Here is a 71158-nt window from a genome sequence, read left to right on the forward strand (position 1 = left end):
GGGTTCTGCCACGTTAAACTTCCCCTTCACCTCCTACATTTTCTCAACCTCTTTTGCTTTCTTAGGCATCTCTTCAACTGCTCTGGTTCTCTCTGCCTCTTCCAGTTGGTTCGTTCACATGAGCTAAATGATTGTGGACTCACTGTTAGTACAGCCACCACACATCATCACTGGGATGGCTCGGCCCATAGCAGCTTGTAAAAGCAGGGCCCAGGAAGAATGGGCAAACCAAGTAGGGATAAAGATGTTACCCTTCGGCAATGGAAGACTCCATATTACCTAAGAGGCAGTGTCTGTGCTAAACACTTTCCTGGAATGCTGGTCAAGTCAATTCTTGGCTTTAGCAGATAGTGCCCTGTAGTTAAGAGACAAAACATACCTAATGCCTTGTTTCCCGAGATTATTTCAAACATGAAGCTAATAACACTTACCTTGTATATAGAAGCTTTGGGTATTATGACAGTGGTAAAACACCTCGAAGTTCTCATAACCTGTGACCTTTGTCCTTACTTGTCATAGTATTCTGTTGCTACATAATAAATTACTACAAACTTATTACAGTAAAACCTTGGATTGCAAGCAACTCGTCCTGCAGGTGTTCTGCAAGACAAGCAAACATTCCTAATAAATCTTAAGTTGATAAACAAGTGATGTCTTGCAATACAAGTTGTACATGATGCTGAATGTCACGTGATCACAACTGAGCCAGTGGTTCTTGAAATTTGTTTTGATTATACGAGTGCTTTGGATTACAAGCAGTTTTCTGGAATGAAGTATGCTCGTAAACCAAGGTTTTACTGTATATTTATTATCTTATAATTTTTATAGATGACAAGTCTGGGCATAGCATGTATGAGTCCTCTGCTCTGGGTCCCACAAAGCTGAAATCAGGAAGTTGGCTGGGTTGTGTCCTCATCTGTAGCTTGGGGTTCTGTAAGTTCATGCAGGTTGGCAGAGTTCAGTTCCTTGTGCTTGTCAGACTGAGGTGCCAGTTTCCTCATTGGCTGGTTGGTGGTTGCAGTCAGCTCCTGGAGACCACCCTCAGTCCAAGCCATGTGTGCCTCTGACCACACAGTAGCTACTTCTTGAAGCCAGCAGGAGAGCCTTAAATAACATACAACCTTATATAATATTCTATAATCATGGGGGTGGCCATTTCATCATATTTGTAGGACCCCTTGCTAGGGGAGGGGATCGTGCACACCACATACACAAAGAGGTGAGAATCTTGGGGCCATCTTTGAAACCTGCTTGTCATATTATCACATTTATCATGAATCCAGCGTAATTGCTGAGGATTCTCTTTACTGATGCATGACAGAAAAGAGTTTCATCTCTTTTCATTTACAATTAATTGTTTGGACTCCACCTACCCTAAAAGCAAGAACTCCTTTTTCTCCCTTGAATGCTCCCCTCTTTCTCCACACAGATGCGCACACGCACACACACACACGCACATGAGCACACACATATTGGTTACCCAGGACCATGGAGATTCTTGAGGAGGAGGGCACCACAGGGTCACTGTGGACGATGCTGTGCATCACATTAGCAGAGGGTGCTGTTTGGGCAGTGCTGGGTCATTGCTGGTCCAGCCCTGGCCCAGATTCCCTACCGCCACCCCCAGCCCCCTGAATAGGGCAGTTCATCTCCTCTCATGCTCTATGCTTAACTGCTCTTCTCCACAATGCAACCACAGTCCCTGTGCGACTGGGACTGGAGGGGCAGCAGGTCCAGCCACCCCAGAGCCACACTCCTCCACCGAGGCCCTTGTGCTGGCCCAGGTCATTTCCAGGCTGCATTTCTGTGTGGTCTCTGCTCAGATGTCACCTTCTCAGTGAGTCATCCCTGAACTCCTTGTTTAAACTTGTGTTATTATCTACTACCCCCTCTCCCTTGCTCTCAGCCTACCAGCTCTTACTTTATTTTTCACCACAGTGGGACTTACTGCCATCCAACACAGTTCATATATTTTTTTTATTTATTGTTTGCCTCCCTTTTCTAGATAGAAAGCTCCTCCTTGGCAGGGACTTCTGTCTGGCTTTTCATCGTTTCATCCTTCACGCCCCATCCGAGGGTCCAGTGCAAAGCTAAGCTCCTTAGTAGCACCTTGGTGTGGCTTTTTAATGGATGCATAGATTATGAGAACCCACGGCATTTTTTTAAATTTATTTTTATTTTTTAAATATTTATTTATTTTTGAGAGAGAGAGAGACAGAGTGTGAGCGGGGGAGGGGCAGAGAGAGGGAGACACAGAATCAGAAGCAGACTCCTGGCTCTGAGCCGTCAGCGCAGAGCCCGACACGGGGCTCAAACCCACAAAATGTCAGACCATGACCTGAGCCAAAGTCGGATGCTTAACTGACGGAACCACCCAGGCACCTCTAAATTTATTTTTTAATTTAAGTATAATTTACATACAGTGTCACATTAGCTTCAGATGTACAATATGATGATTCAGCAATTCTATACATTACTCAGTGCTCATGAGAGTAAGTGCACTCTTTTTTTTTATTTTTTTATTAAAAAAATTTTTTTTTCAACGTTTATTTATTTTTGGAACAGAGAGAGACAGAGCATGAACGGGGGAGGGGCAGAGAGAGAGGGAGACACAGAATCGGAAACAGGCTCCAGGCTCCGAGCCATCAGTCCAGAGCCTGACGCGGGGCTCGAACTCACGGACCACGAGATTGTGATCTGGCTGAAGTCGGACGCTTAACCGACTGCGCCACCCAGGCGCCCCAAGTAAGTGCACTCTTAATCTCCTTCACCTGTTTCACTCTGCCCCACTTACCTCCCCTCTGGGAACCACCAGTTTATTGTTTGTATTTAAGAGTCTGTGGATTTGTTTGCTTCTTTTTTCCTTTGTTCGATCAGCAGCATTTTTAGGCACACACTTCAGTGTTCTACTATGTGTTGATTGATTAAGGCAAGTTAAACAGATCACCTTATGTCACCGATTGACAGAAGCATCTCATGGAAATCATAACAAGTTCTATCTAGTACATAGAAGTCCGTGTTTGTGGATTATGGGAGGACTGGATGTGAAAACATCTGCATCATATGGAGAATGAGGTACTGGTGGTGGTGATGACTGGGCAGGAGTCTCTCAGATCAGTTTTGTCCTTGAAGTGATAGATTGAGCAGCAGTTGGGTGCTGGGTATTTAAAAAGATAAACACAAGAGGGCTCCTAGGTGGCTCACTCAGTTAAGTGTCCGACTCTGGGTTTTGGCTCAGGTCATGATCTCTCCATTCGGGAGTTTGAGTCCTGCATTGGCGCTGTGTTGATGGCATGGAGCCTACTTGGTATTCTCTGTTGCCTTCTCTCTCTGCCCCTCCCCTGCTCACAGTCTCTCTCTCTCTCTCTCTCTCTCTCTCTCTCTCTCTCTCAGAAATAAATAAACATTTCAAAAATAATAATAATAAAATAAAAAGATAGACTCAAGCCCTGGGAGCCAACCAAGGAGTTTCACTATAACTCCTAACTCTCCATCTTAACTAATCTTCACTAATACTTCCCAGGAAGCTATTTTCTACACAATTATTCATAAAGCAGCCAATTTGTACCAGAATTATCTACAGATTCAGTGTCTAAGATCCTGGATCAAATTATGTATTTCTCCCGGCCATTTTTTAAAAGAAGAAAGTTGGCAGGAACCTAGATGACAACTATATGATCATCCAACATTACTGAGAAACAGTCCACCTTCTCCCTTTTCCCCACCTATGGCCACATGGACTCAAGTCACTGCAGTGACAGTTTCTCTGTACATACCAAGCTGCAGAACCAAGGGGCTTCAGCTTTCATAGTCATCTCTCTTTTCCAAAAAAAGGGGGTGGCAGGCATCTTAAAGGAAGCTGGGTTGACTCCTTGGAGCCTGCACTGAGTCCGAAGGGCCTTGACTGGGCAGCTCTTCTAGGGGAGGAATAGACCCTGAGCCCCAGCTGCACCTCGCAGGGCCCCAAGCCTCAGGCACCCTGGGGGGTGGAGGGGGAGGGGGGCAGTGAGACAAGGACAGTCCCATCAGCGGAGTATATCAGGATGCAGCACTGTAAAGGGGTCCTGCCCTCCCACCCCTTTCACTGGGAAACTACAAAAACTCAGTTATGGGGAAACTGAGGCTTGCAGAGGTCCAGTAACTTGCCAGAGTCCCATAGCCATTAAGTGGCAAGACAAGAACTAAACTTGCTAATCTGTCTGACTTCATAAGCTCTGCTTTAAACCTCAGGGGACTTGCCAGTGGCGTGCTCCCAGCTTTGGACCATCATCAGGGATTGAGTGCTGAGCAGGGTCTACAGCATGTAGACACGGGTCTGTTGAAATTCCTTCCCGTTGCAGCGCTGGCGTGACTCATGCTGGCCTTGGTTCACAGGCTCCACCAGAAGGGAACCATTGTGATTCAGCATCTGGAGATGGTAGTGGTGCTTTGAATCACACTGATTTGCACTGGCCAGATCCATCTCTGCACCTTCTGTTTGGGCCACCAGACAGCACTCAGTTCTGGTTGGTGAAGTGCAGTGGTGGCGTGTCTGCCCATTGCCCTGAATTGGCCTGGATCTCATGACTGGTTCGGCCTTCCTTCCGACCCAGGACACTGACTGGCCTCTGCCCCCTCTCTCCTACAGATGCCGCCCTTACTAGGACTGCTGTGGCTCCAGGTGCTGTGTGCGGGCCCTCTCCATACAGAGGCTGTGGTATTTTTGGTAGGTTGCAACCCCTCCTCATCTCAAATGCCTTGGTCTACCACCCACCCCACAAAGGCTCTGCCAGCCTGAGTATAGTCATGTCACCTTCACCTGAGGTCTTGGTCTCGGGGACAGTCTCAGTCAAGCACACAGGTATGTTCAGGTTGCCTCACCAAGTTTGCAGAAAGCTTGTTCCCGTTTTCACAGGCGATGGCTGGAAAGAAGAGTTTGTCTTTGGGAGATAGGCTGGAAGACTGTTGTTCTCCAGAAGCTGCTGTGCCAGTTTCTGAGATGGAGCTGAGGATGACTGTCCGAAAGACACAGAATTAGCCAACTTGTCCTCAAGTCTGTGCTGCCTGGAAGTCATTCCCACTCATGGTGTCAGCTGAGTAGATAACTTTCAGGACAGACAGCCTGCATCCTAGTCCCTCTTCCAGCTCTCCTAAGGGAAGTCTGTAAAATTCTACCTTGAGAGGGGATGAGGGAGTGACGCTGATGAAGCATCCTGGAAGGGGAGAGGTGCAGTTTCCATTAATAACAGGATTCCCAGGGGATTGCCCTCTTCAGAGGGTGCCTGCTTGGGGGTGTGCCTAAAAATGTATTTGGGTCTATAGTTGAGAGACACTGCTTCAGATCTCAGGGACGGCAGGGTGTGAGTGGGAGAGGATGTGCCTAAAACCAAAAGAGCATTTCCTGCACCCGCAAACCCTCTCCTCTGCTCCACTGCAATGGTAGTGTCATCCAGGCAAGCGCCACAAAGAGTTAAGACTTAAGCTTCTCTATGACTTTTAGATTCCGAAATCACTGACTTCCGAAGACTTTAAGACTTTTACTAATAAGCATGTTACAGCAGCCACTTGAAATTTTTTGTGAGGTTTTGTCTTTCCCTTCTGACAACTGTTCCCAAGTTTGATTAGGGAAAATGCCAGTAAGTGGGATTCCACATGTCACGTTGTCTTTGATAGGATAGCCTGCTTCCATATCACCATCACCACCGCCTTGATGGGGCATTGGCCATTTGGGGGCTCAACTCACCTGTCACATCGGGCCCTGGCCTGGCCCCCCTTAGGGTTGGCTTGGACATCCCCTGTCTTGATGTCACTACCTCTGGCAAGCCCTTCTGAACCAAGTGCCATGTTGGCGCCTAAAACTCTATAATAGAAGGTGTAGCGGCCGGCGCGACAAACACCGAGGTCAGGGTCCTGAGGGTAGGGGAATACAAGAAAAAAAGAGAGAAGAGAAAGTTTGGGAACAGGAGGGTCCCCTGGGCTGATGGCCCAAGTGACGGCTTTATTGTTGCTATACACAATCTTTTATAACCAGACTCTTATGGGTTAGGTCATTCTAAGAATAAACAGGTTTCACATAATTGCTGCCCACCAAAACATTTAGTTCTGTGTTTCTTGTGCATTTTCTAGACGGGTCACAAGACCTTGCTGATAAGATTGCTAGCAAAACACAATTCCCATGTTTGTTACTATCTGACTCGGGGTAGAAAAAGGGAGGTAGCATTACTGCCAACACCTGCAGACCACAGTCTTCAGGAATTAACTTTCTCAGCCTTGACAAGGCTTTCATATGCCCTTGAAAGTGGGGGAATGGGAGGGGGAACCACCGGGTTGGCTTGAGTCAACAGGGAATGTTGCTCGACCCAGTCTCAGCCTGGCGCCGGGGCCTGGCCTCCCACATGAATGGGAGGGGGAACCACTGGATTGGCTTGAGTCAACGGGGAACATTGCTCGACCCGGGCTCAGCCTGGCACCGGGGCCCGGCCCCCCACAGAAGGTAAATTTTTTTTAGCCTAAGATCTTCTGAATGTAAACATCTCTGAGTACACTTCAAGTGAAGTGGGCCAGTACCAAAGCAGGGACCAGGAGGACCAGGATAGTTGGTATTTCAGAGCTTTGCCTAGTTTCATGCATGCTTTCCCTCAGAACTTTCCTCCATGGGGCCTTGTGGTAGAAGGAGACAGGACTGTCTGGGGCAAGAGTCCTGAAATGCTTAGGAAGTTATGCCAGGTTAGCCTGAAGCACCAGATGCTCCTAAAAATGAAATGTTCCTAAAAATGAAAAAAAAAAAAACTTGTCAAGGTTTAGGTATCAGGTGATTAAAAAAAAATTTTTTTTACATTTATTCATTTTTGAGAGACCAAGAGAGACAGAATGCAAGTGGGGGAGGGGCAGAGAGAGGGAGACAGGATCTGAAGCTCTGAGCTGTCAGCACAGAGCCCAATGTGGGGCTTGAACCCATGAACTGTGAGATCATGACCTGAGCCAAAGTCAGACACTCAACCAACTGAGCCACTCAGGCACCCCATCAGGTGATTTTTTTTTTTAAATTGAGAGTGCAGGAGAAATATAAAGGCCTAGAAGCTAGAGCATCTTCTGTTGGCTTTCCCAGGAAACTTTACCTGAGTCAGCAGTCAAGTGCCTTTTAGAGGCCAGCCAGGGTCACTTATCAGAGTTGGGACACATTGGTAAGACAGTATGCAGTGAATGAGCAGGATCCCTGCACAGAGACATCTTATGAGTGCCATCAAACGGAGTGTCAGATGACAGAAGAAGAGATTCTGACAACAGGTTCTAAAGTGGGGGAACATCCAGAGAACAGCTGGAGATGTGAGTCTGAGGTGCCCCAGCTAAAGTCAAAGGATGCTTGGGTCCGGCTCTTATGCATTCCTTCTCTCAGTAAACATGAAGTGTCTTGTACACACCAGAGCCCCATGGAGAGGCACTTAGGGGAGTCAGGCTCCTAAAAGAAGCAGGTGTCTAAATAGGTAATTCTATGTGGAGAGTTTTAAACTGGTGTTCTGGAAACACAGGATGGAGCCTCTGATCCCAGAAAAGTTGGGAAAAGCTGCAAAGCTTCTGACTGGGTGTCAGAGAGGGTGTTCTGTTCAAAGGGACCAGCATGTTGATGGGACAAGGAGGTAAGAAGAACCAACATGGTGAGAGAATGGCAGGAGAGTCATGTGGGAGGCAGGTGTTTGTGGGGGAAGCATAGGAGATAGGAATATGGAGCTGGACATAGAGGGAAGGAAGGTCTACTCTCCAACCTTGGTCCCACCTCATTTTTAAGGACTTCTGTCTCCTTACCATAGAACAAAGGTTTGGAGGAGAATGCTTCCAAAATTCCCCCCAGTTCTAAAATCTTGAGTAATCTTTGACCAACGCAGTCTGAATGAAATATTCATGGTTTGAAGAACTAGACTAGTAGCACCCTTGAGTAGAGCTGGAAAGTACACTATGAAGGAGTAAAAACCAGCAGGGTTATTATGTGCGTGAGCCCTGCCGCTGGGGGCTCCCACCCACCTGGGTCTGCATCATGATTCACCTGATGCCTGGGACGTGCATTCAGGGAGAGAGCTGCTGTGCTGAGTGCTGGGGGGAGGGCAAGAAGGGATTGAAAAAACACATTGAATTGAAGAAACCAGATTACTTTGGATAATAGAAAAGGCATGAACTTCCTCCCTTCATCCCCGCAAATCTTCCAAAACCTGCTCAGCAATGAAAGGGAACATCTAGAGCACAATCACCCTTTAGTGCTTCAAAGAACAGCTTTTCTTACTATACTCCTCTTTTTCCCCTTCCTCTCTTTCCTTGTTCTATAAGCTCAATTTCCTGACCCCTTGTCAGTTTCTCTCTTAAAATAAGTTCTCTCAGACCAATATTTCAATGAGGAATGAATCTGATGATTGATACCGAAGCTAGTAGTCAGTCTCCTACCTTTTGACTTGTTCTGCCCATGCCTGGTACTTGGTCTCTGTTAGTCTAAGGTGCAATATCAGATGAGGTGCCTCAATATCATTCATATCTGGCTAGGAGAAGAATAATTTCATGTGATAGTGGAACCAACACTGTGGCCTGTCCCATGGAAGAGACCCCTATCTCAGATTTCTTGTGCATTTTTCAAAACCAAGGAGCCCATCTCTTGGGAGTGAGTGGTAGCACTGTTTGAAAAATGCTATAAATCCTGTACATAAACCCTTACTCACAGTCAGCCTCTCTGTGCTCAGATACTTACAATTCAGCCCACTGTTGAATGTAAGATTACCATTGAGTTCACCAGGGAAATTCATCAGGGATTCCCTGAGTTCACCAGGGAAATTAGTCTTAAGAGCCAAAACAGTTCCCTTTGTGATTCCAGCATCTCGGTGCCGAGATGCCAGGCCCCTGCACAGTGGGATTCTTTGGTATCCCAAGACAGCAGCCCCCTCGGCCTCTCCCCCGTCTTCGGCCTACAGCAATCCTCTGGGACCTCTTGCTGACCCAGCTTCCCGCTGGCACACATGTGCTGTTCTTTCCACCCAGAAAGTGCCTTCCCTCCCCCTCAACTGGCCTCTTTCTTTCCATCCTTCAGAACTAAGCTCAGATACTGCTTTGAAGGAAAAGAAGTTTTTTGGATCGCCTTACTATAACACATACCCTTGTTTAAAACCTCTTGTTGCACTGAATTGTACACATAAAAATGGTGAAAAGTGGTCACTTTTACATTATGTATATTTTACTGTATACACACGTGCATGTGCGCGCGCGTGCACGCGCGCGCACACACACACACACACACATACTTATGACTGCACCTTCAGTTTTCCTTCTTATCACTTACCAGAGTTGTAAATCAGTGATTTTGTAAATTTGTTGTTTGCTGTCCCCCTCCTCTATCAGAATTCAGGTTTAGTGGGTGGGGAGGGACTTTACCTTACTCTCTATAATGCGAAACATGGTTCTGGGATGAGAGCATGTGCTTAAACATTATTGAATGAATAATGAACTAGAACACAGGTCTGAGAGACACAATTTCAGCCCTTTCCTGAATTATTTCCTGACTGACTGATGGACTTACACTTAACATCGTATTCATATTCTTAAAGACTTTATCGCCTCCTTTTTTCTTAAATTTCGTTTCTGTGTGGTCACGTGGCTTTGACCACGATGCAGCTGGCTCTCCTGCTCATCCATCTTTCACAAGGTAGTAGGGTGCCCACACAGTGTGGGCATATTGGGTGAGGTTCTGGAAGGTTCCACGAGTCCCATCACAGTTTCCCAGCTGTGTCTGTGCAGGACAGACAACTTGACCCTTCTCAGAATGACTTCCTGTGTTTCTAGAAATACAAGGTATAGTACAAATGTGAGGTGGGAAGAACCATTTATCCATTTGTCAGTCATTTGTTGAATGCCAGTGATGTGACAACATCGGAGAATTTTCAGATGAATTAGACAAAGGTCCTGTCCTTAAAGCAGTCAGCTCTACTCTTCATTAGACTTTAAGGTCACATAGGAGGTCAGCCATACTTAGAACGTAGAGATTTTATATCTGCGGCTCTTTTATGGAGTATGAGTACTTTCTCTAGTCCTGTAGTTTTTCTATATTTAAGGTGTGCTCTCTGAAGGTCACCATGTAAAATTTATTTCTGAATATTCACGTAATAATGGAGAGAAAATGGCTAGAAAGGATAAATGTTCTTATCCGTGTTGCTTTCCCAGCGAAGAATGGAAAATGGGGGACATGGGCAGCGAGGCAAAAGCTGGGTCAGCCATGGCATTCAAGCAAAATTGAGAAAGCATCTCCTGTTTTGACTAAAATTGAGTTTAGGTCAGAGCCATGGACAGGAAAGAGATCGCGCCAACCCTTGCAACGCAGCTAAGCATTTGGAGCTATTTGAGACAGAAAGCTCACTGAGAGACCTTCTAAGTGTGAGTGGGCTGCATTCAGGGGCATCCCAGAAGTCTGCAAGCCAGTGGTCTCCCTGCTGTCACACAGCCAAGAAGGTCCTGGGGGAAATGTCAGAGGAAGTCTAGCCTGAGGAACCAGGCACCAAGTCCCGCCCTCTGACCCTAGCACGTGGGAGTCAGTGCCCAGGGATCTCCGAGTCCATGGGCCCAGGCCAACCACTGTGTGCCCTGAGCCCCACCTCCCCACTGTGCTCTGAGTCCCACCTCGCCGCTGCACCCTGAGTGCCAGCTCCCCGCTACGCCCTGAACCCCACCTCGCCTCTGTGCCCTGAACCCCAGCTCCCCGCTGCACCCTGAGACCCACTGCTGTGCCCTGAACCCCGGCTCCCTGCTGCACCCTGAGCCCCGCTGCTGTACCCTGAACCCCAGCATCCCAGCTGCGCCCTGAGCCCCACCTCACCGCTGTGCTCTCGTTCAGGTTCCTCTTGATGATGGGCGTGCTCTTCTGCTGCGGAGCTGGCTTCTTCATCCAGAGGCGCATGTATCCCCCACTGCTGACCTAGGAGCCCGCCTTCAACGTGTCCTACACCAGGCAGCCCCCCAACGCCACTCCAGGTCAGCCCACCCCTCGTCCTTGTCTCTGCTCTGTGCACTCTATGTGTCCTCTGCAAGCATTTGTGAAAGTCACTGCTATGGAATATGCTAGAAGAGAAAATTCAGGCTGTGTTTATTCATTTAGTTCTGATGTGCATCTGGTTCTCACTGTGCATTTGTGTTGATATAAAGTGCAGCATCTATTGGACTGTATGTCTGTTACCTCATATTCTTACCTAATTAGTGGTGAACCTTTTATGCATGTTTTTAAGGTTCCTATAACCATATTGTTTGCTCTCTGTCATCACCCTTAAAAATTATTTCATATACATTTCTATACAAGCAGTGTGTCCCTGCCATCATAATACATTGGGACTAAATATTAATTATGCTACTAAATGGTGATTTGCTTAGATATTCTGTCATTGCTGACCATTTGTTTTCTCTTGTTTTTCTTTTTATTCATTCATTCAACAAGTATTTACTATGCATTCACTAGTATTCTGAGTACTTATAAATAGAGCACATTTTTGCACAAGTTACATTTGGCCTAATAGGGAACATTACCCAAAGTGATGCCACAGACTCAAAAAAAATAGTGGTTTCTTAATTCTTACAAAACTGCTTTCCCTATCTAAAACTGTCAGGTACTATGGAGGGTGATTTCCAGCCTCCCTTGGGACACAGGCTGGTTCCCTATTGTTGACGTTATATGTGAGATGTTTTCCTTCCCTTTCAGGGCACCTTCTGAGAAAGAAGGGATAGCAGGGTGGCTGGGGATTGCTCAGTAGAGCTCCTGTCTTTTGGCCACTATGTGCTAAGGTGAGGCGACAGGCATCCCTCCTGTGTTTGCTGCCCTACTGGACACAGTCTCCACTTAGGCAGTGGAAGGCGGGAGCTCTCTCTTTTCATTACACGCCCCAGGTAGACACAATTCTAGGAGCAGTTTCTGCCTTGTTTTTTATGAAGTTTCAGTCATGCAGGATGAATATGTCCTACAGATGTACTTTACAGTGTAGAGCTTATGGTTAACAGCACTGTATTGTCCACTTCAAACTTTATGAAGATGGTAGCTCTTACATTAAGGATTCTTATCACCATAATAACAGTAATAAATTTGGAGGTGATGAATAGATTTATGACATATATAGTGGTGACAACTTCACAGTATGTATTTATCTCCAAACTCACCAAGTTGTATACATTAAATAGGTCCAGCTTTTTGTATATCCATCATAAATTTTTTTTCAAAAAAAAAAAAAAGCATTGGGGGGATTGAGTGTGAGTTTTCTCACTCCTGTTCTCATGAGGACATGCTGTTCTCAAGATGCAAGGGGAGTGGAGACAGACATTTATTTTTTAGATCTTTTACAGTTTTCTTCCACCAGATACTCCCCAGTTTTATTTTAATTTTTTTAATGTTTATTTATTATTTTTGAAAGAGAGACAGAGAGCAAGGAGGGGCAGAAAGAGGGAGACACAGAATCTGAAGCAGGCTCCAGGCTCTGAGCTGTCAGCACAGAGCCTGATACGGGGCTTGAACTCACAAACCATGAGATCATGACCTGAGCCAAAGTCAGACACTTAACCAACTGAGCCACCCAGGCGCCCCTCCCCAGTTTTTTTTTTTTTTTAAGGAATAGCCTTTATTATTTGTTTAATGTTACTAAAAGATCTGAATATGTATTTTCTGTAACAGTTCAGAGGTTGCTGTGCATTAAAAGCTTTCAACCAGGGTTAGTACCACTTTTCACGTGTAAGTGGATTTTTATTCTTTCATATTCCAACATCAGGAGAAGTGCAAATTTTCAGTTAAAGTTGGGGGGTGGGGCTCAAAATAAGATTTCATCTGGATTAGTCTGAGTCCATCTTTTTTTTCCCCTCAAGAAAGAAACAAATCAGAGAAATTGGGTCAAAGGCTTCTAAATTTCTTCTTTTTATCTGTCATCACTTCCTGCTTTTCTCTCCTGGGTGTTTTGCCACATGCATTAACAAGCATTGATTGTGCTGAATTTTAATCCCTTCTGTATACTTTGGGCCCCTCAGTGAGCCCGTGCTTCAGTACAATTCACATCTCAGGCACCAGGCAGTCTTATGTCTGCCAGCTGAGGGAACTGGTCAGCCTACGGTCGGGATTCACAGTGGCCACGCTTGGAGCCCGGAGCTCCGGGCCATGCAGAGAGTGGCAGTCTAGGAAGAGAAACTCGGTGCCTTGACATCATATGGTAAGTTTGCAGGATAAGTATTATGCAGAATCAACCGCTCAGGAATATGGTATCTTCGCGAGACACAAGCCAGTATTTGTGGACTTGCTGGGGTGGCTCCCTTTCTCCTCTGTTGATCTGGGGGGTGGGGAGTGGATTTGGTGAGCTTTGCTTATGCATGAAGAAGAAAAGGCAGAATGTTTTAGAGAACCTACTAGCTCACTGGAGGACGGGGGAGAGTGGCAGCTCACGTCCTGGTACGCACAGGGACACACAGCTGTGTTCCAGCTGGGACCAGCACCCCAGGCCAGCGTGGCTGAGTGGAGGAAAGCAGATCTACACCATTGCAGACCTGCTTCTACCTGGGACAAGGGGAGAACTGTGACCTCATTGTGGTTCTAGGGGGCTGATGCAGGTTGGAGCAATACCTAGGGGAAGATACTGACAAACAAGGTGTGTAACTGAAGTTCAGAGGTAGGGCTCCAAGTCTGCCCAGGAACAGGAAGAAACAAAGGGTGAAGCTTAGGGCCTACCATTAGCTCATTTGGGCCTTGAGCTAGGTGAGGGATGTGCAGAGAAGCTGTGGTCTGGAAAACAAAAAGGGGCACCTGGACAGGGGCTTAGGAGGCCTAAGGTCTGTGAGATCAGAGTGGACCATGTCCCTTCTGAGCCTCAGCACTTTATCTGCAAAATGGAATCATATAAAGAAAAGCACTCCTCATTTTCATTAGCCTTTCTATATAGAGGAAGCCAAAATGTCACTGAAGAAAGCCAGAGCTCCCTAAATGCTGTCTCCCCCCCTGCCCCAATCTTTCCACATCATGCTGCTGACAGGGCCCATTGGACATGTCCTGCTGGGTAGGGAGGAAAGATAGACTTCACTCATTCATTCAGACATTAGCTAACTTGGCAGCAGCCGCTGTGTTCACACAGGACGAGGGGAGTGATGAAGACGTCCACACTGCTGCCCTTTCACAGCTTGTGGCACGAGGGGTGGGATGGGGAAGAGGGTCAGAGGTACAAGCTTCCAGTAATAAGGTAAGTAAGTTCATGGTGACTATAGTTAACAATACTTTACTGCATATTTGGAAGCTGTTAAGAGGGTAGATCTTAAAAGTGCTCATGACAAAGGAAAAAATATATATGTAACCATGCAAAGTGATGGATATTAGATAACATTGTGGTGATCATTTTACAATGCATAGGTATATATCAAATAATAATGTTTATATCTTCAACTTACACAATGCTCTGTGTCAGCTATACCTCAGTGCAACTGGAAGAAAAAAGGAACTTTGAGAACAATCAGAAAAAAACATAAAAGCCGTGGTAAAGCAGAGTTGTGGGTCTGGAGGAGGGCAGGCAGGGCCTGGATTTCAGGAAGGTCTGAGTGGTGGTCTGAACTGAACGTGGTGCCCACAAGAGGAATGTGGGGAAGGGGGAGGAATGGGGGCTACCAAGAAAAGGATGATTCAATGATGGCCTCTCTTCTTTATGGGATATTATGTGGTCACCAAAGTTAATGGTCAAAATCAAGGCCATGTAACTAGCCAGACAACTGTAAAGCCATGTTCAGGGAAGAGGGCAGTGGGTGACATGCTATTTTGAGTATGCAATTCCGACTGTCTAATCGCACAAATGCACGGAGAGGGATCAAATAGAACAGTCAGTAATGACATCGGGGGTGTTAAAGCGATCTGAGTTTTCTTGAAAGATAGTTTGCTTTAATACTGATTAATGTGACTAATACTGATTTAAAAAGATAGAAGATGCAGCATTCCATCCAGTATTCCACTGGGAGATACATTTTTCTTCCTTTCCAGCGGTGCATTTATGGTGAGTTTGTTGATGGTTTTCTGACTGTTCTAATGTCTCAATCTTGTACCAAATCTGTCAACCTGCAGTGACTCTAGTGGTCTGACTGAATGACCCCAACTGCACTATTTCCCCAAATGGAAATAGTGGGGAGTGTGTTTTGACAGTTTAATAGCCTTCCAAACCAGGGCTGAGACACAAACAGAGCTGCTTCAGTTCTGGGGCAGCCTGTTTTAGAGCCAGGGGAATAAGCATAAGTCTTCAATGGGACAGTGCTTCAGGTATGAGGAGACAGCGATGAGACAGCCCTGCAGTCACCTGTCGCCATCTCTGACCTCTGCAGCTCTAAGGTGTTCATGGTTTATTTTCCGAAGAAACAGTGGGTGAAGAGACCCAGGTGGGTCGGGGGTGGGAGGGACCCTGTGCTTCCCTGGGACTCTCAGCCATTCCCCTCCACTGTGCTGCTCTTGGGCACCCCCTTGAGGATGAAATTAGTTTAGAATTTATGGTTTTGGTGAAAGAAACTAACTGGAAATCTTTAAGTTATTTGTTTTAAAAGTCACAAATGCCTGTGTACAGATACTGATATACTTTTCACAGCTACCAGGGTTCTCCTTACCAGTTCATCCCAATGGCAGAAGGTGACTAGCTGACCAGATAATTAGGGTTGGTGGAGAGGTGTGGTTTGAGATTGGTTTCATCTAGTGAAGCCCAAGAATTATTTCCTCACAGCATGGAGTTCCTCCTGGATATTTTTTTCCCAGAAAGTTCAGTGTGTCTGTCTGATTTTCTGACTGTGTGTCTCACTCTTTCTGCCATTGTTACTCTGATAATTCTTTCGAACTCTGATGCCCTTTTTTCCCCCCTGTGACAACTCAATTGCTATTTCTTACAATTTGCATTACTCAGTTCATATAAAGTAGATACATCTAGAGTGTTCTCCCATATAAAAATGGGAGTTTAATTTTTTTCCTGTCATTTGAGTTTTTTTTTTCCCTGCATAAAAGCATTTACTATCTTTAGCTACTAGAGATAGATAACACACTTCACACAGAGTGCAATTCAAAAGGAACGGCATTTTTCATAGCCTGCCCTGTTGCTAGGCAGCTCATGTTGTTACTTTAATAACAACAGCATTCCCATCTATAATCTTTGATCACCGGGGACAGAATCTTCTAGCACATTTAAGTCTCCTGTTTCTTATTCTGTGCTCTGCCAATGACAGAGAGAAGACAGAGTCTGAGCACCTAGTCCAAGTTCTTAAAAACCGCTCATACCTCCGGGAGGATGACACAAGTCTGAAGTGTGTTCCTTACCTGGTTCCAGCATGTAGAGCTGGTCAGACAGATTGTCCACACCCCCTTTGCTTGCATTTAAGGTCCTTAGCTTACCTTTCAAGTCTGCTTCTTCATCTGTCCAGGCCACTTCCCCGGTCTGTCATCATGAACTTTTCTCCCTAAATTCTTTGAAATGACTTTAGTTATTTCAGAGTTGAAGTAAGGACACACTTGGGTCAAACTAGACAGAGGGCAGAGCAGTGGCAGAGAGGTCCCCAAATGATGGTGTGTACCCACACAGTTTCCTTCTGCCACCTGCCAAATGTGTCTTTAGCACAGGTGCCATGTGTTAAGTGCTGTGCTTAGCCTCAGTGCCATACAGTGGATATTAAACAGATGACCCCTGCCTCTGGGCTCCTGAAGGACAGCGAGACAGTGTGATGGCAGTAGGAACTCCTGACCTCTGCTCTAATAGAAAAATGTGGAAGCTATAGATCCCACAGTTAAAAATGATGACGTTTGAAATTCTTTTTCTCTTATCTTACACATTTGGGTTGTCTGTGGAACTTCAGCCAAAATACAATGTACATTTTCCATTTGACCTGCCTTTTACCTTTTCAGTTGATCTTTTATAAACTTTTAGTGTCCTCTAATACATTTTCTATTTTTTTTTTAGACTTTTAATGTCTTAGGGAAGTACTTTCAAATGATGCGAGATATTGTTTTCTGTCTGCTGTTTGTTGTATATTGATATTTTAACCCTTACATGTCTGTGGAGGAAAAGCTGTCTGGTGGGAAGGTAGGCTGGCTACTCATTTGAGACCCTTGAAGGTAATTGTTACTACTGAAAACAGAATGAGCTTAGCACTGGGTTTGTGGCCAACAGGAATGTTTTATTAGCTCCAAAAAGGAGGAGAGAAGATCCTATGAAGTGACAGGATCCTACCAGTAGTCGGGTTCCAGTCCACCTTCCAGCTGATGATCCAGTTCTCTGTGTTCTGCTCCCCACCCCCAGACTGGCCTCCCATTTGTCAACAGACGCTGCAGTGAAACAAAGTCATCTCCATTGTTACTTTTGCTGTCCGTGGGTGACTCTGCCCAGCATTTTTGTTTGTGAGGCTTCTCCAAACTGGGGAAGCACATGATGAGGCAGGAAGAAGAAAGAGCATGTCTATCCCAGGTTCGGTTGATAACGACTAGCAGAGGAGTGGACGGGAGGGACAAAAGGAACGCCACTATTGAGTTTGATGGTTTATTATACATCTTTGTAGTGTTTACTTTTGGGATTAAGAGTAACATGTCTGCATTCTAAATCAGCATCAAAGATAGTAATAAACTTTTTTCAAAGACAAGAGAAACATGGAGGAGTTATAAAAGCAAACTATGATGGCAGTAGAAGACTACCTACAATATATATTACAGTGACTCTAAATGTGTTAAAGTATCATCAGGTTGTGTTAAAAACCCAATTTCTTACTGCTTTGAAGAGAGACGAAGAACGTAACAGAAAAGGAATAGGAATGCCTTAGGGGGTGTTTAGCAGAGAAGTAGAATGATCAAAGGTGATTTGACAGCAGCGGTGGCCTGGGCGAGGGTGGTGGCAACAGAGCAGCATGGGGTCCTTCTGGGCTTAGAGCTCACAGGACCTACGGAAGAGTTTAGGTGAAGGGAGGGACCTAATCTCTTTATGACTCCGATTTCTCTTCTGAGAGGAAGAATAATAATATGTTATGAAGATCAACAGGTACTTCTAAAGTGTCTAGTTCTTGCTACTCAAAGCTGGGGCTGGAGACATAAGTGCCCCCCTGGGAACTTGTTAGGAGTGTGGACTCTCTCCAGATGACCTACTGTGTCAGCATCTGCATTTTAACAAGATCCCCAGTGATGTAGAATAGGACCACACAGGGGAGTACTAGGTGTTGGATAAGGAACAAAATGTGGGGGGCCAGCGATGGCAATAAGTAATCTCATAGAAGCTAAGCATCAAAACCTGCGGACGAACCATTGAGATCCACAGGACCGGAGTAGAATTTAGTCCATGTGTGCTGGGCTGATGTGACGGCCGTTGTTCTTTTTCTGCCTTGTGTTCTAGGATTTGCTCTGTGGAATACCACTTAGCACTGAATTCTTAGCAGTTACTTTGGCTTCTGTTTCAAAACATTGTCAGAATTGAGCAAAACTATTTTCTTCCATCAATTTCTGATTTATACAACCAGGAAAGAAAAAGTCAAGACTTTTGGTGGAAGGTTTTTTTTTTTTTCTCCCTACTTAACCTTGCTCACAAAGTTTGGTGACACATTGGGGCCCCAGCGTTCACATGTGTCCCAGCTGTATTTCAACTGCATCATCTCTATAAAACCCTGACAGGTCAGGATGAAATTATTAGGTACCTAATACAGATACTCCTTTTAACTCCTTCCCCCTCCTCCCAAAGAAGAAGTAGAGTAAGCCCCCCCCCCCGCCTCTTTTCTTTGTGATGGGTAATACATTCAAGTCAGTTCTTCTCCTGGTTCCCTTCTTTCAGCTTACCGATATTTTTTAACAGATATTTATCTTTGAAGACATAATCCATGATTTTCTGGATATATACACATATATAAAGGAAGCCTTTCTCACACTATTAAGATAATTGTGTATTGTGAAGACATAACTTGAGTTATATGTATTGAATAACTTCAAGTGTGTGAAACAAACACTTAGAAATGAAAGGAAAGAATGTGGAGTGCCCTTGCATTACTATTGATTTGATCGAAGTATAAAAATTAATGGAGCACTTAAAAGAACTTATCGAATTGTACACCACAAAGAAAATCTGGGTAGGTTTACAAAAGCAGAAATCACATACCTCAGGGTCTGGGCTAGGATGCTCTCAGGTTCATTTCTGTCTTCATGCCTCTCTATCAGATCTTGGGAATGTGACTCAGTTTCCCTAAGCTTCAAGCTCCTGACTATGAGGCTGAGATCGTTAAGAGACTTTCTTAGGGTAATTGTGTATGAGTTGATCTGTAAACTATACTTAGCTCCGGGCCTGAGGCAATGCTCCCTAAGTGGCAATAGTTGCTTCTCCTACTGTTTCTAAACCTTGTAGTTTTAAGAAATCTATAAATGAGCAAATAAATCATCTGCTCCCACTTGGGAAAAAAAGAATACCCCCTACGTCATTAGCTGAGCAAATGAAGGAGAGAAGTGAGGGAGGACCCCGAGGGCCTGGTCTTCACCCCACCTCATCCCAAGCCTCCCCACCCAATCTTCCCAACTCAGCAAAGGGCTAGTCTGTTCTGCCAGTTGCTCAGGCTAAAAGCCATCATGACAGTTTCTCCTGTCTGCCCCTCTCCTGCTGCCTCCTTTTATCCAGATTACCATAGGAGCCTCCTCACTAGCCTTGTTGCTTCCTCCTTCCCCAGCTTTGGTCTGTTTCCAACAAAGCAAATGGTCAAAGAGAGGTCAGGGCTTCCACTCACAACTCTCCAAAGTCCACCCCCCTTACCCTGCTCACAGTCAGAGGTCTTTACAGTAGCCAACAAGGCTCCTCTTCGTCTCTTAAGTCTCCCCCTCTTCCTACTCTTCTGTTCCTACATACCTCTCCTGCTCCTGTCCTCCTGGCTCATTCCACTCCCACTGCCCACTGGCCTTTGCTTTACCTCAAACCTACTGGGCTGTGATGTTGGTGTCTTTTGCATTGTGATTTTTTCTGCCTAAAAGACCCTGTGTCCATCTAAACCCTCCCCACCATGTATACATGGTGTGCTTCCCCATCACCCTCCTCCTATTTACACATGGCTGCTCCACCATCACCAGCACCTCCCCCCCCCCGCCATGTACCTATGGTGTACTCCTCATCACTTACTGCCCCCAGCTACACATGGATGCTCCCTCATCACCCTCCCCCACCATTTACACATTTTATACTCCCCCACATACATCTCCTCCATTACCCTCACCCCAGGTGCAAGTGGACCCGTGTGGGTCCGCTTAGGTATGGATTTTTTTTCGATACATAAAGTACAGTACTGGTGGTATATTTTCTCTTCCTTATGACATTCTTCTAACCTTTTCTCCAGCTTACTTTATTGTAAGAATGCAGTATATAATACATATAACATACAAAATATGTGTTAATTGACTATGTTGTCAGTGAGGCTTCTAGTCAACAGTAGGCTATTACTAGTTAAGTTCTGAGGGAGTCAAAAGTTATACATGGATTTTAACTGCACAGGCAGTTGGTGCTCATCACCTTGGTGTTGTTCGAGGGTCAACCATATTTTGGAATTTTTAAGTCTCTTGAACGCTTGTCACTTACAGGGAAGAGTTGGAGGGTAAATTAGGGTTCACCTGGTCAATTTCAGCTCTCAGCTCAGTGGCAGCCACCCGTCCTCAACTCAGGCCCCTTGAAAGGCCACTGGGCACATATTCCTTGGGGAGCTTGCACATAGCAAGCAGGAGCAGGGTGGGCAAAGGGACCCTGTCCTTCAAATATAGGTACTCTGCACTCTGATGGTGTTTGCTGCCACTGACTAAAGAGGTAGGCAGCCCCTGTTGCACCTCCCCACGCTGTTGCAAGTGTCTCCCTGCTCTGGCTGAGAAGGCCAGTGCCCTTCTCCCCATCCCTTCATTTTTCACTTTTTCCTCTTTAAGAGCTAGACAGTAAAGACTAGGATGTTCCAAACCAAATGCATATACCAGGAAAGTTAGAAAGAGAGCGTGCATTACAGGGAAAAGCTCGGAAATGACCTGAGAAGTCCATAAGTTTATACTTCAGGCTTATTCTCAGCACAGAGACAGCCTACAACAGTTAATTTTATAAAATAAAAATAAAAATATTAGCAAAACAACAGCAAACTGTGGGGAAGGAGAGGAAGATGTTATTTCCATAGTTACGACATTATTAGATTCAAATATCTGATGTTCAACAACAAAAAAAATCAAAAATCATACAAAGAAACAGGAAAATATGGTCCATTCAAGGCAAAAATTAAATAAAGAGGCTGTTCCTGAAAAATACCTAATGGTACATCTGCTAGACAAGTCTTTAAAATACGTGTCTTAAAGATGCTCAAGAGAAACAAATAGCTCAGAAATATGTGGAGAAGGTCAAGAAAACAATGTATAAACAAATGGAAATATCATTAAAGCAATAACCTAAAAAAAGAATAACAAGGAATTCTGAGGCTAAAAAGTACAATAAGTGAAGTGAGAAATTTACCACATGGATTCAAATACAGATCTGAACAAGCAGAAGGAACAATCAGGGAACTGAAGACAGGACAATGGAATTGATCAAGTCTGAGGGACAGAAAGAAAAAAGATTGAAGAAAAGTGAACAGAGCCTAAGAGTCTTGTAGGGCACCATCAAGCAGACCAACATATGCATTGTAGAAGTGTCAGAAATAGAAGAGAGAGAAAAAGGGGTGCAGAGAATATTTGAAGAAATAATGTTTGAAAACTTCCAAAATTTTATGAAAGACATGGATATAAACATCCAAGAAGCTGAACAGATTCCAAGTAAGGGGAACTTAGAGAGCCACACCAAGGCACATTATGATCAATCTTTCAAAAGCCAGAGACTTTGAATATTGAAATTGAAATTGAAAGAAAGAATATTGAAAGCAACAAGAGAGAAGTAAATCATCACATACAGTGGATCCTCAATAAGAACATAAGCATATTTCTTTTTCTTTAATGTGAGTTTTTTTTTTAACTTACATCCAAATTAGTTAGCATACAGTGCAACAATGACTTCAGGAGTTGATTCCTTAATGCCCCTTATCTATTTAGCCCATCCCCCTTCCCACAACCCCTCCAGTAACCCTCTGTTCTCCATATTTAAGAGTATCTTATGTTTTGTCCCCCTCCCTGTTTTTATATTATTTTTGCTTCCCTTCCCTTGTGTTCATCTATTCTGTGTCTTAAGGTCCTCATGTGAGTGAGCGCATATGATATTTGCCTTTCTCTAATTTCACTTAGCTTAATACCCTCTAGTTCCATCCACATAGTTGCAAATGGCAAGATTGCATTCTTTTTGATTGCCGAGTAATACTCCATTGTGTGTGTGTGTGTGTGTGTGTGTGTGTGTGTGTGTGTGTATACCATATCTTCTTTATCCATTCATCCATCAATGGACATTTGGGCTCTTTCCATACTTTGGCTATTGTTAATAGCCATAAGCATCTGCCATAAGCAGATTTCTTATCAGAAACCATGGAGTCCAGAAGGCAATGAACTAATATATTCCAACTGCTAAAAGAAAAAATCTGCCAACCAAAAACCCTGTATCTGGACAAAACTTTCTTTTAGCAGTGAGGAAGAAACTGAGATGCCTGGGTGGCTCAGTCGGGTAAGCGTCCGACTTCGGCTCAGGTCATGATCTCATGGCTCGTGAGTTTGAGCCCCACGTCAGGCTCTGTGCTGACAGCTCAGAGCCTGGAGCCCACTTCAGATTCTGTGTCTCCCTCTCTCTCTGCCCCTCTCTCACTCACCTCTGTCTCTGTATCCTTCAAAAATAAACATTAAAAATTAAAATTAAAAAAAAGAAGTGAGGAAGAAACTAAGACATTGCCAAATAAACAAAAGCTGAAGGCGTTTGCAACCAGTAGACTTGCCCAGAAATGCTCAAGGGAATCTTGCGAGGTGAAATGAAAACACACTAGAGAGTAACTCGAAGCCATATGGAGAAATAAACATCTCAGAAAAGGGAAATGCCTTGGCAATTATAAAAAATATTATTGTAACTGTTGTTTGTAATGCACTTTTTGTTTTCTACACTGTTTAAGAGACTAATAAATTTAAAGACAAATGATTATTAGTGTAAAAACTAACATTAATGTAACATTAATTTGTAACGTAAAATCTTGTTTTCTACATAATTTAAGAGATGAATGTAATTATGGAAAGAGCCTAAATGTCCATCAACTGATGAATGGACAAAGAAATTGTGGTCTATATACACAATGGAATACTATGTGGCAATGACAAAGAATAAAATATGGCCTTTTGTAGCAACGTGGATAGAACTGGAGAGTGTTATGCTAAGTGAAATAAGTCATGTAGAGAAAGACAGATGCCATATGTTTTCACTCTTATGTGGATCCTGAGAAACTTAACAGAAGTCCATGGGGGAGGGGAAGAAAAAAAAAAGAGGTTAGAGAGGGAGGGAGCCAAAGCATAAGAGAATCTCAAAAACTGAGAACAAACTGAGAGTTGATGGGGGGTGGGAGGGAGGGGAGGATGGGTGATGGGTATTGAGGAGGGCACCTTTTGAGATGAGCACTGGGTGTGTATGGAAACCAATTTGACAATAAATTTCATATTTAAAAAAAGAGATGAATACGTTTAAAATAAATAATGATTTATGTTTTAGGGTACATCACATATGAAGATGTAATTTTGTGGCATCAGCCATTGAAAGGGAAGGGACAGAACTGTAAAGGAGCAGACTTTGTGTCTGTTATTGAAGTTAAGCTGATAAAAATTCAAATTACAGTGTTTAAAATTTTTTAATGTTTATTTTTTGAGAGAGGGACAGATAAGAGCAGGAGAGGGGTAGAGAGAGAGGGAGACACAGAATCTGAAGTGGGCTCCAGGCTCTGAGCTGTCAGCACAGAGCCTCATGTGGGGCTTGAGCTCATAAACCATGAGATCATGACCTGAACTGAAGTCAGATGTTCAGTCGACTGAGCCACCAGGGCGCCCCCAGATTACAGTGTTTTAACATTAGAGTGTTTCATATAATCTCCATAGTAACCACAAAGAAATAGCTATACAATATACACAAAAGGAAATGAGAAAGGAATTAAGCATTTCACTACAAAAAATCAACTGAAAACAAAAAAAAGATGGTAATGCAAGAAATAAGGGACAGAAAAACTATAAGGCATATAGGAAGCAAATAGTATGAGAGAAGTCTTTCCTTATCAATGGATACTTTAAATGCAAATGAATTAAACCCTTCAATCAAAAGAGATTGGAAGAATGAATAAAAACACATGATCCAACTATATGCTGTCTACCAGAGACTTTTTTTCAGGCCAATGACACAAACAGGTTGAAAATGAAAGGAAGAAAAAGTATTCCATGCAAACAATAACCAAAAGAGAGCAGGGGTGGCTATATTAATATAGCCTAGGATGCAAGAGGGAGCACTAGGTTCATGTATAGCCACCTCCCTGTGAAACCAACTTTGCAAAAGCTTCCTGGGTCTCTTCAGGGGTGACAGGGAGATCTCCAACCTGGGGAGGAGACACCTGACAGTCCCTCTCCCACTGGCCTGGTCTCTGGAGCCCTCTCCTGGCTCCTGGGCGTCAGGCTGGTGGGTAGGCGGTCAGACCATCTGGTGGGCCACCGAGGTGCGTTGTTGCAGACTGTGGCGCCCAGCAGCTGTGCCCCCTGCGGATGGGGGCGCGGGGGGGGGGGTGGAGGTGAGGAGGGAGGGCTTGCGTCTGGACCCACGCAGGTGTGCGGGAGCAGGGGCATGGGTGCGCGCAGGCGCATGGGCCAGGGGTGGAGCCCAGTGAGGCAGCTGAGGCTGCAGCTGTGCCCTGCGTCCTGGCTCCCAGACTGCCTGCTGCTCCAAGCCCCCAAGTCTCTAGGCAAGTCAGGGGCTGACGCCCACCCCGCCCCCCACCGGGAACGTGCTGCTGCCTGGCGCCTGTGACCCGGTAGCTGTGGAGGTAGCAGTAGACTTAGCAGTAGCGGGGCACTCGCGGAGAGGACTCAGAGCCATGAGCCTCCAGCCCCGGAGGGTGGCGGCCGTGCTGCTGCTGCTGTTCCTGGAGGCAAAGGCCAAGGTGTGGGCCGCGCTCCCTGGGGCACCTCTGTCTGCGGCTGCGCTGGTGGAGTGCCAACACTGCCAGGGGCTAAGCGCGATGCGATGCTCCCAGGCGCCCCCAAGACCATCTGCAAGAAGCCTAAAGGTGGAGCAGCTGAGACCCACAGCCTCCCTCCAGGGACCTGCCTCAGTCGTGGTGCTGCCGAGGTAGGGATCCTCGTGACAGGGTCCCATGTGGCCTTCCCCTGCCCCTCTCTGTCTTCCCCTTCCATTCCCACCCCCTCTCCCTTGTGCTCCCGGGTTCTTCTTGAGCTCCTTTCTGGCTGTTGTCTGGAGGACTCAGGAGTGACTTTATGGGTTGTACCCTGGTTCCCTGGAGGAGGAGGGCCCGACATCCAGTAGGGGGTTAGGCTCCTTTGGTGGGGAGCAGCGCAGGTACAGAGCGGGGGTCGCCCTGAGTGCCCTTGGAGGTCTGACTGGGTTGGTGGCTGGAGGGTGGAGGTGCGAACAAACGAAGGAACGCTCGTGGACCTGCGGGTGTGGGAAAATGCCAAGGCAGGGCCAGGGAAGTCGCAGCCATGAGCAGGAGGCAACATTCCTGCCTGTGAAAATGAAGCACAGGGACTTCAGATTCCAGAGAAACATTCCAGGGAGAGTCAGGGTGGTGGGCCTGAGTTGCTGGAGCCCAGCCAGGGAACTTGTTGAAGTCATTTAGAGTGGAAGCCTCAGGTGAACACAAGCCTCCTGCCTCCCCCCTCCACACCCCCTGCCCTGCCCCGCCCCACCCCTGGCGGAAAGGTTGCACTCTCTGCTGGGGTGGTGGGGGAGAGCCCACCCCGCTTTGTGCTAAAGGCGGTCCTCTAACATGGGAGTTAATGGGACTATGGGGTGTGGAGTCTGAATTAGGGGTTGTGCAACTCCCTGTTGAGCTCTTCATTTCTGAAGGCAATTTACTTTCAATCAATGAACTCAAAGCAAATGGGCGACGAACACGTGGAGCTCCTTTCTTTTAGAGGGTGGTCCAGACTCTTTCCTACTTGGAATTGTGTGCTGGAGAGGACTGGGTTTTTTGGATTGAGTACAAAGTCATCTTTTTGGGAAATGTTGGGTGGGAATGTCTTCTTCTCACTCTCCCAAGGAAGGTGGATGGAAAAGCTCCTTGTTCCAGGCAGACTTGTCGGTTTTGTTCTTCATATCCGTGGGGTGTGGTGCTTCATGTTTCTGTGGAGCGCCTCCTGTGTTGCATTCATTCTGTGTTTCAAGAGTTTCAGACCTTAGGAATCACAACTCCTCCGGGACTCACCAGGGAGCATGAGGGATAAGTGACTCTGAGCCCACCCTGTCCCTAGAAACCAGTGCATGTGTACTTGAACAGGCAGTGCTAGCCTCTCAGCTTCCTTTTGAAATCAGCTCTTGAGCAAATGCTCTTTCATTCCATGGGTTCTACCTCTCCCAGGTTGTTGGGGTGTGTGTGTGTGTGGTGCTGTGGCCTGTATGTAGTCCGGACCACGTTAGAGACCTAGTTCTTTCCAAAGACACTGTTTTGTTGCATAGGAATTTCTCATTTCAGGGGCGCCTGGGTGGCTCAGTCGGTTAAGCGTCCGACTTCGGCTCAGGTCACGATCTCGCGGTCCGTGGGTTCGAGCCCTGCATCGGGCTCTGGGCTGATGGCTCAGAGCCTGGAGCCTGCTTCCGATTCTGTGTCTCCCTCTCTGCCCCTCCCCCATTCATGCTCTGTCTCTCTCTGTCTCAAAAATAAATAAACGTTAAAAAAAAATTAAAAAAAAAATTTCTCATTTCAATAGAGTGTTCCAATCCTATCTCAAAGGTTGAAAACATCCTGAAGGCAGCACCGTGACCTCACTGAAAGCAAAAGCCTAAGAGCAGAGGCTTTCACAAACTTACATATCAAGATGACTGGTACTTTTATGTTTTCAGTAAGATGGTGTGGTGTAGGCCACTTTTAGCAGCTCAGGCTCCTAAGCATCTGTTTTGTCCCTGGGGGGTGAGTTGTCTCTCTGAGGAATTAAGGAGATTATGATTATCTTGAATATCATTATTTTCATGATTACCATGATTACTATATTCTGCATAACCCATCACATGGAATTTGATACATGAGATCGATTCCCAAAACGTTTTCATTGCAAAACACTTGCTACAACAAGGAGAAAAAAATCACTTTTGTGTGGACAATTTACCTTACCTTTATTGTACTGTTTCAGTGGTATGTACATATGTTAAGAGTGATGAGAGTGTCCACTTAGATCAAAGCAGATTTTTGTGACATAATGATACTTCAATAAACCATAAAAATAATTGAAAATCTAACATACTTAGTAATCTAAGCACTCTGTCCTTTTTGATATGAAATACTAAGTAAAGAACTCATCTTTCAAAAACTGCCGAGTCATAAAAATTTTTTATTATTTAGGTAGGTCTGGTGAGTGGAATGGAATGAACTAAGGTCTTTGAAATAGAGCAAGCTAGAATTTGAGATATTGAAGTCACATTTACTCTCTATTTCCCTCTTGACATGGTCTTTTTTATTCGCTGATGTCTTTTGACCTTTAAGCTATTTCCCTCCTTCCTGCCCCTCACCTTTGCAATCATCTTTATGTGTTTATGGTTTTGTTTTATTATGTTTTGAGGATTTTTGTAGTTTCTTTTCTTATTTTTTGTTTCAGGTTCCACATATATGTGCGAGCATTTTGTATTTGTCTTTCTCTGTGTGATTTATTTCACTTAGCATAATGCCCTCCAAGCATAAATAATGTGGCATAATACAGGTGTGAAGGTATTTTTGGGAGTTAGTGTTCTGAGTAATACCTAGGAGGGTAATTGAAGGAAATTGCTGGATGATATGGATGTTCTCGTTTGAATTTTTTGAGGAAACTTTATATTGTTTTCGACTGCCGCTGCACCAAGTTCCAATCCTAGCAACAGAGCACAATGATTCGCTTTCCTCCACATTTTACCCAACACTTGTAATTTCTTGTCTTTTTGATAAGACCATTCAGACAGGTTTCAGGTGATATCTCTTTGGCTTTGGGTTTTCATTTCCCTAATGTGGAGTGACATTGAACATCTCTTCTTGTATGTGGTGGCCATCTGTATGTGTTCATTGGAAAAATGCCTCTTCAGGACTCTGCCAGTTTCATAATTGCTCTTTGCTTTTGCATTGTTGTGCTGTAGGAGTTCTTTATATCTTTTGTGTATTAACCCTTTACCATGTATGTAGTTTGCAAGTATTTTCTCCCATTCACTATGTTGCCTTTTCATTCTGTTGAAGATATTTTTACTGTGCAGAACTCATTTTTTTTAGTTTCATGTAGTCCCACTTCTTTATTTTTCCTTTGTAGGTTTGGCTTCTGGTGTCAAATCCCAAAACTCAGTGTCAAGACTGAGATCAAAAATATTCTCGTGGGTTCGGCATTTGGCTTTGTCCAGCAAAGCCAAGGACAGCAGAAAGGATTGCTTAAGACTCCATGCAAGTCAAGAGAGGTGACAGGGAGTTTAAGGGACATCTCCACAAGCTGCTCTTAAGCTCCCATAGTCATTAAACCTACAAACAATGTGCAACACATCAGTGGGCCACATGCTAGAAAGAACGTATTGAAGACATGGTGCAAACCAAATTTAGACAGGATAAAATATTTCATGCGACAACATGATCTAAAGACTTTGTGAGCACATGCAGAACCCAACCCCTAGATACACATCCACTAGGTAAGCGAAGTCTAGCCTGCCCCCCAGATACACACCAACTGGGTAAGTGAACTGCTGCTGGCTGTTTGCAGAAAGGCCAGAGAGCAGTTATCTGCTTTGCAAAGTGTCCCCTATAATCTCCTAACTCAGGACATAGTTGTGCGATTTCCCACACCTTCTGCCCAAGTTCTTATCCAGGATTTTTCTGGTTTTAGGTCTTAAGTCTTTAATACATTTGACTTCATTTCTGTGTGTGGTGTTAAATAGGTGTCAAGTTGTTTTTCTGTGTGTGTTGTTTTTCTGTGCCCAGGGTTTCTGACAGCACCTATTGAGGAGACTGCCTTTTCCTCATGTTATATTCTTGGTTCTTTTGCTGTGAATTAATTGGTTACATATGTTTGGGTTTCTTTCTGAGCTTTCAGTTCTGTACCAATGATCTGTGTGTCTGTTTTTACCCCAATACCATAGTGCTTGGGTTATTGTAGCTTTGAGATCTAGTTTAAAATCAGAAAGCATGATGTGTTAAACTGTGTTCTTCCTTCTCAAAATGATTTTGGTATTCAGAGCCTTTTGTGGTTCTGTCCTCATTGAAGGATTATTCTATTTTTAGAGACGTGCTTAAACTTTGATAGGAAATGCATCTAAGGAATGTGTAGATGGCTTTAAGTAGTGTGGACATTTTGACAATCTTAATTCTTGGGATCCACTAGCATGGAATGTCTTTCTGCTAATTTCTGTCTCTTCAAATTCTTTCTCCACTGATTTCTGGTTTTTAGTAAAGTCTTCATCTTCTTGTTTAAAGTCATTCTTTTCTTTTTTAACTTCTCTATGTTTATGAGAAAGAGAGAGAGAGAGAGAGAGAGAGAGAGAGAGAGAGAGAGAATGAGTGGGGAAAAGCTGAGAGAAAGGGAGACACAGAATCTGAAGCAGGCTACAGACTCTGAGTTGTCAGCACAGAGCCCAATGCAGGGCTGAAAACACAAATCATGAGATCATGACCTGAGACGAAGTCAGATGCTTCACTGACTGTGCCACCCAGGTTCCCATAGGCTAAATTTATTCTTAAGTATTTTATTCTTTTGGAGTGATTTTAAATTCTTTTCTTAATTTCTCTCTCTGATAGTTTGTGATTCATGTAAAGAAATTAAGCACATTATATATATCGACATACATATCTTAACATTACTGAAATCATTTATTAGGTGTATCAATAATGTTGTAGAGTCACTGAAGTCTCTATATAACATATCATGCACTCCTAATAAGTGAAAAAGTACCTGGGAATATAGGATAATGTGATCGAATTTAGATGAGAGTAAGCAGATATATGGATACTATGCAAATTTTCTGAAATGTTTTGTGGTTGATACAATCAAACAACTCCATAAATAAGGTTTGTTTGGATATACGTTTTCTTTAAAAAAGACACAGAGAGCTGTGACATAGACATATCCTTACCAACACATTCCCACAACACACGCTGTGCATCTTGGGAGGTAGCCACCTTGTCTCTATTTTCTGTCCTGGAACCCAGTGCCTGACTCCACTGCTCAGTGAATTTATCTCAGAATACTGCAGTTGGGAAGAGACCTATATTTTTCATAGACTTCCTGAAAGGTACCTCAATGTCATTGAATTTTACAGAGTTGTTTCTGATCTGCCTGGAATCCTCTGAGCATGTCTAAGTTGGAATGGCACTTTCTTTGCTGAGAGATCAGGGAGCCCTGCAGTATTCCTGTGTGTCTTGTGGTCACCAGAGGGTGCTGTGCGGCTGCTCATGACAAGGACACTGTTCCCCAAAGATGGGGCTGGCAGGTGCAGGGCTTCACTGCTGGAGGAGCCTGAAGGGTGGGGGTGGGGGGGTTTACTTGGTGCCAAACCCTTGACTGAGTCTCCATCCTGCAGTCTTCTTGAGCTCCTGATGTGTTTTGTAAAGGACTCTCTTGCTTGCGGAGGTTCAAGTGGTTCTTGCTGTTGCCACTGAATCCTCAGGATGAACACATTCAGGTCATGGTCTTTAACTCATTGACCTGACTTGCACTTATGGGTACTTGCACTTATGAGAGTAAGGGACCCAGCCTGGGTGGAGGGCCAGCAAGCAGACAGCAGTGGCCCAGGATGCATCCTCCACTGGCCTGAAAGCAGGGACTGGCTGCTCTACTGAGAAGCAGAGCTATGGAACAGGAGGCGCACAGGTGGCTGGGGTTTGTCATGGGATGGGGCCTGGATGAGTGTGTTCTGGGACATGGGGCAGGGATGCTGTGCAGGAGGTCAGAATGAGGGAGTGTGGTTTCTTTCCTGCCCCATGGGTCATTCCTAGGTACCCTGATGGCCTCAGTGCTGGCTTGTCCTCCTAATTCTTCAGTTATCCAGGCAGTCCCGGGGGTCCCTGCTTTTCACATAAGGCCCCAATGTAATAAAGAGGCTGTAGATATTGGAAACAAGAGGCAGCACCCAAAAAATGCATAGAAATTATGTTCCAAAAATTGTGCTAGGTGTACACACCTAAAGAAAGAGAGATTTGTGGTACAGATGTCCCCTTCTGTACAATGATGCGAGTCAAGATATTGGAATTGGCCCAGTCATTCAGTTTCTGGAGACGCAGAGTAAATGATGATGTGTGGCCACTGAGAATGCAGAATGGGACAGGACTGTGCCTGTCCACTGTGGGGACATCATGTACTACAAGACCATAGTCCAGGATCCTTCCACACCCAACCTGTCACACCACTCGTAGACACAAACACAGACACCTGCTGCACTCAAAGCAAAAGGACTGGGAAGATGACACCATGTCTTATGGGTAATTATTTCTTCAAAGAATAAATTTTCTCTCCGTATTTATTTATTTTTTCATATCTATTTATTTGGAAAGAGCAAGAAGGAGAATCCTGACCAGGGCTTCAAGCTGTCATTGCAGAGCCTGACTTGGGACTTGATCTCAAGAACCATGAGATCATGACCTTAGCCAAATTTGACTTGGAAACTCAACCGATTGAGCCACCTTGGTGCCTGTTCTCATTATTTAAATATTTATTTTACTAAATAAATGTCACCTGTAGAAAACCTTTAAGAACTTTATACTTTATGGCCTAATAGATTAGCATACATGGAATATTGAATATTTCATTTAGGTATTTTTATAATATTCACATTAGACCAATATCAACATGGCCTGTCCAGGAAAATGAAAGATTTTCAAGGTATCGCTCTGGTTCAGACATTTCTCTTCTGGATTCTGCTCTTGTGTCAAACCTCAAAGGGTCCCCATGCCAGATAATGAAGATATTTCAAGTAGGCACTTCACATAATCTTTGTTCTTTGGAGAATATTCCTCTGTCATAAAAATATTAGTTTCATTGAAATTTTAACCAAGTATTAATCACCCTTATGTTGTAGCCAGACACAACAGGCCATGTTGTGTGTTTGCATACCTGAAAATTTTAGAGGAGCTAAAGCAGCAGAAACCGAGATCGGTGGTTGCAGAGACTAGGGTGAGGGAATGAGCCGTGGGTGATTAGTAGTACACATGTCTCTGTGATGGAAATGTTCTAGGAGTACATAGTGGTCACGGATGTAAAATCCTGTGAATGTATGTGATGACACTTGAAGTTGTAATTTAACAGGATCAGAGTAGGGGTGCCTGGCTAGCTCAGTTGGTTAAGCGTCCAACTTCAGCTCAGGTCATGATCTCACGGTCCGTGAGTTCAAGCCCCGCGTTGGACTCTGTGCTGACAGCTCAGAGCCTGGAGCCTGTTTCAGATTCTGTGTTTCCCTCTCTCTCTGACTCTCCTCTGTTCATGCTCTGTCTCTCTCTGTCTCAAAAATAAATAAACGTTAAAGAAAATTAAAAAAAAAAAGGATCAGAGTAAATTTTTTTGAAGTTAATTTATGTTTTATTTATAAAACAATACATAAGGACAGTAAATACCTCTATACAAACAACAAAAATTACCAACAACGCAATGACAGGGTCAGGGAATTCATCTTTTGGGGCTGCAGCCAACATGAGGCGCTGCTCGGGAGCTGAGGCTGGTTGCTCAGCTGCAGCAGGTCGTTGCTCCAGCCCGTCCATGACCCCGCCAGCTGGGGCTGGAGGCTGCTCAGGTTGTGGGTCCACCAAAAGGGCAGGTGGCTCTTCCATCTCCTGACAGTGAATCAGAGCTGGGACTACCACTTGCACTGGTGGGGACGCTGCAGGGAGGGTCACTGCTTCCTCTAACTGCTGAGCTCTAGAATGAGTGGTGGCTTCAGGCAGCCTGGGCTGCGAAGTTCCAGTAGGCACCACAGAGATAGCGGGGGCTAGCTCCTGAGGGACATCTGGATCTTGCTCTGGAGCTGGTACCATAGCTTCAAGAATACAAAGTGTCATCACCGTGATTGCCATTCCATGGCCCTTCCAAATAAAGGAAACCTCTCCCGCAGACATTGTCATCTGAGTCAAAGAACCCACCAGGAGGAAGTCTCCCAGATGGCAGGTTAGTGGAACAGTGATCTGAGACTACTCACAACTCCTAGCCCACTCGCAGTCTCAGGAAACGTGCTCTGTGTGGCAAACCTTGTCCCATCCACATGCCCACATCTCCCACCCAGAGTCCTCATCACCCAGAGGCTCTGACTCATTGGGCTCACAGTTTCTCCACGTTGAGTAGAGAAGGCGGGTGTGGTGCTGCAGCTTGGAGCCGGGCATGTTGAGCCTCACGTATGCCAGCAGCATCTTCAGGCTGATGAAATATGGGGGCTGGAAAAAGTCCTCGGGGTAGTGGTCCAGCCAGGTGCCCAGGATGGAGGAAATGGCCCTGGGGATACAAAAGTAGCCAGAACAATAAACATGGGGTGTTCCTCCCGCACTGATGTCTCAGGAAAGGCCTGTGGGACCTGGCCTTTATGCCTCCTGCTCCTGGATGTACAGAGGGTGGTTCTATACCTTGTCCACCTGTGATTTGGCAGTCCCGCCTGAGAGAGTCCTGGTCACTGACGAGGAACTGTCAAAATTCTATTTGATGGGAACACCTTAACCAATGATGTGGTCATCTCTGTCCTTCTTGAGGAAGCCAGACATACTCTTTGGTGTGTCCTCCTGCCTACCTCTCACTAGAATTCAATTCCGTGCATGAGTAGAGGGGTGGTGTCAGGATGAGTCAGTGCCTTCACTGCATACACTAGTGCTACATGAAAATCTGAACAAATTCGGGACAAAGGGACTCTGTCTCTTGCCTGGGCTTGCTGGGACCCTCCTCATACCTTAAACGTGACGACCTGTGTCTCTATGCTGCCTCATTCACTTAGTGCACATGTGGGTGTCCTCCCATTGACACTGGTCTCCCATAGGGTGGGTGATATGTGGTCGTTGAGCCCTCACTGTGTCTCCTGAACTCTTGCTAAGCACACACTGTCGAAGTTCCACAAGGTGGTGAGCGTGATGCCCCCGAAAACCTTTATTCTGGGTCCCCTGATGGGGGTGGAGGCAAGACTGTGAGTGGAGGGGATGGGATTGGACTCTCTAAGGGGCAGAATCTGTCCTTGGTCGCCCTCTGCTGTCTCACTGTGCCCACAGCCCATCTTCTACCAGACAGGACAAGACCCCTTTCCTTGCTTCCAGGGAGAAGCCCTCAGAACTCTGCCCTCTCACAGGACTCTCATGTGTGGGATGCTGGGTCCTGCAGCCCTTCCCATGCACAGTCTCAGCACTGCTCTCTTGGAAAGGAAGGCCCTCCAGCATGAACTCAGCCTACTCACATTTTCTCCTGCTTCCAGGGTCCGCCATCCTCCTCAGTGTCAGGAAGGAAGCAGCCATATCTGGAGGAGGCCAGAAGGGCATCATATCAGGTGTCCTGTGGATACTACCTCTTGTCATATCCAGGGTCACTGAATGGTGACTAGAATGGAGCTCTGGAGGGGAGGGTGCTGTCTGCTCTGTGCATTGGATCCTAGTCAGCTCCTACAGAAGTGCCTGCACGTAGTGGGGCTTCCTGTATGTTTGATGAATGATAGGCCCCCAATCAGCTCCATCACACATATTGGTGTGGGTCTGGGCATCCTGCTCATCCTGGATATCCTTGACTGTTTGACCCAGGACTCAGACACACAGAACCTCAAATCTCCTTTTCAAATGGGAAAACAGCCCAACTCAACACCTGATGACAGGGAGGGATGAGGCAGAAACTTGATCATGGGGAAAAGGACAAAGATGACCCAGCACAGACACAGCGCTGCCAGCAGACCTTTCCACAGGGCCATGGTCACTTTCCATGCAGGGCCCCCACTGACTACCTGTAGTTATTCTACTCTGATCAGAGGAACAAAGTGACACTCATGGAGGTTTGGTGACTTTCCTTAGACTCAAAGCTTTAAGGGGCTGAATTACACTAGGCTGTGAAGGTCAGGGTGCTTACTTCATAAACAATAGTTCCAGGACCTGTTGGGTGGTAGCAAAAGCTCTGTACATGCCCAAGAATGTGAAGAAGTAGGTGAGGTCTCTCCCAGGAAGGCGGGCACCAGGTGCTCCACTGGCTGCTTCAGCAGGCCAGCATCGATGGTCCACTCCACACAGTTCTCATTCTCGTTCACGGGTGTGGCCTTTTTATCCTGAGGTAGAACAGAGGAGGGACACAAAGTCAGACACAGCACCATGGACATCTGGAGGGTTGGGGTCCAGAATGCAGACCAAACCCCCAAGCCCTCAGTGACTTGTCGAAAGAATGAGACCTGGTGCCCACAGTAGGAAAAAGAATCTTGGCATTCACATGAGAATTTGAGGTGGGGAATGACTGAACATGTTAGGATCTGAGGTCAGATTGTTAGATGAGTATGGACAGCACCTCCCTGCATTAACAGCATTTTCCCTGTGATTTCTAACACCACAGTCCATTCTAGGGATCAGAAGACAGGGACATTTCCTGGCAGAGGTTACATCAGGGTAATAGGACATGTAGGATGTTCAGTGCAGCACTGCGACATGGTAACAGAAGGGAATCATGTCACAGTCCCACATTTGTGAAGGGCTGAATGGGTGAGGTAAGTGGTCTCATTTCCAGAATGATCTGGAGGGGCCCCAGGGGCGTGTTCCTTGGCAACCAAAGTGCAGAGCAATAGACATAATACAATGAGCCCCATGTCCTTTGGGTAAAAATCTCCCTGTTCATCATGAACATATGTGAGACATGAAGAAGGTGTGCAAGAGTGGTCAGGTGAAACGGGACACCTGGGAACAGTCGTTGAGGAAACATATACAACAATGCCAATATATTCTAGACAGAATGGGACGTGAAATGGTTTCACATCTCTTTTCTGATATTCTTACAAATAAGTGGAGAGTAACATTGCATCTGGCCATGGCAGGGGCTGGGTCACGAGGGCATGTTTGGGGATCAGATGGGGCTCCAGATTCATCTGGGATCAGGAGTCTATGAGAGATACCAGGGGAGTATCAGTGTGTTTTCCATGCCCTGGGATTATTTTCAATGCCTCTGGGCCCTGGGTGTTGGGTTTCCCTGGTACCTTCACTCACCCTGAGCCAGTGCAGCATCCTGCTGATGGCATGGGGCTTCCTCCTGTCCTTCAGGGAAGTAGAGCAGGGGTTCTCATCATTCAGCTCCTGCCCCATCTCTTCAGTGCATCTCTATAAAGACAGTGCCCAGCAGGCAGGCAGGGGCCTCAAAGCCCTGTCTGCTTGCTTTCACTTGTCCTCAGACCCATGTGACTTCATTCTAAATATATGACACCACAGTGTGCACACACCCCCACCCCCAAGGAGGAGAAGCAACATGGTTTGAGGGCCTTGGACTAACCCTGTTATAGGTTAGAGGCACCTCAGAGATCCCTTTTCCCTCCTTCCCAGCATGACATCTGCATGGCCATGATGGGTCCACCAGGTCGTCCACTGCCATCCAACCTCCTCCAGTCCAGGACAGGAGCATCTCACGTGTCCCCCTTTCCCTGAAACTGAACACGAGGGGATGGGGGTGCCCAGGGATGGCTCAGAGCTGTGACCTGACCTGACCTGACCTGGCCTGCTCTAGGCTGCTCTGTATTACCTTATGTGACCTCCTGGAAAACATCCTGAGGCATCACCAACATGGGTGAAAGAAACCTTTCCAACATCCGAATAATCCTGTACACTGGGGTTTCTGGTATCCAGAGCCCTGGTAACTGGGAAAACAACAAGAGAACATTCCAAACTCTCTGTGTCTGTAGACAAGTGAGCCTGGTATGGGACCTTACTAGAACATGAGTGCCAGGTTACAGGAGTTCCAAGGTCTCCTGAGGCCTATTGTGAGCAAAGTGATGTCACTGCCTAGGATCCACCTCCTGAGTCTGCTCCTGGGATAACACCTATGCAAATAGTCCTCTATTTGCTGACTGCTCACCCCCATTCTCCATGAAATGTCACATCGGTCCACAGTTACACCAATGCACTCCTCTCCACAGCCCCCTGGGAAGGTCTGGGGCAACCAGGGTCCCAGCCGTAAGACATATCTGGGTTGAGACATAACTCTTCATTTTACCTCTCTCTGGTCCCAGATTCGTGATTGTGCTTCTCAAGGATGGTCCATGTCTTTTCTGCCCAGTGGAGATAATTCTAGCATGTACTTCCTCAGGATGTCCTCAGGCATATGTAGGATGATACCTGTGAAATTGGAGGAATGGTGTCACCTGATGGAAATTTATCCAACCACATTTACTTCAACTTCTCACCTCCTTTGGTTCTGCTGCTCCTCCTCTGATCCTAAGTGGGCATACTTGTGCGCGTACGTGTGTGCATTCAAGTGTGTGTGTGTATGTGTGTTTACCAGTGCTCATTTTCTGAAGTCCCAGGAGATAACATCCCCACCTAGGGAAGGATGGCCAAAAATTTCTTAAGAGCTTAGGTTCTCTAATTTCTAAAGCAATCGCTACAGAAAGGATTGGAGTTGTGGCCTAGTAGGTCAGAACTCTCTTTTATGTAGACTTTGTCAGTAGTGTGCCATGAGCCATTCCCTCCCTTTCCACTGGGTACAATGGGAACAGGGTGGCACTCAGTGGGCTGCCCTAGCCTTGGGTCCTCCTCAGGGAAGAACATGCTGGAATGTCTTCTGCTATGCTCCTCTTCAGCCTCACCCCCACGCCACTTCCATGTCTGCACAGAGATATAACAACACAACCTTTTCCCAAGCCCCCTCAGAAAACCTGGGTCAAGTCAAGGACCCCATTTTGAGGATATGGAGTTGGGTTCATGCCTGGTTCTGACTTTTTACCAGTCTGTGATTCTGGGCAAGGCACTGACCCTGGCAGGGTCTTCACTTTCTCCTCCCCTCAGTGGCTCCCTGGGATCCCCACATCCTGTAAACACATCCTTGTGTAATCTCTTTCCTGGAGTGTGATATGGACTTAGTGTTTGATTTCTGTTCCAAAGAAGATGGCAATGTGTCCCCAAGCCAACCAAGTTTTGTTGATAAAATGTCCATGGCACAGCCACATGCTCACTGTCATTCTCTGTGTTGTCTCTCAGATCCTCACACTGGGGAACCACCCCCATGTTGAGTAATGACACAGACAGGTACACACAGCCCAGCCCTGAGAGACAACAGGGAAGAACTAAGGCATTTGATGCGGACTGAATGCTGCCACCACCCTGAAGTAAGTTCAGGGGTTGAGTGAAGCAGGTTCTGTTTCAGTGATGACAACATTCCCAACCTTCTGAGAGGCTCTGTCAGGGCCCTCAGCTGAGCACTGCTGAATTCCTGGTCTCCTGGGCCTGTGAGATGTTAAGTTTATGGGGAAGCCACTAAGGGTGAGGGAATACTGTCACACAGCACTAGAGCAGAGTAGTGAAAATGTCATCCTGCCCCAGGCCCTGTCCCTCCTCACCCTCCCTCTCTGCTCTCTCCCCAGCTCTTTCCAGGCTCCCTGGTCTCCTTTCAAATGTCCACTATGACAACACCAACCTCTGCCTCCGAATGTCTGCACCACTGTGCCTTCTGCCAGGCTACATATACTCGGATTTGTGCAGGGCTGACTCGTTCTTGCACTGCTGCAGGAAATATTAATGTTTCCTCAGCACAGCCTTGTCAGAACCTAACCTGGTGGAGCTCAGGACCCAGTTGTAGCACCTCGATTTTTTCTATGGAGTCATTGCTCATGTCATTCCCATTTTTGTTTCATGGTCTTTCCACATTCCTGTCTAGACCTTGAGCATTCCCTCTAGGAAGAGGGAAGACCTGGCTGCCTTACCAGCACTGGCACTATCTGAATGCTCAGATGTTCATTCCCAGTGGCTGAATGAAGAGGTAAGGGGATCCATCCCACCATTTAGCAGCTCAGTCATTATAGCCTAATTTACTTGGGTCATTTATCAATACTTATTTATTTTGTATTTTTTAAGTCAACTATACTCCTAACTTGGGGCATGAAATCACACTCCAAGATCAAGAATCTCATGCCCTACTGACTGAAACAGCCAATGTTAATGGAACTAGACTGAATTCTAAGTTATCTGCAGGGAAACATTTTGTAGGTATATTAGGTTATGCTGAATTACCAGAGAACACCCCAAATTTCAAAAGCATGTCCCATAGATTTCCTCACATGACAGTGTTGGGTGCGTGTTTAGATTGGAGACTAAAAATCTTCATGTGGACATTCAGGAACCCAGCGTTCCTCCATTTTGTCCCTTCTCCCTCCCAAAAATATCAGGTACTTCCATAACCAACAGCACAGGGGTGATAAAGGGGAAAGAGAACAAGGAATTGCACATGGGAGCATGCTATCAGCCATGTCTAGAGTGCCTAAAATATCTGCCTTTATACTCATTCCTTGTTTTAAAGGCAAGGGTTTTTAAGTAATCTGTGAGAAACGATGTCCCACAAAACATAGAAAATGCATCCCTAGATATGCACCACAAAATATACAAAAGGTAATTCCTGAGCTGAAGGAAAAGTTTCTCCCTCTGGTACACATTGTATGAAGGAAATAAGAAGAGTAAAAATCTATGTGTGTGTTTGCGTGTGATTTATACATATTAATGAATATGAGGTTTTATGAATATATATGAGTATTTTAAGAAGTGAATGATCATTGACTTTTAAAATTTTTTTTTCAACGTTTTTATTTATTTTTGGGACAGAGAGAGACAGAGCATGAACGGGGGAGGGGCAGAGAGAGAGGGAGACACAGAATCGGAAACAGTCTCCAGGCTCTGAGCCATCAGCCCAGAGCCCGACGCGGGGCTCGAACCCACAGACCGTGAGATCGTGACCTGGCTGAAGTCAGACTCCCAACCGACTGCGCCACCCAGGCGCCCCGATCATTGACTTTTAAATAGAAGAATTAGTAAAACAATAAGTTAAAAATCATAATTAGTGAGCTTGAGCTTACACACATATAGTATTAAGATATATGACAGTATCAGGGCGCCTGGTGGCTCAGTGGGTTCAGCGACCGACTTCGTCTTAGATCATGATCTCACGGTTCATGGGTTTGAGCCCCTCATTGGGCTCTGTGCTGACAGCTCAGAGCCTGGAGCCTGTTTCAGATTCTGTGTCTCCCTTTCTCTCTGCCCCTCCCCCACTCACACTGTGTGTCCCTCTGTCTCAAAAATAAATAAACATTCAAAAACATTTAAAAAATTACATCAAGATACATGACAGTATGAATTAAACGACTGGTGGTTGAGAAATCAATTAAGTGCCTCTTAAGATTGATTGTTTTCAAGTACGAAAACTCTTATAAACCACATGACTGTAAATATAGTGTAAATATTGAAACTCCAGCCCAGTTAGCCAGTTAAATTGAAAGAATTACATATATCTAAGTACATTTATGCTTAACCACCCCACTCTTTATTTCTGCTGAGGTCATGATCTCTCGGTAGTGAGAATGCTGAGAGACAGAGGAAGTTCAAAGTAGCCCCCTTGTGTCTTGGTGTTGGTGACATGGAAGGGGCTATTGTGGGACCCCATGTTTTCTTAGGTGTCCCCAGTCCAAGAATATTACAACCCTCCCTCATTCCCCTGCACAAACTGGGCTAGGCGATGAAGTTCTGGCTGCCGCAACTTCCTGTGAGATTTGGCTCAAGATCTCTACAGATTTGACCTAAGATCTCATGAGATTTGCCCCTAGATCTCATGACATCTATCAACAGGACAGAGTTGGCTGTTTGCTCTGAGATTAGAAGAAACACAGACTGCCCTGAAGGTTCCACAGCCCGGGAGAATCAATGAGGGCTTATTGTGTGTTCAGAGGAGCCAGGTCCTGTGCACTTTCCTTTCCCCCACATCTCCTCACCTCCCGTTTCAATCCCCTCTAGCTTCACAGAAATAAAGGGCCACCAGGCCAAATCTTCCATATTTTAGTGGTGGTTGTTACCCCCGCTGCTCTTAGAATGCTGGATAAGTTGGAAAGTATGAGCCAGGGACCTCATATCCTTATGGTGGTGGCCTTGGGTTGTTTGTGGGACCCTGGGTGTTGGTAGCAGTCCACAAACCAGGAGCGTCCTAACCTGCCTATTTACACTGCACAAAGGTGACTACACTAAGGAGTTCTCCTGCCTGCCCCCTTCTGGCTATATTTGGCCTGACATCTCCTGAGATTTGGCCTGGAGATCTCGTAAGATTTGTCAACAGAGCAGAGGTGGCTGCATCTTTTCGAGTCAAGACAGACAGACTGCATTAAGTGTCCATGGTCTAGGACAGCGCTCAGGGATAATTTTTCTGTGTTCACAGGAGTCAATTTCTGTGCACTGTGCTTCACCCAACTCCTCCTTCTCTCCTGTGTCTTGCGCCTCTAGTTTGCTGGGAATAACGGGCCAGTCTGGTCCAGCAGCCCCTGTTTCTGTGGCCAGGTGTTTCACCCACCACATCTAGGATGCTGAGACAGACTGGATATGAACACGACCCCTCGTGTCTTGGTGCTGGTGACATGACAGGGTCTATTGTGGGACCACAGGTTTTCCAAGGTGTCCCCAACCCAGGCATATCACAACTCTACTATTTTATCCTGCACAAAAGAGGTTATGCTACCTAGTTCCCACTCCTGCCAAGTTCCAGGAGGTTGGAAGAGATCTTGCCAAATTTGGCCATAGATCTCATGAGATCTGCCCCTAGATCACAGGAGACTTGTCAACAGGGACAAGGTGGCTGTGTTCTCTGGTGGCAGGAGAGACACAGAATACCCTGAAGTTTCTGCACCCTGGGAGGTGCAATGGCAGGCTGCCTGTGTGTTCAGAAGAGGTGGCTCCTATGTACTTTCTTTCTCTCTGTACCTCCTGACCTCCTGTTTGTATCACCTCTAGTTTAACATGAACAATATGAAGTCCAGCTGTTACAGCAAATACTCAGTACCCAGAAAGGGACAAGCCACAGAACTCGGGGAATCAGAAAAAACTGTTTATTGTAAACGCATGATGCCCCAGTGGAGTCACCTCCAAAGGCTGATCGCTGTACCTTGGCATTCGCCTCCTTATCTAGCTGTGATGCTAGGCAGTTGAGAGACAATAGGAAAATAGAGGGGTCCTTATCAGTGGTGCTACATGGATAGTTGGTGGAGGCAGGAGGCAAACAAGATTACAGAAGCCAAAAGAATTCATGGGGAGCATGTGGCCTCAGGCATCTGGCTGGCCCCTTTTATCTTGTTGTTGTTGTTTTTTTCCCTTTTATGTTGTTGTTGTTGTTTTTCCTAGCTTTTCTTCTCACAGCCATTCTTTCCTAGGTCAGTGGTCCTTGTTACCTACACTGCTCTTAGAATGCTGGGAGGGATGGGGAGTACTAGTAGAGACACTTTATGGTATTTTAATGTTGGAGTCTGAAGACATTTGTGGGACCCCAGGTATTCCTAGGTGTCCCCAATCCATGAATGTCCCTGTCCTGCCCAAACCAGACTGGGTTAGTGAGTTCCCACTCCTGCTGAGTTCATGTGAGATTTGTCCTGAGATCTCCTGAGAGGTGCAGTATGATTTCGCATGATTTGGCCTTGTATCTCCAGAGAATTGTCTGTAGATCACAGGATACTTGTGAACAGGGGACTGTGGCTTCGTTTTACGGACTCAGGATAGACACAGACTATGCTCAAATGTCTCAAGTGTCAGAAGCCACTTTCTGTGCACGTTGTTTCTCCCTTCCCCTCCTGCCCTCAGGTTTCTCTGTCCTGTAGTTCAGTTGACAAAGGGGCTTCCAGTCCCTCCCATTTGTTCTTATTTCATTGGTCCGTATTTAGCTCTAGTGTACCTAAAGGCTGGGAGCGGCAGAAAGTATGAGCGAGGCCCTTCGTGTGAATTGCTTATGGTGTCTGTTGGCTTTTGTACAACCCTGGATGTCGCAGCAGTCCCCATCCAAAAATGTCCCAGCCCTGGCGGTGTGCCTTGCAGATACCAGGCAAGACCAGGGAGTTCCTCCTGCTGTCAATTTCCTGTGAGATGTGACTCAAGATCTGGTGAGCTTTGGACACACGTGTTTTGAGATATGACCTTAGATCTCAGGAGATTTTCCCCTTTATCAAGCGCTATTAGTCAACAGGGAAGAGTGGCTGTGAATTCAGGGGCAGGATGACACAGACTGCACTGAAATGCCCAAAGCCTGGGAAAGTTCTCAGGGACTTGGTTCATTTTTCAATCATCTATATCCGTCAATGACCACCCTAGGAGCCTCCTATTTCTATTGTAACAGATTACCACAAACTTAGTTTTTTCAAACTACACCAACTTATTCTTATGGTCTGAACATGAAAAGTCCACAATGAGTCTCACTGCACTAAATTCAACATGGCAGCAGGGCTGTGTTTCTTTCTGGAGGCTCCATGGAAGAATCTGTTTGTTGTCCCTTCCAGCTTCTAGAAGATGCCCACATTGTCAGCTCAGAGCCCGTTCCATCTCCAAAGCCGGCCACGTCTGATCAGTTACTCTCATATCACATTATCTTGACACTGACTCTCCCTCTTTCACTTACATGGACCCTTGTGATTACATTGGCCCTTCCAGGCTAATCTCAGATCAAGTTCCTTAATCTAATCACATCTACAAAGTCTCTATTGCCGTGTAAAGTAGCATATTCCCAAATTCATGGGGTGAGCATGTGGACATTTGTGGGAAGCTCTACTCTACCATAGCCACCCCCATCAGTGAACACATTTCTAAAGCATGCCAATCAATGCAATCTCCTCATTCCTGTAAATCAGCACGTTACCACACCTCAATCTACTGCTTTTGAGTGCCAACATATCAGCAGCTGACACCAACTCATTTATGTCCCTGACATTCACTCTTTCCAGAACTCCACACTTCCCAAAAATTCTACCTAAGATCAGCAGTGTGGCCGGTTCAGAGAGACTGTGAGTGACTGACAGGTCTTGCCCTTCCTGAAGGAAACAATACATTCAGCTCTGTGCTTGCTGCTACAGAAATTATGAGGAGAGCTTGTCATTTTTCAAAATATTTCAGTATTACATGTATACACTTACAGACCATAACTGAATGAAAGGGAAAAGAGAGAGAAAGACTGTGCACGTGCCAGTGTTGAGGCATTTGAATTGGGGAGAGAGAAGGAGAAAATCTGTGGTGAGAGGAATCTGAGGATCCAGTGCTTTGAAGGTTCTCAGGGAACAGAGCTGTGTGCTGCAAGCAGTTTTGATAGGGGCACAGGGCTGGAGGAGTGTGTATGGACTGACTGTGTCCTGTTAAAAATTCATACGTTGAACTCTAGTGCCCAGTGTGACTATATTTGCAGAAAGGCCTTTACAGAAGATATAAGGTTAAATGAAGTTAGGGGCATGGGGCCCTTGATCTAATAGGTTTCATGTCCCTGAAACAGTGAGCTTGAGCTCCCCGCCTCCCGCCCGAGCACAAGCACCCAGAAAAGGACACGTGAAACCCCAGGGCGAAGAGGGCCCTCTGTGAGAACAGGAATAGAGCTCTCACTCAAACAGTTAAAGATAGAACTATCCTACAACCCAACAATTACACTACTGGGTATTTACTCAAAAGATACAAAAGTACTGATTTGAAGGGATGCATGCACCCCAAAGTTTATAGCACCACTATCAATAATAGCCAAATTATGGAAAGAGCCCAAATATCCATGGACTGATGAATGGATAAAAAAGATGTATTGGGCACCTGGGTGGCTCAGTCAGTTGAGTGTCCGACTTAGGCTCAGGTCATGATCTCATAGCTCATGAGTTCGAGCTCTGCCTCGGGCTCTGTGCTGACAGCTCAGAGCCTGGAGCCTGCTTCTGCTTCTGTGTCTCCCTCTCTCTCTGCCCCTAACCCACTCGCATTGTGTCTTTCTCTCACAAATAAAGAAACATTAAAAAAAAAAAGAAGAATATGTGGTGTATGTATATAATGGAATATTACTCAGCCATGAAAAAGAATGAAATCTTGCCCTTTGCAATGATATAGATGGAACTAGAGTGTATTATGCTAAGGGCAGTGAGTCAGAGAAAGACAAATACCATATGATTTCACTCATATGTGGAGTTTAAGAAACAAAACAGAGGAACATAGGGAAAGGGAAGAAACATAAGGTAAAAACAGGGAGGGAGGCAAAACATAAGAGACTCTTAACTACAGAGAACAAACTGAGTACTTCTGGAGAAGAGGTGGATGGGGAGATAGGCTAAATTGGTGATGGGCATTAAGGAGGACACTTGTTGGGATGTGCACTGTTATATAACACTGGGATGGGGTGTTATATATAAGTAATGAATTATTAAATTCTACTCTTGAAACCAATATTACTGTATAGGTTAACTAACTAGACTTTAAATAAAATCTTGGGGGGCGCCTGGGTGGCTCAGTCGGTTGAGCTACCGACATCAGCTCAGGTCATGATCTCACGGTTTGTGAGTTCGAGCCCCGCATCAGGCTCTGTGCTGACGGCTCGGAGCCTGCTTCTGATTCTGTGTCTCCCTCTCTCTCTGCCCCTCCCCTACTCATGCTCTGTCTCTCTCTGTCTCAGAAAAAAAAAAAATAAATAAATAAATAAATAAATAAATAAATAAAATCTGAGGGGGCTCTGGAAAAGGTTGTGTTAACATAACTGTGTGCAGACATGGAGGTGGCGTGGGGGTGAGGAGTGTAACAGGAGACATTCCAGCATGTTCTTCTCTGAGGAGGACCCCAGGCCAGGGCAACCCACTGAGTGCCACCCTGTCCCCATTGTACCCAGTGGGAAGGGAGGGAATGGCTCCTGGCACACAACTGGCAAATCTGAGGTAAAAGTGAGTTGTGACCTTCTAGGCCACAGCTCCAATCCCTTCTTTAGGGTTTGCTTTGGAATTTAGAGAGCCTATACTCTTGGGAAGGTTTTGGCCATCCCTTTCTAGGGGGGTTGTTGTCTTTTGGGCGTCCAGAAAGTGAGCTCCAGTCAACACACCCATACACACACACACGCAAACACACACACGCACTCACAAACACACACCAGTAAGGACTGTAGGGTGATACCTGACGAACAGCAGAATCAGAGGAGGTAAAGAGATGAAGTAAATGCGGTTGGATGAATTTCCTACACCACTCCTCCAATTTCATAGGTATCATCTCACATATATCTGAGGACATCCTGAGGAAGTACATGCTAGAATAATCTCCATTGTGCAGGAAAGACACAGACCACCGTTGAGACACACAATCGCTTATCTGGGGTCAGAAACGGAAGAATGAGGAGTTGTGTCTGAACCCAGACATGTCTCAAAGCCAGGAACATGGTTGCACCCAGACCTTCGCAGGGGGCTGTGGAGAGGGGTACATTGATATAACTGTGTACACATGTGCACTTCATGGAGGATGGGGATGAGCAGTCAGCAAACCAGAGCACTATTTCATAGGTGTTATCGCAGGAGGGGACTCAGAGGATCCTAGGCAGTGAAGTCACTTCCTTGATCAGAGACCATAACAGAACATGGAACCCCTGTAACCAGGCAACCATGTTCTAGTAAGGTTCAATACCAGGCTCATCTAGTCACAGACAGTGACAGTTAGAGATGTTCTCTTGTTGTTACTCGACTTACTGGGGCTCTGGTTTCCAGAAACCCCAGTGTGCAGGATTATTTGGACATTGAAAGTTTCCTTAACCCACACTCACGATGCCTCAGGCTCTTTTTCAGGAGGTCCTGTAAGGTACATAGAGCAGCCTAGAGCAGACCAGTTCAAGTCAGGCCACTGCTCTAAGCCATCCTGGGCAGCCCCAACCCCTCCTGTTCATTTGCAGGGAAAGCAGGACATGTGGGGAGGTCCTGTTCTGGACTGGAAGAGGTTGGATGGCAGTGGACAACCTGGTGGTTCCATCATGGCCACCATGATGGGAAGGAGGGAAAAGGGATCCCTGCGGTGTCTCTAACCTGTTCCAGAGTTAATCAAAGGCCCTGAAGATGTGTTGCTTTTTCCTCTTTGGTGGAGGTCTGTGCACACTGTGGTGTTGTATGTCTGGAATGGAGTCACAAGTGTCTGAGGACAAGTAAAGGCAGTCAGACAGGGCTCTAAGGCTTCCTGCCTGGCTGCTGGGCATTGTCTTTATAGAGACACACTGCAGAGATGGGGCAGGAGCTGAATGATGAGAGACCCTGCTCTACTTCTCTGAAGGACAGGAGGAAGCCCTGTGCTGCCAACAGGATGAAGTTCTGGCTCAGGGTGAGTGCAGGGACCGGGGAGATCCAACACCCAGGGCCCAGAGGCAATGAAAGGATCCCAGGGCACAGAAGACACACTGCTACTCCCCTGGACTCCCTCATAGACTCCTGTCCCCAGATGAACCTGGAACCCGATCTCCTCCCCAAACATGTTCTCATGGCCCAGCCCTTGCCATGGCCAGATAAAAAGTCACTCTCCACATGTCTGTAGGAATACCAGAAAAGAGACCTGAAACCATTTCATGTCCCATTCTGTCTAGAGCATGTGTGCACTATTGTACATATTTTCCCACCTCCTCTTTCCAAGTGTTCCTGTTGGCCTGGCCATCCTTCCACACCTTCTCCACATCTGGCACATGATCATGATGAACAGGGATATTTTCCCAAAGGGACTTGCAGTTCATGATATTATGTTGTTGCCCTTCAGTTTGGTTGCCAAGGAAAACATCCCTGGAGCCCCTCCAGATCAGGAACAAGGGCCTTACTGCCTAGACAACATTCCAGAAGGGACACTGGTTACCACACCCATTCAGCCCTTCACAGTTGTGGTGATTTCACATGATTCTTTTCTTTTGCCATGTCACAGTGCTGCACTGAAAATCCTACATGCCCTATTATCCTGATTCCAACCCCATCCCAGGAAATGCCTGTTTTCTGATCTCTAGAATGGAGTGTGTTGTTGGTAATCACAGGGACGATGCTGTTAATGCAGGGAGGTGCTGTCCATACTCCTCTAACAATCTGACCTCAGATCCTAACGTGTTCAGTAATTCCCCACCTCAAATTCTCATGTGAATGCCAAGATCCTTTTTCCTACTGTGGGCACCCAGGTCTCACTCTTGCCACAAGTCACTCAGGGCTGGAGGTTTTGGTCTGCCTTCTGGACCCCAACCCTCCTGATGTCCATGGTGCTGTGTCTGACTTTGTGCTCCTCCTCTGTTCTACCTCAGGGTAAAATGGCCGCACCCGTGAATGAGAATGAGAACTGTGTGGAGTAGACCATCGAAGGAGGCTGGATGCTATTGGAACAGCGAGTGGAGCACCTGGTGCCTGCCTTCCTGGGGAGAGACCACACCTACCTCTGCACATTCTTGGGCATGTACAGAGCTTTTGCTACCACCCAACAGGTCCTGGAACTATTGTTTATGAGGTGAGCACCCTGCCCTCCGCAGCCCAGTTTGATTCAGCCCCTTAAGGCTTTGACTCTAGGGAAATTCACCAAACCTTCCTGAGTCTCAGTTTGTTTCTCTGATCAGGGTAGAATAATTACAGGGACACAGTGGGGCCCTGCACGGAAAGCGACCCTGGCCCTGTAGAAAGGTCTGCTGGCAGGGCTGTGTCTTCCCTGGGATATCATTGTCCTCTACCCCATGATGAGGTTTTTGCCTCATCACTCAATGTCACCAGGTATTGAGTTGGGCTGTTATCCCATTTGAAAATGAGATGTGAGGCTCCATGTGGGGGTATGAATCCTGGGGCAAACCAGAGCAAAATACTGGGGAATAAGCATGAGGCCCAGGCCCACTCCAATATGTGTGATGGGGTGGAATGGGGCCCTAAAAATCATCAAACATACAGGAAGCCCCACTACATGCAGGCACTTCTGTAGGAGCTGAATGGAATCCAATGCACAGAGCAGACAGCACCCTCCCCTCCAGAGCTCCATTCTAGTCAGCAGTCAGTGACCCTGGATATGACAAGAGGTAGTATCCACAGGACAGCTTATATGATGCCCTTCTGGCCTCCTCCAGATATGGCTGCTTCCTTCCTGACACTGAGGAGGATGGCGGACCCTGGAAGCAGGAGAAAATGTGAGTAGGCTGAGGTCATGCTAGAAGGCCTTCCTTCTCCAAGAGGGCAGTGCCAGGACTGGGGGGGGGGGCTGCAGGACCCAGCATCCCACACATCTGAGAGTCCTGTGAGAGGGCAAAGGTCTGAGGGCTTCTGTTTGGAAGCAAGGAAAGGGGTCCTGTCCTGTAGGTTAGAGGATAGGCTGTGGGCACAGTGAAATAGAAAAGGGCACCAGAGGACAGAGTCAGCCCCTTAGAGAGTCCAACCCTATCCCTTCCCACTCCCAGCCCTGCCTCCACCCCCACCAGGGGACCCAGATTAAAGGTTTTGGGGAGCAGTACGCTCACCACCTTGTGGAACTTCAACAGTGGGTGCTTAGCAAGTGTTCAGGGGACCCATTGAGAGTTCAAGGACCAGATATCTCCCACCCTGTGGGAGACCAGTGTCAGTGGGAAGACACCCACATGTGCACTGAGTGAATGAGGCAGCATATAGGCACAGGTTGTCACATTTAAGGTATGAGGAGGGTCCCAGCAAGCCCAGGTAAGAGACAGAGTCCCTTTGTCCCATATTTCTTCAGATTTTCATGGAGCACTAGGTGTGCAGTGAAGGCACTGACTCATCCTGACACCACCCCGCCACTCACGCACGGAGTTCAGTTCAAGTGGGAGGTAGGCAGGTGGACACACCAAGGAATATGTCTGGCTTCCCCAAGAAGGACAGACTTGGCCACATCATTGGTTAACGGGTCCCAGTCAAAAAGACTTTGGCCAGCCCCTCTTCAGTGACTAAACTATCTCAAGCAGGACTCCGAAGTCACAGGTGGACAAGGTGTAGGAACACCCTCTGGACAGCCAGGAGCAGGAGGCATAGAGGCCAGGTCCAACAGGGATGTCCTGAGACATCAGTGCGGGAGGAGCACCTCGTCCTAATTCTTCTGGCTACTTTTGTATCGCCAGGGCCATCTCCTCCATTTTGGGCACCTGGATGGACTACTACCCTGAGGAATTTTTCCAGCCCCCAGAATTCCTCAGCCTGAAAATGCTGCTGGCATACGTGAGGCTCGACATGCAAGGCTCAGAGCTGGAGCGCCGTGCCCACTTTCTCTTCTCATTGTGGAGATACCTTGAGCCCAATGAGCCAGAGTCTGTGGGTGAGGAGGACTCTGTGTGGGAGATGTGGGCATGTGGAGGGGACAGGGTATGCCACACAGTGCATGTTTCCTGAGACTGCGGTTGGGCTAGGAGGAGTGCATAGTCTCATATCACTGTTCCATTAGCCTGCCATCTGGGGAGAATTCTTCCTGGTGGGTTCTTTGACTCAGATGACAATGTCTGCGGGAGAGGTTTCCTTTATTTGGAAGGGCCATGGAATGGCAATCATGGTGATGACAGTTTCTATTCTTGAAGCTATGGCACCAGCTCCAGAGCAAGATCCAGATGTCCCTCAGGAGCTAGCCCCCACTATCTCTGTGGTGCCCACTGCAGCTTCACAGCCCAGGCTGCCTGAAGCCACCACTCTTTCTGGAGCTCAGCAATTAGAAGAAGCGGTGACCCTCCCTGCAGCGTCCCCACTAGTGCAAGTGGTAGTCCCAGCTCTGATTCACTGTCAGGAGCTGGAAGAGCCACCTGCCCCTTTGGTGGACCCACAACCTGAGCAGCCTCCAGCCCCAGCTGGCGGGGTCATGGACGGGCTGGAGCAACCACCTGCTGCAGCTGGGCAACCAGCCTTAGCTCCTGAGCAGCGGCTCATGTTGGCTGCAACCCCAAAGGATGACTGCCCTTCTGCTGTCATTGCGTTCTTTGTAATTTTTGTGGTTTGTATAGAGATATTTAACGGCCTTAGATATTTTCTTTGTAAATAAAACATAACTTCAGATAAAATTTTATTCTGATCTTTTTAAATTATACATTGACGTGACATTACGTACATTCACAGAATTATACAACCTTGACCATTATGTACTCCTAGAACATTTCCATCACAGACACATGTATACTACCCATCAGCCATGGCTCAACCCTCACCCCACTCTCTCTGCAACCACTGACCTCAGTTTCTGCTGCTTTAGCTCCTCTGGGGTTTTCATGTGTGTGCAATCACACAACATGGCTTATTGTGTCTGGCTACATAACATGAGAGTGATTAATAATTGGTTAAATATTCAATGAAACTAATATTTTTATGACACAGGAATATTCCCCAAAGAGCAAAGATTATGTGAAGCCCCCTACTTGAAATATCTTCATTATCTGGGATAAGGATCCCATTTAGAAGTTTGACTGGAGAGCCAAAAGCCACAAGAGAAATGTCTGGAGCAGAGTAATACCTTGAAGAGCTTTTGTTTTCCTGGACAGGCCATTTTTAAATTAGTCTAAGGTGCATATTAAACAAATATCAAATTCAAATATGAAATCTTCTCATTTACTACTGATATAGGTTTTATACAGATGTTGTTTCTTAAATAAAAAATAAAAATTTGAATAATGACAGGCGCCAAGGTGGCACAATTGGTTGAGTGTCTGACTTGATTTTGTCTCAGGTCATGATCTCATCGTTCATGGGATCAAGCCCCAAATCAGGCTCTACACTGACAGCAGGAAGCCCTCCTCAGGATTCTCTCTCTCTCTCTCTTTCTTTCTCAAAATTAAGAATTAGGAAAAAATATTAAATAAATAAATAAATAAATAAATAAATAAATAAATAAATACAAATACAAATGAAGAAAATGATATACCCCTGTCAAGAAATATTTGCCATTAGACATGGTGTCCATCCTCTCAGTTCTTTCTCTTTGAGTGCAGCAATTTGTGTGTGTGTGTGTGTGTGTGTGTGTGTGTGTGTGTGTATGAGTTGTGTGACAGGTTGGGCGGGGAGGGTTCCATCAGTATGCTCTTTAGTACCTGATATCCCCACAATGGACAGGCTCAAGTCCTGTCCCCTTCTGCATCCTCAGTGGCCACACACCATCATTTACTCTGTGTCTCTACAAGTTGAATAATTGGGCCAATTCCAATATTTTGACTCTCATACTTGTACTGAAGGGTACATGTATAACATTAATCTCTATTTCTTTAGAATGGTACAACTAGCACAATTTTGGGGACATAATTTGTACACATTTTTCAGGTGTAGCCTGCGGTTTCCAATATCTACAGACTTTTTTTTTCAGTATATGAAATTTATTGTCAAATTGGTTTCCATACAACACCCAGTGCTCATCCCAAAAGGTGCCCTCCTCAATACTATCTACAGACTCTTTATGAGGGTAAGGCCTTATTTGGGAAGGGAGCGACCCCTGGGACTGAGTGGATACCTGAGGAATTCAGAGGACAAGCCAGCACTGAGGTCATCAGGGTACCTGGGAGTGACCCAGGGGGCAGGGAAGAGCCCACACTCCCCTCATTCTGACCTCCTGAACAGCACCCCTGCCCCAGCCTGGGTGCAGGGCCAGGCCTGGGCCTCATTCAGGCCCCATCCCATGATACACCCCAGACACTTGTGTGCCTCCTGTTCCATAGCTCTGCTTCTCAGTAGAGCAGCCAGTCCCTACTTTCAGGTCAGAGGAGGATGCAGGCTGGGCCTCTGCTGCTTGCTTGGGTAACTAGGAGTGTAATTGCTGGATCATAGGGTCGTTCTATTTTTAACTTTTTCAGGCACCTCCATACAGTTTTCCAGAGTGGTTGTACCAGTTTGCAATCCCACCATCAGTACAAGAGGCTTCCTCTTTCCCTGAATCCTCACCACACCTATTGTGTCTTGTGTTGTTAATGTTAACCATTCTGATAGGGGTGAGGTGGGATCTCATCATGGTTTTGATTGGTATTTCCCTGATGATGAGTAATGTTGAGCATCTTTCATGTGTCTTTTAGCCATCTTGATGTCTTCTTTGCAAAAATGTCTATTCATATCTTATATTTCATTTGTAAAAGATTTATTAATTTATTGTGAGACAGAGAGAGAGACAGAGACAGAGAGAGAGACAGAAACAGAGACAGAGAGAGAGAGTGCGTGCACACACACAATAGGGGAGAGACAGAGAAAGAAGAAGAGAGAATCCTAAGCAAGCTCCATGATGTTGGCACAGAACCCGATGAGGGGCTCGATCCCATAAACCATGAGATCATGCCCTGAGCTGAAATCAAGAGTTGGACACAGAACTGTGCTACCCAGCATGCCTCTTCTACCCATTTCTTAACTGGATTCTTTGTTTTGGGGGCATCGAGTTGTATAACTTCTTTATGTATTCTGGATAATAACCTTGATTGGATATGTCATTTGCAAATATCTTCTCCCATTCCATAGGCTGTCTTTTACTTTTGTTGATGGTTTCCTTCACTGCACAGAAGTTTTTGTTTTGTTTTTGTTTGTTGTTGTTGTTGGTGGTGGTGGTGGTGTGGTGGTGTTTTATGTTTTATCTTGAGGAATTCCCAGTAGTTCATTTTTGGTTTTGTTTTCCTTGCTTATGGTGATGTGTCTGGTAAGAAGTTACTAAGGCCAAAGACAAAGATTTCCTGCCTGTGTTCTCCTCTAGGATTTTGATGGTTTCCTGTCTCACATTTAGGTCTTGCATCCAGTCTGGATTTCTTTTTGTGTACACTGTAAGGAAGTGGTCCAGTCTCCTTCTTCTGCATGTTGCTGTCCCGTTTTCCCAACACCATTTGTTAAAGGGATGGTCCTTTTCCCATTGGCCATTCTTCCCTGCTTTGTTGAAGATTAGAAGACCATAGAGTTGTGGATCCATTTCTGGGTTTTGTATTCTGTTCCATTGATCTATGTGCCTGTTTTTATGTCAGGACCATACTGTCTTGATGACTACAGGTGTGTAATATAGCTTGAAGTTAGGTCAGTCAGTCCTTCCCATACATATTTTTTTTTTTGAAAATTTGCCTTCACATTCTCCTACAACTTTCTCTTTCATTGAGATTCGGTCCTAAGTTTTTCCCTTTCCAAATAATCTCTCTTGTTTCATGGCAAAATTACATTCTTTTCTTTCAAGAAAAATGTATTCTCACTTCTCATTCCTTCTATATATGTCTCGTGATTTTTTACATACAAGATTGTTTCTTTCGGGGTGCCCTGGTGCCTCAGTTTGCTAAGTGTCCAATGCTTGGTTTTGCCTCAGGTCATGATCTCATGATTTGTGAGTTCAGGCTCCAAGTCAGGCTCTGCACTGACAGTACAGAGGCTGTTTGGTATTCTTTATCTCTCTCTGTATCTTTTCCCCACCTCTGCTTGCTCTCTCTTTCTCTCTCTCAAAAATAAACAAAAAGAAAAAAAAGAAAAGATTGTTCCTTATAATATTCAGCAGTCTCAATTCCATTTATCTGCTGAAAACTAAGTAGTGACCAGTTGTGAATTATCACAGGAGAATTCTTTAGGTTAGCAAATTCATGAATATTTTGTAATTTTTAGAACATGTTCTTTCATAGTACAACTCTTTCATAATGCATGAAACATGTTTCCAATACACCCATATTTATCTTTACATCTCTAGAATAAGAAGCCAAAAACTGATAAACCTCTGTTTAGCAATGAATGGTTTAATGTTTTAGCTTCTTTGGAAGACTTAGACATCTAGTGACGTTAACTTAACTTACCCTTTGATCTAGTTAACTTCATGAAATCAGCGAATACTTAATAAAATAGGCAAAATCATTCAGCACTTTCAGGAATCCTTGCTGACAGCAATAATTACAACATAAATTTAACTAATAAATTCAGGTAGAATAAAAGTGGATTATCTATATCACGTTCGACACTAATAACTCAGGAAGACATATCTATCTTCCTTGAAAGAACAATGTTTAGTATGGAATATGTGGCACCTGTACCCACTAAAAGTTAATCACTTTGTTCCACAACAATTTTACCTTGGGCTCCCATAGGGAAATCTGAAGTGGGCAATTTAACCAAAGCAGGCCTGGAGCCTTTTCATGTTGCTTTGGTAGATGCTCCACTCTGAGCCTCATAAGGCAGCAACCCAACAACCTGGGGTACTTTTGCTCCTCAACAGTGAGGGTGGGAAAAGCAAGATCTGATAGTGGCAGAGGTGTGGAGGATAGGATAGGAGTCCACTGTGACAGTGGAAGCCTTGCCGGTAGTACAGGAACTAGAGGAGGGGAAGGCAGGGGCAGAGGTGTGTTAGTAGGGATGCCACCAGCAAGGCCAGAAGCAGGTTCAAAGTTTGGACTAACATTCTGCTGTCACCAACTCCTGTCTCTTCCTCCTGCAAAACATGTTTTTTTCTATACTTGCTTTTGAGCCCTCTGGTGGAGGCAGAGGAGCAGGAAATGGGTTGGACAGCTGGTGCTCCTGCTTGAGGAGGTGGATTAAGTATTTCCAGTGTCAGCCTGTCTTCCTTCTTCTTTTTCTCATTATTCTGACGATTGGCAAGAGTGTCCGGTATTGTAGATTTTCACCCATCCTAATCTTTTTGGACCATAAATTGGGATCTTCCCCACGAGGTATCTTTATGATGGAGTCACAAGAAAGCTGAGTGTAGGTGATTTCATCCCAGATCATGTGAACTTGAAAAACACTTTTAGTTTTTATTTTTCTGAGGTTTAGAAAGCACAGTCTTCTACAAGTGCTTGATTTTAAGCTAATTAAGTAGAGCTCATCTATAAATTATTTTTAGGAATACTATCCAGAGGTAGAAAAAATATAGGTCACACTTTTAACACATATGGGCACATATACACAATCAAGATGCAGACAAAATCTAGCCTTTGTTTCATTGATATTTGTGGAGTGAACATGAAAGATCCAATTACCAATGATCTCCCCACTATTAAAGCAAATCAAATGGCAAGATAGCATGACAATTTATGGACGTATGAATTAGCTATTTTCCAGTTTCCGACTAGAATACGACCAGTTTTGTCCAAAGATGCCAAATGCTGCAGCAACCAGCACACCAAGTGAAGCCCAGTCTGCTTCTGTGAGCATCGGCTCCTCTCAAGAAGTCAGGGGTTTCACTGACAGAACTACATGGCTTCCTAGCCTCTGGTTGCTTAGTGTTATAGCTGGGTTTCTCTAACTCTGTGTAGAAGAAAACTCATTTAGACATGTCAACAGGAGCACATCTGGGCCATGTGTGACCCAAGTTATTCTTGGTTAATTTTCCCAGTTAAGTAAGCACTTCGAAACAGAGGTTCCATATACATTGTATCTATATCCTGTGGAATTCCTGTGGGTGGTGGTTGCTTTTCCAGAAGCCTTTGGATTTGAAAGCACAATTCCCCATTCATTTAGTTTCAGTTTTAGAATAAAGCTTGAACAAAATAAAAAATGGTAAGTATAGTGATTTGGGAGGGTGCTGCTTGTGAGTGTCTCTTACAAATGGCCACAATAGACTCTCATGGGTGTCACGTTCTCCCAGGGGGGGCTCAAACCATTGAGGGGGCTCAGAGCATTGGAAGATCAATTAGTATGTGTGCATCTCTGGATGAGCCAATATCTAATTACGTTATGGAATAAGAAGTTCCTCTAGGACTGATACACATCTCAAGGAACATCCTCAGACACGTGCACTAGTCTTTCAGCCACCAAAAGGTGATATTCAGCTGGAAGGAACAAGTCCTCCTCTTTTATTGGAGATGAATGCCTTAGTCTCATAATTCTAGCCAGAAAATTGCAATTACTATGAAGTCAAATTAAAACAACTGACCCATCAAGGCCAACACCTCTATGGTATTCCCACCTAGAGAACATAAACAGTAACACTTAACACCTGGAATAAAAGTCAGGCCCACCAACTCAAACTGAGGAGTTCCAGGTAGCAGCAGAACTCATGGATACACTTTCAGATGCTGAGAAGTCAGAGGGGGTACAAAGGCCCTGTGCTGGTACCAAGCACTGAGTTCCCAAAGACCTCCAGGTGTTCTCAGGCAAGTTTCTGGGATATCCTGCCAACTATGCCATGAAATGTCAACACCAAATGAACATACTTGGGGAAAAATTAAAGAAAAAGAAAATTTGTTTTATTTGAGCTCCAGTTAGAATATCTTCTTGGGATACACAATTTTCACAAAAAAAGTGTGCTCCACTGAAGGATTACGGTGTATGGGTGTGTGTGTGTACATATATGTACATATATATATATATATATATATATATACACACATAAAGAGGAGAAGGGAATGTGGGTGATGGGCATTGAGGAGGGCACTTGTTGGGATGCGCAGCAGGTGTTGTATGGAAACCAATTTGGCACTAAATTGTATTAAAAAAGAACATAAGAAAAAAAGGTTACAAATACTCATGATGAAAGACATTCCAGAAAGTTGCACACTTTACCTTATGATTTTAGTATATGCAAGGCTATATGAGATTAATCATATGGGAACAGGAGTTTTTCTTTTTCTTATTTTTATGATTGGAATGAATCTTTTTTGTCATTTTTTAAAACCTATCACATATACAGTAGGCCCTCATGGGAGTAATAGAGCCCATGCTTTGAGGTTTTGCGGGGTCATTTTGACCTTGATCAATGTTAAAGTATACCTTCCCTGGGAATCTCAGAACAAGGCCCACAAACATGAAAACTGGAAAATTGCTTTTATTATTGAAAGGGCAGGCCTACACTGGCTGACTCCATCTTGTTCTGTGTCCTTCACCTAGACCACGCCTCCTCCCCTTGAGTAACCTCCCACTCACCCGTTCAAACTTCCTGATCAAAATACGCCCAGCGACCTGCGTAACAGGACTCCGACCCTACCCTGGCCAATCAGCTGAGGCCACAGCCATTACCTCACCAACTGCCCCTAGACCCCTATAAAACCTTTGTGCTTTTGAAACTCGCTCTCTCTCCCCAGTATCTCACCGCTGCATCGGTGCAGGTAGGGGATTGAGCTCGAGCTAGCTTGAATAAAGGCTCTTTTGCTTTTGCATCGGACTCAGCTTCCTGGCGGTATTTGGGGATCATGAATTCTGTGCATAACATTTGGGGGCTTGTCCGGGATCCCCAAGACCCCCGAGGGACCCCCCGACCCAGAGAGCCTGACTGGCCACGGTTAGTGTCTGTCTGTTTGTTCTGTCTTTTCTGTGTGAGCTCATTTCTGGAATTCTGGTAGTGCCCGATGCGGTCTAAGTGGACGCACTGGAGGACCATGGGCTGGGAGTTTCAGAAGACGTTCTGATCCTCCCTTCTGGAGGGACGTGGAATCCCCTCATCTGCTTTGGAGGGACGTGGAATCCCCTCAAAGGTCTGAGACAAGGCGGGTTGCTCCCACTGGTCGGCGTGAGGCCGTCGTCTTTGGAGGGATGTGGAATCCCCTCATCAGTTTTGGAGGGATGTGGAATCCCCTCAAAGGTCTAAGCTAGCTTTCAGTTTTGCTTCCATGGAGTTGGAAGACTTTCTAGGGGCCCTCTGTTTGTTTTTGTGTTTCTCTGTTTTGTTCTGTGGACTTACTGGACAGACGTTATGGGACAGACTCAGACTACCCCTCTACCTACCCTCTTGGCTCAAGCCCTTCCTAGCCCCGCTCCTTCTGGAGACAAACCCATTCTTGCTTTGCAGGGACAAAGAAGGAAAACAAGAAAAGTCTTACCCAGCCTTCAGCACCCCTCTACCCTGTCCTACAGGGGGGTACTGAAGAAGAATTAATTTTTCCTCCCCCGTATAACCCCTCTAGGATGCTGGAAGAACACCATCCTCCCCCTCTGGGGGAGGCAGATGCTGTTCCGAGAGCGGGAGGTGGAAACGTTCCAGTGGGAAGCCTGCCCTTTACCAGACAAAGGGCTCAGAGGGAGCAATCCGCCTCCGCTGCTGACTCCACTATTCTGCCCCTGCCACCACACCCCCAGACGCGGAGGGGAATCAGCCCCATCACTATTGGCCTTTCGCCACTAGTGACCTCTACAATTGGAAAGCCCAGAATCCTAAGTTTTCCGAGAAACTGGCAGGGCTTATTGATTTATTAGACTCTGTTCTTTTTACCCATCAGCCCACGTGGGATGATTGCCAGCAGCTTTTGCAGGTCGTATTCACGACTGAAGAAAGAGAAAGAATCCTCAATGGGACCCCAAAACTAGTTCTGGGTGCAGATGGGAATCCCACCACCAACCAGGCTCAGATAGATGCCTCCTTCCCCTTAACTCAGCCCCAGTGGGATTTCAACATGGCAGAAGGTAAGGAGAGGCTCCGGGTCTACTGCCAGACTCTAATGGGGGGTCTCCGAATGGCTGCTAGAAAGCCAACCAATTTGGCCAAGGTAGGAAATGTACAACAGGGAAAAGATGAATCTCTGGCTGCTTTTTTAGAACGGATCATGGAGGCATTCCGTACCTCTACCCCCATGGATCCAGAGGCTCCAGAAAGCAAGGTAGCTGTTATCATGGCCTTTGTAAACCAATCAGCCATAGACATTAGGAGAAAATTACAGAAAATAGATAGACTAGGAGAAAAAAGTCTGCAGGACTTACTGGTGGTAGCCGAAAAGGTATATAATACCTGGGAGCCTCCTGAGGACAAGCAGGCTCGCGCCATGGCAGCTGCCAGCAGTAAGCAGACTCAAGACCTGGCCAGAATACTACTAGCTACCACTGCTGACTTCCCCAAGGAACGAGACCACCATCTCCGGCAGCTGGCAGATGATGCAAGAAAAGGTAAAGGAACCACCAAGGGGGGAAGCAGAAGCTGCAGAAGGATCAGTGCGCATACTGCAAGGAGATAAGGCATTGGGCCCAAGATTGTCCGAAAAGGGCCAGCAGGAAGGGAGGCAACACTGATCGAGTAAAAGTCCTAGAGCTAGATGAACTAAGTGATTAGGGGAGTCGGGGTTCGGACCCTCTCCCTGAACCCAGGGTAACTCTTAAAGTGGAGGGAGCCCCTGTTGACTTCCTTGTCGACACCGGAGCACAACATTCAGTCCTCCGCACCCCACAAGGAAAACTAGCCAGCAAGAAGTCCTGGGTACAAGGGACAACTGGTATGAGCCAGTATTCATGGACTACCCAAAGAACAGTAGATTTGGGAATGGGCCGGGTATCCCACTCCTTTATGGTAATAGCAGAATGCCCCTACCCGCTGTTAGGACGGGACTTACTGACCAAGATTGGAGCTCAGATAACTTTCAGACAAGGGGGGCCTCAGGTCACCGATGGCAAGGGCCACCCCATCCAGGTCCTGACCATGAAACTGGAGGATGAATACCGCCTCCACCAGGAGGCGCTCCCGAGAGAGGATAATATAGACAGATGGCTACAAGAATTCCCCTCAGTTTGGGCAGAGACGGGGGCGATGGGACTAGCCGCTCACAGGACCCCAGTCCTGGTAGAGCTCAAGCCAGGAGAGAGTCCGGTAAGGATCAAACAATACCCCATGTCTCAGGAGGCCTGGAAGGGGATCCAGCCACACATCCGGAGACTACGAACCCTAGGGGTACTAGTTCCTTGCCAGTCTGCCTGGAACACCCCCCTACTGCTGGTCAAAAAGCCTCACACAAATGACTACCAACCAGTACAAGACCTCTGGGAAGTAAATAAGAGGGTCACGGACATACACCCAACTGTTCCCAACCCATATACTCTCTTGAGCTCCTTGGTGCCCTCCAGGGTCTGGTATACTGTACTAGATTTAAAGGACGCCTTCTTCAGTCTGAGGCTGGCACCCCAGAGCCAACCCTTGTTTGCCTTCGAGTGGCATGATCGAGAGGAGGGCTACAGTGGGCAACTCACCTGGACATGGCTACCTCAGGGATTCAAAAACTCACCCACCATCTTCAACGAGGCACTACACGAGGACCTGGGTAAGTACAGAAGGGAGCACCCTGGCCTCACCCTTCTACGGTACGTAGATGACATCCTGATTGCTGCCAACATGGCCAAAGACTGTGAGCGAGGGACCCAGGACCTGCTGGCTACCCTGGGGGCCTTAGGGTACTGGGCATCCACGAAGAAGGCTCAGATATGCAGGGAGAGGGTAAGTTACCTGGGATATATCCTGGAGGGCGGACAGCGGCAGTTATCAGGTGCCAGAAAAGAAACTGTCCTAAAGATCCCTACTCCCACCTCCCAAAGAGAAGTGAGGGACTTCCTAGGATCAGCTGACTACTGCCGCCTCTGGGTTCCAGGTTTTGCTGAGATCGCCAGGCCCCTATATGAAGCTACCAAAGAGAAGAAAACATTTAAATGGGCTGAAAAAGAAGAAACTGCCTTTAATCAGTTAAAAAAGGCCCTCCTAAGTGCCCCAGCCCTGGGCCTACCAGACATTACGAAGCCCTTCCACCTCTTTGTAGACGAACATAAGGGAATAGCAAAAGGGGTTCTAACTCAAGCCTTAGGCCCCTGGAACCACCCAGTGGCTTACTTGTCCTCTAGGAAAGTAGACCCAGTGGCTGCGGGCTGGCTGCCATGCCTAAGAATTGTGGGGACAGCACTCCTAGTCAAGGACGCAGACAAACTGACCCTAGGACAGGAGATCTGGATCACGACCCCACACGCCATTGAAGGGGTCCTGAAACAGCCTCCTGATATATGGATGAGCAACACACATGTGACTCATTACCAGAGCCTCCTACTCAACCCTCCACGAGTGCGGTTCCACCCCAGTGCAGCCCTCAATCCTGCAACCCTGCTGCCCGACCCTGACCTAGGTGCTCCACTACATGACTGTGCAGGAATCCTGGAACAAGTATATGGATTCTGGACGGACCTGACCGACCGGCCCCTCCCTGATGCCAAGGCTACTTGGTTCACTGATGGCAGCAGCTTTGTGCGAGACGGACACAGGTATGCGGGTGCAGCGGTGGTCACCGAAACGGACACCGTATGGGCGGAGGCTTTACCCTCTGGAACGTCAGCCCAGCGAGCAGAGCTCATAGCCCTCACCAAGGCGCTGATGCTGGGAGCTGGAAAGCGGCTTAACATCTACACAGACAGCCGTTATGCATTTGCCACAGCTCATATTCATGGGGCAATTTATCAGGAGAGGGGGTTACTGACGGCAGAAGGACGGACTATAAAAAATAAGCAGGAGATACTTAACCTGCTTACGGCTTTATGGCTTCCTGCCAAGCTAACCATTATCCACTGCCAAGGGCACAAAAAAGCTGATAACCCAGTAGCTAGAGGTAACTGAAAGGCTGACCGGGCAGCCAAGGCAGTCGCCCTTACTTCAGTCCCCACCATGACCATACAACTACCAGACCCGGGAGACCCAGTTTTACCAGACCAGCCCAAATACTCCCAGGAGGAGTTACAGCAGATCAAGAAACTCCCCATGGCCCAGGAGATAAAGGGATGGTGGTATACACCTAACAAGGAGCTCATGCTGCCAGACCGGCTCAGAGTCTCAATATTAGAGCACATGCATCGGTCTACTCACATGGGGGCCCGAAAATTAAAAGACTTAATCCGACATGCCAGAATCAAGATTCACCAACAGGACACCAAAATAGAGCAAGTTGTATCTGCCTGTAAGACCTGCCAACTCACCAACGCGAGAGCCACATCAAATAAAAAAGGAACCAGGCTCAGAGGCACCAGACCGGGAGCCCAATGGAAGTCGACTGCACTGAAGTCAAACCAGGAAAGTATGGTTATAAATATCTTTTAGTATTTACAGACACCTTCTCTGGCTGGGTGGAGGCATACCCAACCAAGCATGAAACGGCTCAGAGGGTGGCCAAGAAGCTACTAGAAGACATCTTACCCAGGTATGGTTTTCCTGCCATGGTAGGATCAGACAATGGGCCAGCTTTTATCTCGCAGGTAACACAGGCAGTAGCCAAGGCGGTGGGGGCAAACTGCAAATTACATTGTGCTTATAGGCCCCAGAGCTCAGGACAGGTAGAAAGAATGAATAGAACCCTAAAAGAGAACCTTATCAAATTAACCATGGAGACTGGCGGGGACTGGGTGACTCTCCTACCGTACGCCCTTTACCGGGTTAGAAACACTCCTTACACTCTGAGTTTTACTCCCTACGAGATCATGTTTGGCAGGCCACCCCCTGTTATTCCCAGCCTTCGAGCTGAACTTATTGCTGAGTTTAAAGATCAAGAACTTTTTCTTTCCTTGAGAGGGCTCTAGAGGGCGCATGAGGACATTTGGCCACGCCTCTGTGCCATCTACGAGGCTGGCCCAACCCCGACACCTCATCAGTACAGGCCGGGAGACTGGTTCTATGTCAAGAGGCACCACCGAGAGACCCTCGAGCCGCGCTGGAAGAGACCCTACATCGTGGTGCTGACAACCCCCACCACTCTCAAAGTAGATGGCATCTCGACCTGGGTCCATCACACCCACATTCGGCCAGCGGACCCCTCCTAAATCCGGAAGGACTTCGTCACGTGATGGGCTGTCAGTCGGGACCAACACAACCCGCTCAAGCTCAAGCTACAGCGCATTTGACCCACCTAATATTGGTAACTCTGTTAACTCTGCTTGTCATTGCTCATGCTGCGGGAGTCCCCACACCCCCCAAAACATCACCTGGCAGATCATAGACACCAGCTCAGGGACAATATTTAATCAGACCTCCCAGAGCCACCCCAGGGACACTTGCTTCCCAGAACTTTGTGTAAACCTCCAAACTCTGTTCCCCTTGTCACCATAAATGCAGCCGGCCCCATAATTGGGTCCCTAGGCTACATGACAAGGGGGGAATGAAAGGGCAGGCCTATGCCGGCTGACTCCATCTTGTTCTGTGTCCTTCACCTAGACCACGCCTCCTCCCCTTGAGTAACCTCCCGCTCACCTGTTCAAACTTCCTGATCAAAACACGCCCAGCAACCTGCGTAACAGGACTCTGACCCTAAACCAGCCAATCAGCTGAGGCCACAGCCATTACCTCACCAACTGCCCCTAGACCCCTATAAAACCTTTGTGCTTTTGAAACTCGCTCTCTCTCCCCAGTATCTCACCGCTGCGTCAGTGCAGGTAGGGGATTGAGCTCGAGCTAGCTCGAATAAAGGCTCTTTTGCTTTTGCATCGGACTCAGCTCCCTGGCGGTATTTGAGGATCATGAATTCTGGGCATAACAATTATACCCATTCCCACGTTTGAATGGAGCCTGCCTATAAGCCCACACTTTGAATTCCTCTGTCCCCACAGCCCTGTCCCACGTTCCCAATCCCTTATTCCCAACCTCACTTCCTGATCATCTCTTTAGCTCATTTCTGAACAAATCAACACCTGTATTCACCTCCCTCTTGGGAAAGAAGTCCTAGGGTGGAGTGCCTTGAAGTGGGGCCCAAGTCCACTTCCTCACCCTGAAACAAGCCTCTCTCCTCCATTACCTTCAACGTTGTGCCCTTTCCCTTCCTGGATGCAGGGATGTGTGGTAACCTCTAGAGCGCATTTTAAAGTAGTCATACAAATGAATACTATTTTCTGTTGATTACTTTTGCTCTAAAAATGATTTCATATTGAAATTGGCCTGGAAAGTCGAGTGCCTCTGGATCCCTCAGGTGGTGTTTCCTGAAACATATCTCAGACAAACATGTTCTCCCCTCCCCCACGTTGTTTGTTTCAGTTTACTGCTAAATGCTGATTTCATACTGAGGAGCCTTTTGCAACGTGGTATCTGATTCAAGATTCAAACACCCTGAATGTTGTCATGTCTCCTTTCCACTAGATCTGACCCAGAGGACTGGAGAATCAATCCTTCTGAAGAGGAAAGTTATAATCTTCTGGATTTTCCATTCTCATCTGTTTCTCTGAGGTTGGTCTTGTTTTTTCTCTGAATGTTTATCCCTTGTTGCTTTCCCCAGAGAAGGCAACTCCTCCTTGTGCACTCTCAGGGCTGTCCTGTCTCACCCTGCCCTGTGCCCACACCATCTAGGGTGCCCCTGCCCTTGTCTCCCTCCACTGGGCAGAGTCAAGCAGAATAATAGTTGTGAGGATTTCCCCATCCCCTTCCCACACCCTGGCATGGTCCATACAAGAAGTGGAGATCTGTGATTTATTAGTGTCAGGCGTTGGGCGGGGTAAAGATAGGAGTTAGAGTCAAAAAGAATTTTTTACCGTTTAAGGCTTTATTGGGAACTAAGGTTCCTGGGAAGGTTCCGTGACTCAAGGAGTGAGAGAAGTCAGGAAAGTCATGCCCAGGTAAGGTGGGGTAGGGTTTTTAAGCTGCAGCAGTTCCGGGTTTAGGTTCGGGTGGGTCTTTCTTTCGTGCCAGGTTGTGCTGTTGCTCAGTGATTGGTTGACCTTCAGTTCCTTCTGGCGCACTGCTTGGGGCTCTCCGCTGGGTTGTGCTGGCGCTCGGTGATTGGTTGCCTTTCAGTTTCTTCCCGCGCGCTGGCAAGGTTTCTTCCGGCACACTGGCAAGATGGTTGTCCCCTTCCAGGGACATGCTAACATTCCAACCTCTTATGGGTGATAATGGGCCACGGATCTGATCTGGCTGCTTCCTGCGGGTATAAGGGTGATGCCATAGTATGTGGGATCTGAGGTTGGAATGCGGGAATAGGGCCGGACCACCATTTGATGAAATGCGAACTGGGAAACTTCATGAATTCATTTCCGTATGAAACAGAGAAAACAAGGTAAGAGCATAAGTATTATACAGATAGCAACTAGTGGGGTGACTGTGGGGAGGAGCCAAGTTAAGAGGGGTGATTGCCACCAGGAGGTTAGGGGGTCTGAGGATCCTGGGCGGGTGGATAGAGTTTTTTGGATTTCCTTTAGGTGTTCTATATTGGTTTCAACTAAGCCTGATTCATTGAGGTAGTAGCAACATTCTTCCCTCAGGAACAGGCATGTTCCCCCTTTTTCTGCTGTCAGGAGATCTAGGGCTCATCGGTTTTGTAGAGTGATCTGTGCTAGGGAGTTGATCTGCCTTTGTAAGGTGGATAGGGAGGTTGCTGAGGCTTCTATTGCGATTTGGAGTCTGACAGGTCCCTGGAGGAGGTAATGGAGTGTGCGAGGGAGTCGGTCCCAACCCCGGCGGCCAATAGGGAGGTGGCCAGGGATAGTCCAACCATTAGTGGGAGGAAAACGGCTCGTTTTTGGAGATGGAATTCGAGGAGTTGATGGAGTTCTTCCTGTCCGTATAGGGTGAGTTGGGGGATAATGGTGACTGGGAGACAGACAAAAGCATTTTTTGGCATTTGTTTATAAGCTGTCCCATTATACCAATAGAATCCCCCTGGGGGAGGGTCGTGGCTAGGCATAGGCAGGGGGGAAGGGCAAGTTGGGGAGGCATGAGAGGAGTAGCATATTGGGTGAGACGTGTTGCCTTGAGGGGTCTCAGTGAGGATGGGAACCTGTAGGGAGATTTGACTTCTGGGGTGGTTGATGGAGTTAGTGGTGTTGGGAAAGGGTGTGGGTAATGGGATGGCTATTACTGGATCCTGCTGAAGGGATGCGCAAAGAAAGCAATGTGACAGGTTGGTTAAGCCTGAGTTGTTAAGCAGGATCGCTCCTTGTCTGATGAATGTAAGCCATGAGAAGGGATGTTGTACAGGGGGTGTCTGTAGTTTTGTGTTGAGCTGGTCTTCTTGGTCCGTGATTACTTGGGTAAGATCTTTAAGGTTGGAGAGGGAAGGAGACATTGAGGGCTCATAGGTTCGATAGATGGTTAAAGAGGAGATGGGGTTAGAGAAATGGTTGTTCTGATACAGTTTGTCCTTTATTCCAGTTTGCTAGAGGGTATCCCATGGATCAGGGATAGTAAGGGTAAAGTTGCCATTTTTTAAGCAAAAGCGGCCCGTCCTTGGTCCTGTGAAACAGTATAGGTTGAGCCAGTGTATGTTACAATAGTGATAGGGGTATCCTCCATATTGGTTGGGGGAGGTTTGGGAGCATATCTTGGTTTCGTCATATAAAAAGCAAATGGCGGGAGTAATCCGTGTGGAGGCTTGGAGGGTGTTGAAAGAGGGGAATTTAAAGGTGACTTGATTTTGGCACCCAACAATGGGGCAAGGGGTAGAGGATATGATAGAGGTGTGTCCATTAAAAGTTTCGGATAGGTGGGGCGCCTGGGTGGCGCAGTCGGTTAAGCGTCCGACTTCAGCCAGGTCACGATCTCGCGGTCCGGGAGTTCGAGCCCCGCGTCAGGCTCTGGGCTGATGGCTCAGAGCCTGGAGCCTGTTTCCGATTCTGTGTCTCCCTCTCTCTCTGCCCCTCCCCCGTTCACGCTCTGTCTCTCTCTGTCCCAAAAATAAATAAACGTTGAAAAAAATTTAAAAAAAAAAGTTTCCGATAGGTAAAAAACCCACCTATAGGAGGGTTGTGAGGGTATAAGGGGGATGATGTTAACAAGGAGTAACAAGGGAAGTATCATCATGATATATAAGTATCGTTAGCAAAAAGGTAAAGAAGGAGATTTCGATGGGGGAGAAATCGGAGAGAGTTCCCTGAGGCCAACAGTCGAGACCCAGGAGAGAAATAAGGGGAGGGTGATGGGGTCAGATGAGTGGGAGAGTTGTAGCTCATGTAATATTGTGAGTGTGAAGGTGGAAAACCGAGGGGAAGGGTCAGTCATGAAGGGGCCTGTCAGGTTAGTTTGAGGGTGAGGGGGCTGGTTGGCTGGGAGGTCCACGACTCTTCTAGTATGGGGGGTAAAGGGGGGGGCCTGCTTGAGGTCGGAGGTGTGAACCCACAGGCTGTGGCCCAATAATTTAGTAGCCGTGGGGGTTGTGAGTATGACTGTGTAGGGACCCTCCTATCGGGGGGCAAGGGTTGGTTTTTGTCTTACTCGAAGGAGCACTGAGTCTCCTGAGTTTACAGATAGTGAAGGAGAGGAGAGATCGATGGGAGCTGGTAGAGTAAGGTCAGCGTACTGTCGAATCAGGTGTTGGAGCAGGCTGAGGTAAGGAAGATAGGCAGCCAAAGGAGGAAGGTCTTTTGGTAGGGGTTGGGGTAACAGGAAGGGTCGCCCATATAGGAGTTCAAATGGGCTGGGGCCTGTGGGTCCTCAGGGAGAGGCTCAGAGTCAGGTGAGTGCTATAGGTAGGAGTTGAGGCCAAGAAAGCCGAGTCTCTATGGAGAGTTTAGTGAGATGGTCTTTTATGAGGCCATTGGCCCTTTCAACCTTACCTGAGGACTGGGGGTGGTATGGTATGTGGAGTTTCCAAGTAATACCTAAAGCTTTGGAGACCTGTTGGGTGATTGCTGAGATGAAAGCAAGGCCCGTTGTCAGACTGTATCCTTCTCGGTAGACCAAAGTGGGGAATCACGTCCTTAAGAAGGATCTCAGCCACTGTGGAGGCCCCTTCAGATAAGGTGGGGGAGGCTTCTATCCACCCTGTAAAGGTGTCAATTATAGTAAGGAGATAACGTAATTTTTTGTGTTTTGGCATGTGAGTGAAATCTATTTGCCAGTCTTCACCTGGGAGATGGCCCCGCATCTGATGAGTGCCTCATTCTCCCTTGGGAACTGACTGCAGCACATGTGGTGCATTGTTGGTGTGTTTTGGTGATCAGTTGTCATAGGTGGGGGTGGTACATAATGAGCTCAAGGAAGCGGAAGGTGGCCTCCGGCCCAATGTGTAGGGTTTTGCAAATTTTTGTTAGTAGGGAAGGGACTAGGCTATTTGGGAGGGCCAGTCGGGCACCCAGCATGATCCAGCCTGCGTTGGTGTGGGCATTGGGATGGGCCATATATTGTTTTTGTTCATCTGGGGTATAATCGGGAGTTGTATCTTCAGTGAGGATGCCCATAGGAACTGGGTCAAAAGAGAGAGAGCTGTTTGTCTAGCAATGTTGTCAGCCTTGTGATTTCCTATAGCTATCTCTGTGGTTAGGGGTTGATGGCCCTTGCAGTGGACAATGGCACTTCCTGTGGGAGTCTGAGGGCCTCAAGGGGTTTCTCTATGAGTGGCCCGTTGATGATGGGGGTACCCTTAGTTGTGAGGAATCCTCTTTCTTCCCATAAGTGGGAGTGTGTATGTGCAATAAGGAAAGCATATTTTGAGTCTGTGTATATTGTGACCCTTTTGTTTTTGGACAGTTGGAGAGCCCTAATGAGGGCTGTGAGTTCAGCCTTCTGGGATGTGGTCCCTGTGGGTTGTGTCTGGGTCTCTAGAGTTTGGTTTAATGTAACTACAGCATATGCTGCTTGTCGGTGGCCCCTGCAGTCAACTACTGAGCTACCGTCTACAAATAGGGTGAAATCAGGGGAAGTGAGGGGAAGGTCCTTTAAATTAGATGGAGGTTTAGAGAGAATATCTTTAAGTTCAGTGCAGGAGTGAAAGAGTGGCTGTGAAGTGTCTTTGGGGTTGATTTGTGGAAGTAGCATGGCAGGATTGAGTCTGGGGGAGAGTTGGAGAGATATTTCAGGATTTTCAATAAAGAGCAGATGGAACAATTGTATGTGTGATGGGGAGAGGTGTGCCAGGGCCTTATGTGTAAGGAGATCAGATAGACAGTGGGGTGAAAATACCGTTAGGGGGCAGTGTAGGGTGAGTTTGAGTGCCTCTTGGGTTAGGGTGGCTGCTGCTGCAAGTGCTCTAAGGCAGGGTTGCCACCCCCGGATGGTAGGGTCCAGTTGTTTAAAAAGGTAGGCGACAGGTTGTAACTTAGGGCCACACGGTTGGGTTAGGAGACCTGTTGCAATTCCAGCCCTCTCATCTGTGTATAAGAGGAAAGGCTTTGAAACATTAGGAAGGGAAAGGACTGGTTGAGTGACTAGAGATGTGACCAGCCATTGGAAGGCCCTTGTGACAGATCCCGGGCTGGAGAGTGGGCCTTGGGGGGTTTCTTTGGCTGCTTTGTATAGGGGGGCTGCGTGTATAGCAAAGTTAGGGATCCAGTGTTGGAGAAGCCCACTAGACCCAGGAAGGAGAGGATTTCATCTGCATTGGCAAGTGGAGACAGGGTCTGGAGGGCTTGGAGATGATCTTGGGTTAGGTCCTTGGTAGTAGGTGTGAGTGAGACTCCCAGGAATGTGACTGTATTAGTACAGATTTGGGCTTTGTGTGGGGAGACTCGATACCCCAGGTTAGCCAGGAAATTTAGGATCTGGACTGTATCTTGTTTGGTGTGGTCAAAAGAGGTTCCACATAATAGAAGGTCATCTACGTACTGTAGTAGAGTACAGTGACTGGAGAGTGGGGCTTTGAGGAGATCCCTGGTCAAGGCCTGCCCAAAGAGACGGGGACTATCACGAAATCCCTGGGGAAGTACCGTCCATGTGAGTTGGCAGGCCAGAGAGGTGACTGGATCTTGCCATGTGAAGGCGAAGAGGAATTGGGACTCAGGATGTAAGGGAATGGTGAAAAAGGCATCTTTGAGATGAAGCACTGTAAAATGGGTCATGGATGGGGGGAGAGGAGGGTATATGGGTTGGGCACTACTGGATGGATGGGAATTACAGCTTCATTGATTATTCGGCGGTCTTGAACTAGTCTATATGAGCCATTTGGCTTTCTTACAGGCAAGATCGGGGTGTTACAGGGGGAATGACATGGGATTAGGAGGCTCTCCTTGAGTAGGCATTCAATGATGGGCTTTAGGCCTAGTTGGTGGGTGTGGGAAATTGAGTATTGGGGTCTAGATGGGAATTGTGATGGATTTTTGAGTTTAATAAGGACAGGTTGGTGATGGGTGGCGATTGTTGGGGTGGATGTATCCCATATGATTGGGTCTACTGGGAGGTCTGGGTGTGAGTTGAGGCTGTGGTCTGTGTCATCCGTAATAAGGGCCAGTAGGAGATGAGTGGGGGAGGGAGAGGAGCAAATAGCTGGTAAATGTATAGAGGCTCCTAATTTACTGAGGATGTCTCGGCCCAACTGGGGGGATGGGGCAGGAGGGGATGACTAGGAAAGAGTGGGAGAAGTGGAGGCCATCCAGACAGCAGGTGAGTACAGGTGTGCATGGGGGAATGGAGGGGGTGCCATTTATGCCCATGACCGAAATGGAGGATGGCGTAGTGGGGCCGGAATAGCTTGGCAGGACAGAATAGGTAGCCCCCGTGTCCAACAGAAAGGAGATGGACTTACCTGCTACCTGGAGTTTTACCCTGGGCTCAGCATGGGTCACCGGAGTTACTGAGTCTGGGCCTCATCAGTCATCATCCTCCATCTCCAGCAGTTGGAAGGCAGAGTCCAATCCGGGTGAAGCCTTGCCACGTGGAGGTGTTACGAGTCTGTTAT

General features: G+C 46.5%; 2 protein-coding genes and 2 long non-coding RNA genes across 5 annotated transcripts in view; 1 reads left to right on the plus strand and 3 right to left on the minus strand.

Moving 5' to 3' along the window:
• Positions 1–10859: 10859 nt before the first annotated feature.
• On the minus strand, positions 10860–25639 carry LOC121016653 (uncharacterized). The gene is made up of 3 exons (XR_005784400.1): positions 25530–25639; positions 21265–21269; positions 10860–10870 (listed from the first exon to the last, which is right to left on the minus strand). It is a non-coding gene; the product is annotated as an uncharacterized LOC121016653 (long non-coding RNA).
• Positions 25640–40244: 14605 nt separating this feature from the next.
• LOC121016621 (uncharacterized) lies at positions 40245–48422 on the minus strand. The gene is made up of 3 exons (XR_005784385.1): positions 48322–48422; positions 44594–44603; positions 40245–40257 (listed from the first exon to the last, which is right to left on the minus strand). It is a non-coding gene; the product is annotated as an uncharacterized LOC121016621 (long non-coding RNA).
• Positions 48423–60009: 11587 nt separating this feature from the next.
• On the plus strand, positions 60010–63515 carry LOC121016654 (uncharacterized; the record flags this gene model as incomplete). The annotated part of the gene is given in 3 exon segments (XM_040454377.1): positions 60010–62277; positions 62350–62617; positions 62620–63515. Coding segments are annotated over 3 exon segments (3306 nt in total), but the record flags the coding sequence as incomplete, so codon positions are not given.
• Positions 63516–65070: 1555 nt separating this feature from the next.
• LOC121016655 (uncharacterized) overlaps positions 65071–71158 on the minus strand; it is a 6440-nt gene continuing 352 nt past the window's right edge. Inside the window, exons 1-3 of one of the 2 annotated variants that reach the window (XR_005784401.1) lie at positions 71006–71158; positions 68103–68310; positions 65071–65569 (exon numbers count right to left, since the gene is read on the minus strand). The exon at positions 71006–71158 is cut by the window's right edge and continues 352 nt beyond it. Coding sequence is in view for 1 of the 2 variants with exons in the window: in XM_040454378.1 (XP_040310312.1) it covers positions 65188–65569; positions 68103–68413 (693 nt within the window). In the remaining variant the exon portion in view is untranslated. Of the gene's footprint in view, positions 65570–68102; positions 69531–71005 lie in introns of those variants that run through there. The other variant, XM_040454378.1, reaches the window with a different exon arrangement.

This window comes from Herpailurus yagouaroundi, unplaced genomic scaffold (genome assembly GCF_014898765.1).
Source record: "Herpailurus yagouaroundi ecotype Mexico unplaced genomic scaffold, PumYag 212, whole genome shotgun sequence".
Lineage (NCBI taxonomy): Eukaryota > Metazoa > Chordata > Mammalia > Carnivora > Felidae > Herpailurus > Herpailurus yagouaroundi.